At 42.6% G+C, this 72089-nt stretch overlaps 1 pseudogene; it reads left to right on the top strand.

Annotated features, from left to right (window-relative positions):
* Window positions 1–34684: 34684 nt before the first annotated feature.
* On the top strand, window positions 34685–35465 carry LOC125426355 (annotated as a pseudogene).
* Window positions 35466–72089: the final 36624 nt, after the last annotated feature.

Below are 72089 nucleotides of genomic sequence, written 5' to 3'. Positions count from 1 at the left end.
TATTTCCTTGATTTATTTTCCCAACTTTCGTTTGTTGCAAGTGTCGCTCTAGCTGCTGTCATCAAAGATTGAAACATTTCTTCAGAGTTTCTTATAAGATTATTTGGTAACATGCCTGTAGCAGAACAGGCCTAGTTTGACTTGCAGGTCCTATTTTACCCAGCTCTTTTCCAAGGGTTCCCAACTTCTCCTGGAAGGGGCTTTCTTTCTGTTTCTTGGCTAACTGCTGCCACCACCTGATTTTTGATTGAATTTCCAACTGCGGGGTCAAGGCCAACTAGCTTCCTTGCCAACTCTGAGGTCTTTCCTCTGCGTCTCCCACTTCCCCTCTTCTGGATACCACAGGGATGGTTTATGGCCTAGTGTGCCCTTGGAGGAATAGCTGCTTACCCTGACACTGTCCATTTAAAATAGCATGTCCAAGACAGTGGAGGTCTTGCAATGGCGCAGCGCCAAGGGTGCGGGGGTGGTGGTGGTGATTCCAGCGTGAGGGCCAGTGTGAGGGCGTGGTAGGAGCATGGCAGGGGTGTTTTGGAGCATTCTGGGGGCAGGCGGGGGCATGGCAGGAGCACAGGGTGCATGTGTGCCCCAGGCACAGTTCCCCCTTGCTACGGCCCTGGGTCTATGTGGTACAGAGAACTACTACCAGCATCCAACATTAAAAAGTACTCATTAAAAAGACAATGCTTACAAGCGTTATTTCAGCACAGGACCAGATTGAGCAAGGAATTAAAAAGAAATTAGAGATAAACACAGTTTCTCTGTCCCCTTCTCTCTCTATATACTCTATTCATTGTTAAAATAGGGCAGGCTCTTAAGCTTAGGATAGTTCAGTTGCCTACATATTCTCCATTACCTGGAAGAAATCCTCTCACTACCTGTATTAACATTTCTAAAGGTGGCTGGGTGGGGTTGGAATTCTCCTGCCCAGAGGTGGGAAAATGGTTAAAATGTTCCCTTCAAATTGCAAGGGGGGGGGGAGCCATCCAGGTGAGGAATAATGTGCTTCGCTAATGTTATCTTCTAACAAAGCCATGATTTACAGCTTGTTGTGAAATATCTATCTATCTATCTATCTATCTATCTATCTATCTATCTATCTATCTATCTATCTATCTATCTATCTATCTATCTATCTATCTATCTATCTATCTATCTATCTATCTATCTATCTATCGGGGGCAGAGGAATTGTGTTTATCCCTCATTTATTTTGAATTCCTTGCTCAGTCTAGTCCTGTGCTGAAATTATGCTTGTTAACATATACATATAAACATACACACACACATAGAAAGAGAAAAGTGTAGCTGAATGCATTTTGAATTATTTTAATGAATTACAGTATAAAGAAATAAGAAGTCCCCCACATCAAATTAGATAGAAATTGATGACACTCTGAAATTGGATAAATTACTGCGCAATAAATTTGCAATTACTGTTAACCATCATTCCTTTTCAAAGTAGCCAGAAAAGCGATGGAAGCTGATTAACATTCTTTAAAACAACATATGGACTACAGCCTGTATGTGCTGTTGAACCAAATGAAAAACAAACAATCTGATTGTTAGTTTTTACGTTGTGACCACCATTGTTAGTTTTTATGTTGTGACCTGCCCTGAGTCCTGTGGGGATAGGGTGGGATATAAATTAATTAATTAAATAAATACATTTACAGTTGTTAAAAATATGTTTTCAGCCCATGTGGTTACAGACATAAGTTTGCAAGAGTGCTGAAAAATCCTAGGAGTTGTGAAGAAAGAGGACGTGAGAAATATATTTTTAAAAAATCTTCCTGCTAATCAGTCATGGCTGATTGGACAACTCACATTTGACCATCCAGCAATGTGATTAAGAATAGTTTGAGGAAGCACGGGAACACAGGGCAGGTATCTTATGAATGGATTTTCAGAATACTGTACAAATAAAGTAAAACATTTAGAAATAATAATTTGAAATTCACCAGATACACGCTAACAATAAGTTATGTTGAATAACAGTTAAAAATTAAGGCCCTACGCGGCCTGGGACCTTTAAGGCCTTACGCGGCCTGGGACCTTCGTATCTTCGGGACTGCATCACCCCACATGTCCCAATACGGCCTCTTCGTTCAGCAGAGGCCAATTTACTGGTGGTCCCTGGCCCCTTGATAATACGGCTGGCCTCCACGCGGGCCAGGCCTTTACAGCCCTGGCCCCAGCCTGGTGGAACGCTCTTCCACCAGCTGTCCGGGCCCTGCGGGACCTTACAGAATTCCACAGGGCCTGTAAGACAGAGCTGTTCCGCCGGGCCTTTGGAGGTACCAGCCGTTGATGGTGCCCCCCCCTCCCGTGACCTTTACATCTGTGCCTTTACCATCTCGGGATTTGCTGCCCTTCCCTCTCTGAAAGAGGGTGAAATTAGATTGTCGGACGCCATCTTACAAATTAATTTAATTATTCTTTTTAGTCCTTTATTTACTGCTGCTTTTAAAGGTTGTAACTGTTTTTATCTGTATAAAATGGCTATCGTGTTGTACACCGCCCAGAGCCCCTAGGGGATGGGGTGGTCTTAAAATCTGAAAAAAAAAGTGAAAATCATAATAATTGCACTCAATGATAAGCTAATATTTCTTAGCACTATTGAACAGTATTTTGCTGAAATTGTTTTGGAACATCATATAACCCATAGCCATTTCCCAAGCTTCCTGCAGTGGCTTCATCCCACTGGGCGCCGTGCAGCCTGTGCGGAGGCTAGCTGACCCTCAACCATTCCCCCACAGCCAGGTAGTGATGGTGACCATCAGTACGCCTTAGGCTGTGCTTGCTAGGCACAAATTGAAACACAAGGTAGAAAGTTGAACACATAAATATTTAGAGTGAACACATAAATATTTAGAGTTTTGAGATGGAAGATATAGGAGAACAGCAAGCAGGCAAGGTAGTCTACGACATGTACTAGAGTGAACATTTTTCAAATGAGACACCTATTGGGCCTCTCTATTACCATACATAAACTGACAGCCCACTCTTGAATTCTCCTCAGGGGAAAACTAGAAGTATTTCAAGTAGCCCTGTATGTCATTTCTGATCTTCTCTGAAGTACTAAGTTTAAAAGAAACCCCAGGATTCACTATAACATATTTTGAAAACCACTAGTTCAGGAAATATTGGATTTGGAGAAATATTGGATTTCTCAAAGCTATCAAGTTTCATCAGGATTGGTAATTGTGGGGTTAAGGAAGAAAATGCCAACTTTTCCTCAAATCAGAAATGCAATGTATTTCCATCTATATATCGATTTAAGTAAAGAATACATTCAGCATGTTACATTAAGAAAATGATACATCCCATTGTGCTCATCTTCAAAACATTCAATTAATTCCATCTTGTATGATACTGCCAAAGCTGAACACATTTAAATCTTGTTGGTTTTACTACAATTCTTAATTCTCTGCCATTTAAATCAGCAAGGTCTGCTGTTTAGCTTTGGCAGAATCATGCCCATATAAAAGTAGCTTGCAGATTAAAAGCTTCAAAAAGAATGCCAAGGCAATGAAACAAAAAGAGATGTATCTCCTTCTTGAAATACTTAGACAGTGACTCAGTGTGTTTTGAGATGCTCCATGTTGTATCAGTGAATGGGGAAAATTTCTATCATTATGGGCAGGAAGGGTATTGCTAGTAAATTATGGCCTAGAATTAAACCAAACCATTAAAATGTTGTAACCGTCAACAGACCAAATCGAATAGAAAAAAAAGCAAAGCTTTACTTGGAGAAGAAAAGAAGCATGAAAAAGATTAATAACTTTGAAACAGTTTCTGCTAATGAAATGATAAAAGCATACTGTTTGCATATTTTTTGGGCATAGGTTTCAATATTCTACTTAAATAGAGTATGTATCTAATTTTCGTTTTGCATTTATGAATCCACATTCTATTTTGTTTCCTGTACGGTTAGTAAACATTGCCAGAATTGATGCTGTAATAAGTCTTGAAGATTTTCAAGGCCCTGGGCTAAGCATACATAAAAGGGGGGTGGGTCTAAGTTTGGCATTTTCATTTTTTAAGATACCAAAGGACTTTTGGCTCATACAGTTTCCAGGATGGAGGAGCTTACCACAGAAGGTCAACATGCAAGCAGAGAACTGAAGTCATATTTTTGGAGACCTGGGCTTTGATCCACCTAAAAGAAAAAAGGTAACGACTTTAGCAGTTTTAAATCAAATGCTGTTGGAAAGATGTATACAAAATATTTCCATCTAGAAATATTTGCTTGTTGGCTAAGCTTCTCTACTTTTTTATTGAAAAGAGAAGTGCTCAGACTTTTCATTTATACCAAAAAAGGCCAGCTTACAAAATCAGTAGATTTGAAGCTGAGATGTGTTACTTGCCCAATAAAATGTAATATGTCAAATAATACACTTTATTAGAGGAAGTCTTCTTTTGAAATACCTAGTATAAGTGTGCCTTATTAGAAAATCTTCCTTGATGGCAATCAATCTAATATTTGCCCCAGACAAAGGTTCATTGAACCATGCTAAAGCAGATGTATGTTAGATTTTAGGTATGATTTTAAATTGTATTTAATTTATTGTATTTGATAGTGTTTCTGGAATGATGTATTTGATAGAATTATTGTTTTGACATGTTGAACATTAGACTGTTATAAGCCATGTCTCTTACTGAACTTTTTCAGTAGAATGCTTTATATAGGTCAATACACTTCACATGAACTCTTGTAGCTAGAGCCCTTTGGGGATGAGGCGGCCTATAAAATCGAATAAATAAACAAACAGCTTTCAAGCAGTATTTTGTTGCTTTATCCTCATTTGCTTTGTTGCTGTATCGTAGGAATAAGCTATGCTAAGATGGTGATAGTGTAACCCCCATGCCCAGAATGGGTTGGCCCAGAATGGGTTGACCCAGTAAGGGGTGGAGACTCAGAGCAGCAGAGAGGCTGAAAGAGCTCTTTTGCAGAAGAACAAGGCTACCAGACTCGGACCTTGATTTCTATAAGCCCTTAACACCTTGTTAAGGTAATTTCAATATTGTTGGGAACTACTGGGAAGGTAGTTGTTGTTTTGCTGTGTTGTAAATGTTGGAGTTTATTGTTTCAGGGTTTCTTTTGTGGTTGTAATGGGTGAGAGTTCTCCTGGAGACCTTCATCATGTTGCAACCTGTTCATCAAGCTCTTGGAGTCTTCAGGAGCCAGCCAACTTGCAAAGAAGATTTGGACTTGGCAATATCAGTAGACTGTAAATATAAGGACTTGAAATGCAAACCTGAACAGGACCTTGAATTGTAAATGTTAAATGTTGATGTTTAATGTTATTTGTAAAGAGAAGTAAACTGTTTTGTTTAAATTTGGTTCTTTGCAACTCCTTCCAAGTACTGCCCCACAGAACCCACAAGCTGAGGTTACAATAGCAATGAATCACATGCTGCAGAAACAGAAAGGTAATGAAAGAGTTAATTTACTTGCAAAGTTATTCAACTGATAGAGAAAGACAAAGCTGGCTCGGGCCTAGAAATTTCTTCTAGTATCTGTTTTGCTTGTTCCTGCTGGAACTGTTGCACACCAGGAGAGTGTGCTGCACCATAGTAGTGTATTATCTGGGAAAAAGGTAAAATGAGGATCCACAGGGATCGTTGAGGATGCCCATGATTTCTGCACCAAGTCACCCCCGTATTGTGTGCCTCAAAGTTAAGTAAAAGTTTTACTTCTTTAGAGAATCTGCAGCCTGAACTCATTCTTATTTGCAAAACTCCAACATCTATCAAGCTAAACTGAATTCTAACTATTTGATTGTTTCTGACTGTACCTGTCTATGTTTTGCACCAGGTCTTTCTGATTTGGAACAAAATAGTTCTTACATAGTGTAACCCCCATGCCCAGAATGGGTTGAACCAGTAAGGGGGTGGAGACTCAGAGCAGCAGAAAGGCTGCAGAGCTCTTTGGAGAAGACAAGGCTACCAGACTCGGACCTTGGTTGTATAAGCCCTTGACACCTTGTTAAGGTAAACTGCAATATTGTTGGGAACTACTGGGAAGGTAGTTTATTTTTGCTATGTTGTAAATGTTGGAGTTTACTGTTTCAGGGCTTCTTTTTGTGGTTGTAATGGGTGAGAGTTCTCCTGGAAACCTTCATCATGTTGCATCCTGTTCATCAAGCCCTTGGAGTCTTCAGGAGCCAACCCACTTGCAAAGAAGAATTGGACTTGGCAGTATCAGTAGACTGTAACTAGAAGGACTTGAAATGCAACCTGAACAGGACCTTGAATTGTAATGTTAAATGTTGATGTTTAATGTTATTTGTAAAGAGAAGTAAACTGTTTTGTTTAAATTTGGTTCTTTGCAACTCCTTCCAAGTACTGCCCCACAGAACCCACAAGCTGAGGTTACACTAGCACTGGGTGTCTCAGCTCAAGAGAGAGAGGCAACACTGAGTGAGGATATTAGGTACAAATGAAGGGAGAAACAAATGCAAAAAAGGGCTTCAAATTAGGAATTACATTGTCTACCAGTAACTTTTCGTTGGGTACATGTTGAGCATATTTCACAGAGATGGCTTTTGCCATTCAAGGATGTTAACATTCTTGGACTCATGCTCTCTATTCATCTCAGACCTTCTGGACGAAGTTTAGTGTTCACGTTGTTTTGCAAGATGGGATGAAATCAAACATTGTGCTTAATAAAAGAAACTGTTCTGCAGCAACATGCCATTGTTCTCCAAATAACTCTTCATGGCCCCTGATCGGACAGACTGAAGTCATAGCAAGGGAACGGAAAATGTGTCTAACCTATAGAAAAGATAATGGATAAGGAATAGCATTGCAGACGCTGCAAATATTTTTTCATTGAACTATAGGTTTCAAAGGGTCCACTTATGTTATCCATGAGGCATGGGAGCTGCCTTAAAATCTATCAAGTTACATAATTTCACTAGCACATTCCTTACTATTTCTGTTTAACAGTTTCAACCAGATTCTAACCAGTGACCTTCTAGAGCATTCCTGTGGCTTTCAGTCACTTACAGTATCTGGTGAACAGTGTGTGTTTCATGTTAACTTGTATCTTCATTTCTGTACTATTAAAACGGTACAGCAGGAAGCAAAACTGCGGTACATAGCTTTAAGCTTTTAATTATCTTCACATTTAAATTGTTTGCACGTGGTGCCATTTTGTCAGAGACTTTTATGCATTCATTTTAAAATGTGTTTTCTCGCTACTATAATATGTCATTTCATGAGTCATGTGATGTTCTGGAATTCCTCCAATAGTTCTATTCAGCCAAATGTTCGTGATAAACCTAGCCAACACTTATTTATTTATATTTATTTGTTATTTAAATTTAATATACCACCCACCCCCAAAGGGCTTTGGGTGGTATACACAATACATTAAAACTTACAGATAAAACTTACCTTTTCTGATTAATTAAAAAAAGAACAGGGGAAAAAGATGGAGAAATGCAGGTAGATGAGAAGATATCTGATCTGAATTTTTTGAGGGTAGCCAATGAATCTGATCTCTGTGAGAAGCAACCATGTCAGCATTATTTGCAGGTGGCTTTTGCAGTATCAGCACATCTCTAATATTACTGGAGATTTTTGTGAGGAAAAAAGTACATTAACAAGACCTCTATTAGACAAAAGAAACAGTGCACAACAGATCAGTCAAGCTAATCCTCTGTTCTGCTTTTCTTATAGCCTGAAGGTAATTAATATCTCTTGCATTGATGAAGCACTTTGTCATTTGTAGCCTTCAAAGAGACAAAAATCTTATTTGGCATCTTTTGTTATAGAAACCCCTGTTAGTGAAATGATAACACTGAAGCAAAGATTTAGATTTCAAGATAAACAAATGGTGGGGCCTTAACACTAAATAAGACAAAGTAGTATTCAGAGGGAATAGGAAATACTACAATCTGGATTGTTGTTCTGAGCAGCATTGTCCGTTTCCATCTTGGGAAATTTCTGCAGATTTATGGGCAATGCCTGGAGATGGTAAAATCTGGGGCAGAGAGTGAGCTCAGAAGACATGTGATATCAACTTAGGACTTTTATTTCTTCTGGTTTGCATTCTGGAGCTTTCAGCCAGCGCTTTCAAACAGAGGGATTGTAAGGAACCTGAAAGGACTAGAATCAAAGTAACTTGAAAAGTTCTTTATTCTTAAACTTCCATGATGCACAATACACAGAATGCGGACTCTGACCTTTTCCCGCCTAACTGCTGCTTTTACGAGCGATTCTGCCCCCTCCCACAGCCCATAAGACCACCTTCCCCAAACTCCAAACCCGTTTCTCACACAAACAGAAAGTAAGACTTCACACGCATATGATAAGCATAGACATCAAGGTTACTGATAGCAGTCCTCCCGGGCACGTAGCCCAGACCATGGAATGTGACCAAGGCCGTGACTGAGGAGCAGAAAACAGATATCACCCCACAACCTTACAGGGATTGAGCCTGGGTGTTCAAGAAGGAATTGATCTTGTTCCCAGTTCTTTCTTTCTTTCTTTCTTTCTTTCTTTCTTTCTTTCTTTCTTTCTTTCTTTCTTTCTTTCTTTCTTTCTTTCTTTCTTTCTTTCTTTCTTTCTTTCTTTCTTTCTTTCTTTCTTTCTTTCTTTCTTTCTCTCTCTCTCTCTCTCTCTCTCTCTCTCTCTCACACACACACACACACACACACACACACACACACACCTTGTTGCAAAAGTTATCAGGAGGTTTGGAGTTGGATACCACCAGTATGCTGATTACATCCAGTTCTACCTCCTGCTTGATAAGCAACCAGAAGCAGATGTCTCTTCCTTTGCCCAATGCCTGAATGCAGAACAGGAATTGTTAAGGACTTGATTAATGGCTGAAGCTAAATCCTGTGAGAACTGTGGTCATGTGGCTCAGAAGCACCTTGGCTATGGGTAATTTCTCATTCCCATCATTCAACAGAACTGAGCTTTCTGCGGTAAAGACTGGGAGTTTGACTCAGTCCTCTGCTTTTAATGGACAATCAGTTATACATAGTGGCCAGAATGGCATTTTTTCACCTTTGTTGAGCCCAAAGTTTTCCCTATATCTATTTCAGACCAACCTTGCCACATTGATCCCTGTGGTGGTCACCTTTTTGTTTAGACTACTGCATCTCACTCTACATAGGGCTACCCTTGAAGTTGCTTTGGAAACTCTGCAATGCGGCTACTAGGTTGCTGATCAAGTCATCAAGATCAGCTCCTATAACATCAATCCTGAAGCAGCTACACTGGCTACTAGTGAGTTGCTGGACTCAGTTCAAGGTCTTACCTTTAAGGTCCTGAATGGTCTGGGATCCTCATATCTAAAAACTGTCTCTCTTCCCCCCTTTCATTCATGATCCCCCCTCCCTTCATTCATCTTTGTGGGGCTTGCTAGTGATCCCAGGCATCCGGATATCATGACTTTTTCCACTGAGGGAAGGCCTTCATGGTACCCTCCCTCTGAAACACACTGTCAGAAGGCACTTTTATCCCACAGGATGTGATGACATTTCAAAGGCTCTGTAAGGCATAATTATTCTGTCAAGCTTTTGGCTCATAGTATCTCTCTACTGTAAAGCACATTGACTTGTGGGTATTGCAATATCTGATTTCATTTGTTAGTTCCTACCAAGGATGTAGGTTAAGGGGGTTCTCAGGTTCAACCCCCCCTTTACATGTCCAAATCTCTGCCCCCCGTTGGTGTTTTTTTTGTATTTTTTCATGTTTTTAAATTATTGGCCTGCAGGGGCGCTGGTTTTATACTAGCAGCACCAAAATTTCAGGGATTTGTTGGAATACTCTCCTGATGCTATTACCCAGGTTTGGTGAGGTTTGGTCAAGGGGGTCCAAAGTTATGGACTCCCAAAGGGTGTGCCCTCATCCCCCATTGTTTCCATGAGGGCTACAAATTTGAGATGAGGGCTACAAATTTGAGGGTCCATAACTTTGGCTCCCATGAACCAAACTTCTCCAAACCTGGGTAGTATCATCAGGAGAGGCTCCTACTGATATCACCCAGGTTTTGTGAAGTTTGGTCAAGGGAGTCCACAGCTATGGACTCTCAAAGGGGGTGCCATCATCCCACATTGTTTCCAATGGGAGCTAATAGGAGATGAGGGCTACACATTTGAGGGTCCATAACTTTGGCCCCCATGAACCAAAAGTCACCAAACCTGGGTGGTATAAGCAGGAGGGTCTCCTAAAGATACCCTGATATTTTGGTTTTGCTAGTTTAACAATTGCAGCCCTCCCTAACAATTGCAGCCCTCCCTAACAATTGCAGGCACCCCCTGACACAGGCACCCCCCAAATTTCCCCCAGATTTTCCTTTTAAATCCACCCCCTTTGGCATGGATTTAAAGGGAGAATCTGAGGTCCCCAGTTTAAACATTGAAAGTGATGCTGTTTAAGAGTGTGGGATAATCCACCCCAAACAGCAAATTTTTTTAAACTGGGGACCCCAGATTCTCCCTTTAAGGTGGATTTAAAAGGAGAATCTGGGCTCCCTAGTTTAAACACCATTGAAAGTGATGCTGTTTGGGGGTGGATTCCAGCATCACAGCTGCCACCCATTGGGGGGGCAGGGGCACAAAACTCAGATTTTGCACTGGGCTCCATTTTCCCTAGCTACGCTTCTGCCTGGAGTGGAGGGCAGAAGGGAGTACTGGCTGGGAGGCCAGCTGGTGTGGGGGTGGGGGAGGGGAGTCTGCTGCCCCTGGCCTCAGAGAGCTGCTTTTATAAGCACTGAGGCTAGGGGTGGGGCTTTGGGAGGTGGGTGGGGCATGGCCCTGCCCACGAACCCTGCATAAAAAAATCTATACCTACGTCCCTGGTTTCTACAATTTTGGTTTGGTTTTATGTACTTTGTAATATTTTATATGTGTATATAGGATTCTATTGGACATTTACTATGTTATTTGTGTACCTGTTTTAATTGATGTAATTGTACATTGTGTTAAACCACTTTGAGCTCTTAATCCAACAGACGCCATATAAAAACTGAAATAAATAAATAAAAGTCAATAAAATAGCACTCTCAAAATTGCTAACACTTCCACCCAGACAGGGTTAATAAGATGGGCATAAGCTAGGGGTTTTGACGCAACACATAATTAGAGAAGTCGTTGCCACCAAGGGTAGTGATGGCCTCTAGCTTAGATGGCTTTGCAAGAAGACCTGGCTGGTATATGTACAGATCAATCAATGTTGTTTTCTGAGCAGTGATAGTGAAATGAAACTTCCTCCCTTGCTGTCCAGGGGAGGAGCCAACACCCAACCTTCCCACACTCCCAAATGCCCACATCACACTGTGGGGAGGAAGACTACAGAACATGACTCAGGGCTTCCAACCCAGATCTAAGGCTCGTGGAGATGGAACCACAGGCAAAGATAACTGACAGGGGTGTGCAGTTTACAGTTGAGGAGGAAGCCCATAACACTTGTTCACATGCAGTGGGAGGGGAAGCACCATGAGAATCTATCATGTCCTGGTAGTGGTCTTTCCCATTTGGCCACTGTGGGAAAATGAATGAAATTAGTTTATATACAATCATGGCAGAAACTGGACAATTATAACAAAATAAATTAAACCTGTCTAAAAGAACTCTTTAAAAAAAGACCACCCCTAATTAGAGAAGTTTTAGATCAATATGTATTTTTTGTTTGTTACATTTATTTTCATTCTGATTGTCATGATAGTTATATTGTAAAAAATGAAAAAAGTTAAAAACTAAAACTCCACCTAGTAATTGGTTTCTGATCTCGTTAGAAAAGGGAGAGGAGAAGCAGATTGTGAGGGCCAGAAGCAATCAGTCTCTACTATCTCCATTGCAAAAGAGAGAGAAAGATAACCTGTCCAGCTCTTCCTTGTCTGAGGTGGGGTCCAGGGCTGCCTTCCTGTTGGCTGCATCCAGAAGTGTCTCAGAATTCAAGCCACTTCGGCACAGCCATGCTGGGGGTTGGGTCAGCTGTACATGACACCAACCCAACCTCCCCAGGACCGTTCACATGAACGGTCCTGGTAACGACAGGGAAGATGGCACCGCGCTGTGCTGTCACCTGATCGACTTACCTTCCCTGCGCTCTGGGGTCGCAGGGCAGGGGGGCGTGTCCCCAGGCCTCGGCGACGCACCGGAAGTCACAGGGAAGGTAAGTCGATCGGGAAAGAGGGGATGAGGCCTTCCAGAAGCCGCCGTTTTCCAAAAACCTCGCTCAGGGAGCGAGGTGGGAAAATGGCGGCTTCATGCCGCTGGGGGGGAGCGAGGGAGGCGTGGCTGCGAAGCAGCTGCACCCCCCATGCGAACAGCTCCCTAGGGATAATGTTTTTGCCGTACCTAGGGCACTGTAAACAGCCCGTGCGGAAAGGGCCTCAGAAAGGATAGGGATTGGCAAAAGCCTTGGACCTGTGACTCTAGCCAGCAGTCTGGATTTTTTACTTTGAAACATGACCATGTGAGCTACCCTCAATTTTTTGTGGAATATTTGGAAAAGTCTATTCAGTCAGAACAACTTGTCATTTGGAAAAGTCTATTCAGTCAGAACAACTAATCATCAGGAATCTTTTCCAGAGGAACCCATCATTCTGTATACCCATCATGAATGGCTGGTCAACAGTAAAACTTGAAATAGATGTGTGATATTCTACAAGAAAATAGCATAAAAGGTAAGCATTTGTGCTTTATTCATTTATTTAGAACGTTGTATAATATCTTTCCAGATATCCACTGGAAGCAGCTTGCCACCAAGATAATAAACAAAAATTGTACATCAAAAATACACAACTATTAAAAACAAAGCTACTAAACAAGCCACTTTTTATAAAGGCAATGCCGTTAGAAGCCACTAAAAACAACTCAACAGACGTTAAAACAAAAATGAGGGACTATCACTTCAAAAGCTGTTTACAACAAGAGGATCTCAACATTCACATATATTTTTCTAAATCATAGCGAAGCAATCTTTTCAAGAGAAATATAACCATACAACGTTGGGTTGTTTTTTTAAGTAAAATACTGTGTTTATGTACTCAGAGGTAAATGCTGCTGGTTTCAATGTGGCATACTCACCAAACAATAGGCACAGAACTGCAGTTTAAATTAGCTTCAAATCAAGTGGAACATTCTAGTCTCTACTGCAATACATGATGAAGCAATATACCAAGGAGGAAACAACTGGATTAATTTTAAATTTCTATCAGAATGGGTTTTTCTCTTTTGCACTTAAGTTTGCCCTTTTGAACAGAATCTTGAGGATGAAGTGTTCTTTCTGTCCACTTTTCAATATCGTTGGTGAATACTTTTTCAAATGTCATATCAATCAGACTTGAGTTTATTGTGGACTGAAGAGGTTTATGTTCTATGGATAAAAGTATTTGGATTGAATTTTATATTACTTTTTTTGCCAGATAATATACTGATTCTTTCAACTTCAGCAAAGTTGGTTGATTCCTGTGAGGAGAGTCACCTGTAGACAAATTAAGAGCTATGAGCTCTGACCTGCTGGATTTGAAGCAATCATTTATCTCTTTTTTTTCTGCAACATTTGAAACTTTATCAGTATTGGATTCAAAGAAGAACTAAAGTTGTAAAGTTTCTTCTATCTGACTTTCTGACTAGCAATGTTTTTTGAGACTGCCTTTCTTTACCTTTCAATATGTATTTTTGGGAGGTGTTATCTCTAGAAAGAATCCAAATGATTGAGAGAAAGCCAGCAACAAAACACAGCTGCCCAAGTTTTAAGGCTCATGTGAGCTTCAGATTCATTTAATGGGTACAGCACGTTGATATCTTCTTCTTGCTTGTGCTACTATGGCTGACTCCTAGTCCCACAATTCAAAATGACAAGATAAATGAAAACAGAGCAAGCAAATATAAAATTCCACAATCCAGGCCATGCTTTGAACTTCTGTAGGCATTCTCTTGCCAACTGCTCTATCAGAGATGTGAGACAGTATAAGAGTATTTTTCAAATTACATTTGGCCCCTTATTTAGAGTAGTTGATACCAAAACAGGCCACTCAACACTTCTCCCAAGCCAAGACTCGCATTTTAGGACAATATTGAATTAGTGCAAATTCTCCCCATCCTGCAGCCTCCCACCCCCAGTGATGGAGAAATCTCTTACAGGGTTGGATCAGAAAGAAAAAAACATTCTGGGAAAAGGAGTCTTCCTCCTGTCCTGCTGTGGCCTCACCTCTCAAAAGAACAAAAGGAGGAAGAAATTGGCAGCCCTGTGTTACTTGGCCAGTTAGTATCTTCTTTATTGGGCCAGGTTCAGATTTGAACCTCCTTTTTTGCACAGCTTGGAACTCAGGTGGGCCACACATGGTAAGGGAAAGATGGAATGGGCCAAACTGCATGAGGCACAGAAGTGAACCTCCTTCCCTGCCTAGCATGAAACTCATCTGGACCACGTGACGTGAAAGAAATGATAGCCTGGCTAAGAGCAGTGGCATATTTGCTTAGGGACGAGGGGTACCCTCTGTCCCCAGGTGCCATTAATCTGGTCACGTGGGGGGTGCAAAATCGGCCCCCATGTGACCAGGAAGATGGCAAGGCAACAGGAAGTTCTCTGGAAAGAACAAAAGCGACTGCCATCCCCCATTAAGCATAAGCATAAGCATTTTTATTGTCATTGTGCACGCACAACGAAATTTACAGCAGCATTCCTCGATGCACACAATTTCAGACTCACACATCATCCTCACTTTCCCTTCCTCCACCCATCCCTACACAGCCCCAAACACATCAATACGAAGCCGCAGAGTTTAGCATAGCCACAGCTCTGGAGTAGAAGCTGTCTCTAAGCCTCTTTGTCCTAGTTTTGAGGGCCCTGTATCGTCTGCCGGATGGTAACAGTTCAAGTTGAGGGCCCTGTATCGTCTGCCGGATGGTAACAGTTCAAAGAGAGAGTGTGCTGGATGAGACAGGTCCCTCAGAATATTTTGGGCTTTATTTAGGCTTCGGGAATTGTAGAGTTCTTCCAAGGAGGGGAGAGGGCAGCCGATAATCCTTTGTGCAGTAGTGATCACCCTTTGGAGCGCCTTCCTATCTGCCACTGTGAAACTGGAGAACCATACACTGATGCAGTAGGTTAAGACACTCTCTATAGCACAGCGGTAAAAGGACACCAGGAGTTCTCCATCCAGTTGTTGCTTCTCTGAGAGTTGCTTTTATAAGCACTAAGGCTGTGGGTGGGACTTGGGGAGGCGTGGCCATGCCCCATGGGTGGGGTTAGGGTGTGACCCCACCCCCTGAGCCCCAGCCTCAATGCTTATAAAAGCAGCTCTTGGGGGACAGCAGTTGCTTCTGCTCTTCCCTGAGGGGAGGGCCGAAGGGACTACTGGCTGCCGGCTGGGAGCCGGGAGCGGGGGTGCCCTCTGGGAGTGAGGGGCAGAGCCCCACCCCACCCCCAGGCACTGTAGGGGGCGCCATTTGTCTCCAGGCACCATTTCCCCCAATAGGCCTCTAGCTAAGGGTCACAAGGCTCAGCAATGCATCTCTTTTCCTGGCCCACAAAGGGCTCAGAGGTGCTGGACACCTCCTTCTCTTCCCATGATAGGCTTGGCAGAGCCACACATAGCAAAGACAATGCAGGCCCAGCCATGTCCATGTGTGGCTTGGCCACATTTATTTTTAACTTTTATTTTATTTTACATGCCTCCTTTCCCACTAACATGTGGTGAGGGTTGCCATCTTGCCATTATAGCAGCTCCACACAGAACAAGGATCATCTTAAATTTGCAACTGTGGTGGCCTTTGTTGGATGATGGGGGTATGTGCGCGGACTCCAGGCCATTGGATCATTGGGACTTTACCAGGTGGCCTTAATGGGTGGTCTGCCCTTGATCTCTTAGCATTAAAAACGTCATCACAAAGTGTACAAGTGAACAATCAAAGATGACTTTCACAGTTGGGATCAACTGGCTGTTGTGGGTTTTCTGGGCTGTGTGGCCATGGTCTGATAATTTTTGCTCCTAACATTTCACTCACATCTGTAGCTGATACCTTTCCTGCCCAGAGGGGTTTTTCCTGGCCAGATGGAGAGGGAGAGGAGGGAGGGGTGGCATGCAAGGGAAGGGGAGTGAGAGAGGGGAGGGGAGGGAGTAAAGGCATGCAAGGGAGGGGTGGCATGCCATCCCGCCCCCTCCCTGGCATGCCAGTTCTTGCTCCCTCCCTTCCCTTGCACGCCATCCCTCCTCTCCCCCTTCCTCCCTCTTCCTCCACTACCACCTCCCTCCCCTCCCTTGCATGCCACCCCTCCCTCACCTCCCTCTCCCTCCATGGGGGAGATCTCCAAAAGCTACCTTGAGGTTGACAGCCATTCAGCCCTGACAGAGCTGTCTGTCTGGGTGCATTCAGTGGTGGACCACTCAATATATACCAGACTGTTGTTTTGGTTTTCAGTTGGAGGGTGGGGAGTAAGATCTCTGGGACCAAACAGAGATATACATGCCTTTTTACCCCCTGAATAGCACTATTCTCTTTGACACTCATTTCTGATGGATGTTGCTTTTTTCCTGCTATGCAAAACATTTAAGACATGAGGGTCCAATGCAGAACAGCAATCTACACAGATATCTTTTCTTGTGCACTAATTGCCCTTCTTTGGGACATATAATTTGATTTAAATTTTTGCCATCTACTTATTCAATAGTGATAAAAAGGTCTTCTGAATGCAAGAACTCTCTGAAATTGTTGGCAGGAGTTAAAATCTAACTTAAGTTGTTGCATTAACTTTAAAATACTGAAAGAAAAGCTTCTCCATTCTATAAGGATACCAATAGATTTTTTTCATTGTTGTCTGTTTGCACCAATGTAATTAGCACCCTCTTAATAAAAACTGCATAACTGAACTTTACTCTGTCTACAGGGTAAATTGACTTTTAATTTACTGCAGTCCTTGATTGGGAAAGAAAACAAATGTCATTTTCACCATTTTTTAAAAGGAGTTCCATGTGTTACAGACCAAATGAAATGCATCAGCTGTTGTTCTTGCCAACAGTTGTCTGTTGAGCGCTGTTGTCTAAACCATCGACTTCAGAAGGAATTTGGAAGAAAATAAATTGGCCCCTTTGAACTGTGTCTCACTTGAGTTCTTTCTTTCAGCTGAAGCTCCCTATGTGGTGGATCCTATGTCATAAATGCTGGCAAACAATGGTGTTGTAAAAGACAGCTGAATTACTTTTACAAAACATCTGGCAAGAAAACCAATGGCTACTTTTGAAGACAAGTGAAGGAATCAGTGTACTGGAATGGATTAGTGTTGGACTTGAACCTGCATGATATGTATTAAAAATTCTCCTAAATTTTCAAGTTTATTAAGTGGACTGGATGGTTTGAACTCATTGTTAGTCTCCCCTCTCTCCCCAGCCAGAAGAGATCACATATTTTAATATGATAACAAGAAAACCTGCCTGTCTCTCTTTTCTGGACTTAGGTAACTATCAATGCAATCATAAGAAGAGTTGTACCCTTCTAAGCACATTGATTGTGAGCGTGAAGACAGATGTAATGTTTAAGAATGGTAAGAGAACATGCAAAAACCACAGAATGCAGTAAATGGGTATTCAGTCTAAAGAGTGGGTGAACTGCCCTGTGGCCACTTTAGGGTTGGGCTAATCCCAATCAAACCAATGCAGATTCAGGGCAGGATCAAGTCTGAGCCACATTTGGATCCATTCCAAGATATGGTCCCTGTTATACTCACAATGATGTTATCAAAAGCGCACAATGCATGGATTCCAAAATTTAATCCAAAAACTGAATGTCAAAACTCAAGGTTAAATTCTGATGTCAGAATCCAATTTCTGAATGTTTGCTATATTTTTATAGTTTGCAGGCATTTTATTTCAGCATTAAGAACACTGGTGTGAGGGGAAAAGCTGGGGTAAAGAAAATAAAGGTCAGAATGTGGCACAGCTGAGGAATGAACCTGTATTGGGCCAGGAATGACTACTGTGACCTTCATTTAACTGGGATGTTTTAATCACACACAAAGATATTGATTCATTTTCATTGTGCTCAGTCCCATCTCCTTTTAAAATGTTCTCACTTTCACTTGCCTTAACTAAGGAATCAATGGCTCATTCCGCACATGCAGAATAATGCACTTTCAAACTGCTTTCAGTGCTCTTTGAAGCTGTGCGGAATGGCAAAATCCACTTGCAAACAGTTGTGAAAGTGGTTTGAAAATGCATTATTTTGTGTGTGCAGAAGGGGCCAATGTTTTGCAAAGAGACCTACGTTTTCACATCAGAAACTTGAAGGCTTATGATCTATATTTTGTTCATCTGTTTGCAGGTGGGGCGTAGATTGTTGTTAGAGAACCAGAACACGAACATGGCTAGGACAGAGAAAGGTCCATGAAAACAACAGCTCTCAAAAAGTGGCTTTGGGTTTTTATTTTGGGCATGATTGCCTGGTTCATCCTCATGGGAGATAAACTTGCTTGTAAATGAGGGTAACAAAAATAAAAGCAGTGTTTCCAACAAAACTTCAAATTAGAAAAATCAGGGTACAGTAATAACTAGAGTCTGCTACTCTACCATTCTTACCTAAAAATCAGCAGATGGATTTCCTATTTTCAAATCTTACAATATCCTAGTGAAAGGATAATCAAGTTGCTTTATATGAATTTTACTAGTACAATCTGAAAAGTCTGCTGTTTTAAATATAGGAACAAATTACAATATTTGATAAATGACACTATTCATTACTTTTTTCTACACTGGCTTTTAGAATAATTCAGACAAGCAGAGGACCCATCAGGACTTGACTGGGAGGGGAAACCTTTCTCACCTCCTATTGTCTGTACTGTATCTACTACAGTCCCCTTGCCAGCACCTACTTTTCTCTATTCCCCATTTGTTTTGGCTTCCATTTTCCCTATCTGTTGCCTCCCCTTCCTCTTTCACTGCTTTTTGTTCCCATTTCTTTTCCCACCTTTTACTCAGGCTGGTTGCCTCTGTCCACTCACAATCCTTGTGTCTCCTCTCCTTCTCCCTCAAATCCTACGCAGTCTCTTACCTTTTCTATCCCTGCCTTCTACTTCCAGCCTGCCTTACCTCCAAAGGAGATAAATTAAACACCCCTTAGTTTAAAATCATGAAGATTTCACAAGGCTGAGTTGTGAGATGTTGGTGCCCTTGGTTTGCCAAGGTAATGCCTGGGGTTGTGGAAGCAATTCAAAATGGAAGCTAAGATCCTACATAGAACTCTGGTAAGATCTTGATAGTTTTCCCTGGATTACCAACACCTAGCCTTCTGTAAAGGAAGACACTGCCCTCAATGTATTGTTGAAGGCTTTCATGGCCAGATTCAACTGGTTGTGGTGGGTTTTCCGGGCTGTGTGGCCATGGTCTGGTAGATCTTGTTCCTAACATTTCGCCTGCATCTGTGGCTGGCATCATCAGAGGTGTATCACAGAGAAAAGTCTGTTTCACACTGTGTCTAGTGAGAAGGGAAAGCTTAGTGGGGTATATTGTCCATGTCCCAGGGTGGGGAACCAATCAGTAAGTGTTTGTGTGGAACGTGCTATGCAAAGGTGTGATTGAGTGCATTGTATTGCGGGAGGGGTTATCAGTCCATTTTTTAAGTACTGGTAGCCAAGCTTTGCTAATTTTCAGAGTCTCTTCTTGTTGAAGTTTGCAAGATCTGAGCAAGGCTGTTAATGATAGGACATTTCAGGGGACATTGATTCATTCAGTCACCGTGAGTTGGAAACAATTTGACAGCACTTAACACACACACACATCTCATGTGTGAGAAGCAGCCCCAGTGAGTATCTTGAACAGTATACAGCAATGTGACCGTTGCAATATGACACTTGGTCTGAGATGGTGTGCCTATTAGGCAATTATGTGAGCTTTCATTTTGTTAGTCATTTGAGTGTTCTGAATTATCCTTCATTACCTTAAGGGCTAACAAGCCAAAGTCAATGTAAAGAGATGGCAGTAAACATTGCCTGGCTTGTATGTTCTTTGTGGGACATCCTGTTCCCTAGTTTTGAAGTTGTTTTGACATTCAAAAAAGATCATCCCTTAAAATAAGTGAGATGCTTGCCGCCAAAGAATGCTAAAGTAATTTGAGGGGGGAAAACTTTGATAAATATTTATTAAAGAGTTTTCATTTTCAAATGATAGCTTTACCATCTTAACCTCACAATTTAGAACAGGATGTTGCTTTTTCTTGAATTTTGCAACTATAAACATTTGATTAAAGTACATTTAGTTTACATATATATGTAATACAAAAGCTATATGGAATTTGATGTTCTGTCTGGCATTTCTCCCATGGTTTGAGGCAAAGGCAAAGTTGCCAGCATTTAGCTGTGGTGGTTGTGGCTGCATTAGGCATGTGTTAGGAAATCCAATGGATATATTTTCTGCCAAGGAAAGATCATGTGCTATAATCATTGTTAATCATCAGGTATTTGACTGTAGCTTGCCTCATCCCTTTTTAATAGGTTGGCAATTCTGTAAATTATTTGAATATGTGATTCACATTTTAAACACTTAATCGCCATCAACAAAATACTATTCAAGTTCAAACCTGATGGAATGCTGATAGCTATAGACAAGATAGACTTCATGTTCAGCCCTAATTATTTGCTAGCATGCTTTGCAAATATGAATTAAACTGTTAACCCTCAAAAAGTATTTGCGGCTCCAAGTGTTTTCTTTTCCATGGAAAACAGTCCAAATGGCTCTTTGGGTGTTAAAGGTTGTTGACCCCTGCTCTAGGAGAATGCAAGAGACAGTACAAGCCTAAGGAGAATTGCTCATTTTAAAATCTGTTGAAATATGAATTAAACTGTTAACCCTCAAAAAGTATTTGGGGCTCCAAGTGTTTTCTTTTCCATGGAAAATGGTCCAAATGGCTCTTTGGGTGTTAACGGTTGCCGACCCCTGCTCTAGGAGAATGCAAGAGACAGCACAAGCCCAAGGAGAATTGCTCATTTTAAAATCTGTTGAAATCAGTATTCTGTATCGTACTGTTAAAAGTTTTATTGTTAAAAGTAAAAGCAGTACCCTATGCAAGCACCTAGTCATTACTGGCCCATGAGGTGATGTAGTATCACAATGTTTACTAAGCAGACTATGTTTATGGGGTGGTTTTCCATTGCCTTCCTCAGTCATCTATGCATTACCCCTGGCAAGCTGGGTACTCATGTTACCAACCTTGGAAGGATGGAAGGCTGTGTCATTCTGGAGCCAGCTACCTGAAACCTACTTCCATTGGAATCAAACTCAGGTTGTGAGCAGAGCTTTGAGTGCAGTACTGTAGCTTACCACTTCTAAATTCTGCTATATGATAAGATTCACATTAAGAACATATAATCGTCAGCTTTCTTATTTTATTTATTTATTTATTTATTTATTTATTTATTTATTTATTAATTATTGGGTTTTGTATACCGCCCTATCCCCAAAGGGCTCTGGGCAGTGCACAACAAAACACAACAAAAGCGGTTAATACAATAAATAAGGTGGCGTCCAACAATAAAACCCATATTAAAACCCTCCCAGAGAGGGGGGAGAGAAGGATGGGTCCCGTTGATGGTAAGGGACCCCAAACATTTAAGATCTCTTTTTTAAAACTTTAATTTCACCAAATGTAAAGGAACCATGAGCAGAACTCAGCTTGCCAAATGGATGTTTTTTGCCTCTCTCTGATTTCTTCAGTACTCCCTTTGTTACTTTAAAAGCTGAGCTTTTGAGATCAGCATTGGGTACAGTGTAGATGGCTACAGCTCAAATGGTTAATCCACTGAAACCAGGTTCTGCATCATTACTTCACACAATGTTGAACAATACTTTCTGGAGGCCAGAAAGCCTCTTTTGATCTGTAGTGGGAGCTAATTGACTATCTTACACAACTGGAAGTGCTGCTTGTGTGAGACTGGAAAACTTAGGGGCTACAAGGAACAACTTCTCTTAAGGAGACTTGGAAGATGGATGTGCTCACATTCATAGTGAGCAAAATAACAAACACCTCCCTACCCATCAGATTTGATGGTGATCCTGGAGTTTTCTGGAACTGTGGCATTTAATACATAGGTTGGGAGATGTTGTGGTAAGGCTGAGGAAGCAAAGCGGGAAGAAAGGAAGTGGATTGGATACTCCTTTGACCTTTTTCAGCTCTATGAATCTGTGTCATTCTTCTACCTCAACACAGCAATAGATTTGCATTGCCAGCCCTGCAAACAAACCCTGCAACATTTTACAAATATTTAATGATCCACTACTATATGTTCCACCTGCCTGACTTTTATTTAGTGTGGAAGATGAACATTCTCAAACATTTTGTGGTTTTGGTTTACAACACTTCTTTGATATTTCTGTTTCCAAATATATAGAGTTATTTTTGTCTGTATTATTCATAGTACAATGAATCACACAGCCAGTCTCTCCCACCCTCTTCTATTCCCATTTACCAAGCACAATCCATTGGGATGTTCTCTGCATAAGCTCCATTAGAAGATTTTTCTTTTGGGAAAAATCTATTGCGGGTAGAGGTGTGGCCCTTCTACTCGGTAACCCAATATGTAAAATAACACGCCAGACAAGATATGTAGTGTGGGCAAGAAAAACAGGCCATAGCCAAAGAATTTATTAACCGAAAACACAGGAACGCAAATTGGCGCAGCATGGGGGGTGATCCAAGCATCTGGGCAGCCCGAGTGCTGTCCCCCAGAAGATAACTGGTTCCTCCAGCCCGCCTGCTGGAGGAATGAAACCTAGCGGAAGATTGGAGTGAGACATTCCAGACCGGCGAAGTGCCCATGACTGGAGCCCCCTCTCCATCCCGCTGGGTGGGGCAAGTTCCTTGGCCCCCCGCAGGGCGTTCCAACCTTGGGCTTGCTCCACCCCTGCCTCTTAAGGAGGTGTAATAAACAGGGGAGCTCCCACAGCTCCCCTTGCCAGCAGATCATCCCCCATGCGCAACCCGCCACAGAGCCGGGCAGGAAGGGAAACCCTTCCCCCGGCTCCCGCCAAATGCGTCCTATGCCTTCAGCCAATCACACAATGCTGTTCTAAGGCTATTTAACCACAAGTCCATGCCCTGAGGAGATAAGTGAACCCCATCCCGTCTATACAAAGACTCGGCCTTAAAAGAAATGTCCCTATGTGGAACCTCCCGCCCTCCAAAGCCCCGGACGAAATGCGACACGGCCCGGCAGGTTCTTGCTCTGGCTCCATCCACCCAACGTGCATCCAAGGCTCCTCTCCAGACACGTCTCTCCAACAAGTGAGACCAGAAGATCGTCGTTTCCGGTAGCAGGTGGTGAATGGAGTCCAAGTCCAAGAGGATCGTTTGTAGAAGCTGCACACTCCACACCGCAGGGATGTTGTTCTCCCCGAGCTGTAACACCAATGCGTGGGGGGGGGTTGAAGACTTCCAGCTTGTTCCGCAGGATGGGTAGGAGGTCATGCCAACGCATGCCTCGTTTTCCAAACCAAAACAATCTGGATTGTTGGTGCAGGCCAAGGCCCCGACCCCATCCTGATGAGGCTGCGTGTCTGCCGGCCCAAAAGACGATGCTGTGGCCAACCACCCAAACGACTCTCTGGGATCCTGGAAAAGCTGATAAACAAAGCAAGTTAGACGGGCCATAGAACACAGAACCTCAGAGGTGTGGGAATGGTCTGATGTATGTCTTATAGGCCGAAGAGCACCATCTTCCCACGTCCATGACTCTGGTGGTTGGGGCTCCCAATCCCGCCACCGTGGACGCCGCCCCAATGCGAAAGGAGTGGAGCCCATAAGATGTGGGGGGGAGGTGAAGGGCAGACAGGCAAAGCCTCAGCACTGCTGCCAGCTGGTATCGTGATAGGCATGTCTCGTCAGCGTGTTTGAATAAAGGGCCACCCCCCTTTGGGCGGGCTGCCAAGTAAGCCGCCACGTCCCTCACTGGGCAAGGACCAGGGGCTGCGGAGGCTTGCATGGAGATGCAAGTGCCCCTGGCCACCTGGTCCGTTTTGGATTGCCGCAGCCGGATGTAGATAGTGTGCTCAGAGATCCGTACATCCCTGAGAGAAATAGGTCTATCGCTAGTGTCCTCCCTGGAGGCTGACACAATCTCACCACTGCGGAAAGCTCCGAAAAATGCTAGGCTAAATGCTGCTTTGAAGAGGCAGGTCTCAAAGGGGGACGTGCACACCTGGTGCAGGGTTGCTGCGATCTGACCAAGCAAATTTAGGGAAATCGGGAGTCGCCCATCTCTAACCCTTGGCGCTGCCCTGACCCACCCCTTTATGGCTTGCCTAATAAGAAAGGATCCCGTGGGGTCTGTGATCCCTGAAGCTTTGCAGTAAAAGGATACCGCAGCCAAGTGCATGCGCATCGTAGTAGGAGACCGCCCTAGCATATGTAGGTGCCCAAGGTACTTGAGGATGGAAGCCTCAGTGACCGGGGAGGATCCCTGCCCCTTTTGGGACTGCTGGAATGCGAAGAAGGCCTGGATGGCTCCCTGATAAGCCTGTCGTGTTGCCGGTGCCAGTGAGTTCAGTACTCCGTCGACGATTATGGCTTTCCAAGGGCCCAGAGCTCCTGTGGAAAGGGTACCGGATCCGATGATGCTCCAGGGGCCAGAAGACGAAATCTCTCCATCTGTGACCGGGAGAGGGCGTCTGCTATGCCGTTCTCCACACCTGGAATATGCTGGGCCACGAAAGAAATGTTATTTATCAAGGAAACCACCACAAACTTCCTAACCAGCCTCATAACCCGCTCAGAGCGAGATGACTGCCGGTTGATAACATTGACCACTGCTTGGTTATCGCACCAAAAGATGACTCTGCAGTTGGCAAATTGCTGGCGCCACAGGTATAAAGCCACTACTATTGGAAAAAATTCCAGGAAAGTGAGGTCCTTGCCCAGGTCCCCCTCCACCCAGTCCCGGGGCCAATGCTGGGCACACCATTGCCCTCTGAAGTAAACCCCAAACCCTAACGTGCCCGAAGCGTCGGAATGTACTTGTAGCGTGGACTCCGGATTCACCCGTTCTTGCCACAGGGAAACCCCATTGAAATGGGTGAGAAACTCCTGCCAGACTGCCAGGTCATCCTTAACACCCTTGGTCAGCCGGATATGGTGGTGGGGGGCATTGACGCCTCTAGTGGCATGTGCCAAGCGGGCACAGAATGGTCTGCCAGGCGCAATGACCCGGCATGCAAAATTTAGGTGGCCTAACAACCTCTGGATGTCCTTCAAAGTGCACTTGGACTTCCCATGCAATTGCAATAACAACTCCCTGATGGCCGCTAACTTATCAGGCGGGAGGCTGGAGGTACCCTTCACTGTGTCCAAAGTGATACCTAGAAAATTAAGTGTTTGTGAGGGGCCTTCCGTTTTTTCTGTTGCCAATGGAACGCCCAGTTCCGCCGCCAAGGCCTGAAAACTGCGGAGCCTGTGATGGCACTGCAGAGTGCCTGCCTCCCCCACCAACAGAAAATCGTCTAAGTAATGTGTGATGTGTGGACTGGCTGACCGACCCTTGGCTGCCCATTCCAGAAAGGAACTGAAGGCTTCAAAAGCCGCACAGGCCACAGAGCAGCCCATGGGCATGGCTTTGTCGACAAACCATTGCCCATTAAATTTAATACCTAGCAGGCAAAAATCATCTGGGTGTATGGGCAGTAACCGGAAGGCCGACTGAATGTCACATTTTGCCAATAAAGCCCCCGGCCCACATGACCTAATCAGATTAATGGCGTGATTGAATGATGCGTAGCGGACGGAGCAGAGGTCCTGTTCTATGTAATCATTCACTGATGACCCCCTGGGGTAGGACAAGTGGTGAATAAGACGAAACTCTCCTTTTGCCTTTTTGGGGACCACACCCAAGGGGGAAACTCTGAGGTTGGGTAGGGGGGGGGAAGAAAAGGGGCCAGCCATGCGGCCCGCTGCCACTTCCTTCGATAGTTTTGCCTCTACTACTAGGGGCATGTCCCGGGCGGACTTGAGGTTGCCACAGTCAGTTGCCACCCTGGGGCCAGTGTATGGGATGCGAAAACCTTGAGAAAACCCCTCCCAAAGGAACTTGGCGGCGGGCCGATTGGGGTACCCGGATAGCAAAGAGTGAAGAGTAGAGAGTTTGACAGGGGACACAGCCAGGGCTCCCCAGGGCCCAGGTACTCCCAATTTAGGAGGCGGCAGCTGGTGTGGCCTGGCCCGACCCTCCTCCTCTGGGAGTTTGGTTGCCTGAGGGCCGGGCTCCTCGAAAGGGCTTAGTATTTCTGTTCCTCGTGCAGGTTGACTTAGCGTGGGGGCCCAGGCAAACCTCGCAGGAGTGTTCGAATTTGCACTTAGCCCTGTTGCACCTGCCCGCATTAAACTCCCAGCAAACCAGGCGTGATCCCTCCCCCCGGGAATGAGGCCGTTTTTTAAAGGAGGGACCTTGATGGCGGGCGAACGGCTGAACAAACATAGTCCATGCCTCCTGATTCAATTTGTCCCAACGAGCATCGCTGCAACTGGATGCATCCCAACGGAACTCCTCATCATAACTCAGAGCTGCGGAGTCCCCACCTATAAGGCATGCCCTCAGCACATTACACTGATGGGCCGCCAGGTGCCAGGCCCTCAAGGGGTAGGCCGCTGAAATCAATGTCAAATACTCCCCAAAGCCTAAAAGCCAGTTGTCAAAGTTCCTCTCCACCCGTCTGCCTTTGGGGGCTGATGACGAGGACCCCGTGACCCCTGCAGAGGAGCCTGGGCGGACAAATTTAAAAATGTCCACATAATAACCGTTGAGGGCCCTATCCTTCAGCTTGCGCGTGAGGTGTTTGCCTGGGGGGTGCTTAGTGGGCTTTGCACCGCTGAAAGGGACCGGCGGAGGTGGGCCCCCTGGCAGGAAGCCCAGGCTGCGGGCCCTACGGTCACTCAAGCCTGGCGGGAGTGCTGGAATCGCTGCCCCATCCTCCCAAAATGTTCCCTCCCCCCGGGGAGAGTCCTCATCCGAGGAGTACTCACTGGAGGAGGTTGATGGAGAACGGCGCCTAGAAGCACGCCGGCGAGATCCCTTTTTAGGCTTCTTACGATGGCGGTCCCGACTGGTCCCTTCATCTTCGTCGGCCGCTGAAGAGCTGGAGACTTCTTCCTCTTCCTCCTGTGAAAAAACCTCCTCCCCCTGGTCCCCTGCTGGCTGAGATGGGTCCGCTGATGTAGCAGCGAAAGAAGCTGTTGCCCCACTGGATGAAGTGCTTTTGGCCAACCTTGCAAACGTGGTCGCTAGGTCACTAAAAATCTGAGCACTCAGGTCAGAAATCCCTGGTTGACTCCCAGGGGTGGGGGCAGGTGTTGCTACCTGCTCCTGACGCCTCTTTACTGGTGCTTTTGTTGCCTTCTTTGGGACTCTTGGGGCGGGGGAATCTTGGTCGCGCCAGGCAGGCGCCTTCCCGGCCGTAGCTCGCTGGGGCCTGCTTTGCAAAGGGGCCTCCTTATGAGTTCCCTGAGAGGTGCCCGCCCCACTGGAGGCCGCCACCTGTCTTTTAGGGGGCCGTTTTGCTTGGCTCTGCACCCCCTTTGGGCTCTTTCTTTTAAGACCCTTAGCTGGTGCCATAACGGAATACAGCAGGTGTAATGAATGTAATGGGCTGTAGAAAAGCTAAATGTTGCAAAATCCTGCACCTCAGATAACCGCCACTCCACTGTCTAGTAAGCTAACTCAGCCAGCTGAACAAGGAACCAAAGACGGGGGCCCCCCAAAACAAAATAACAAGGTTAGCACAACGCAAAGTGCCTAGTGAAATAATAATCATATCCCATGGACAACTTCTGCCGCGGGCCAGCAAGCCCCCCCTCTTGGACTGAGGGGGGGGGTTAGAGGGGTTTGCCAAATCCCCTCCCTCTTCCCAAGCGGACCTTTTATGAAGTAGTTGGGATTGAGAGAGCTCTGAGAGGACCGTGATTGCCCTAAGGTACCCCGCAGGCCAAGTGGAAGAAATGGGGATTAACCTGGCTCTCGTGAAAAAAGTCCATCGCCCACTTGAAGGAGCACTACTTGCCGCCATCCCCCTCTCCTTCCTGGGTAGCCATTGCCCCAGGAGACCCCGAGCTACTCTACCGCCTGGTTCAGAGTTTCTGGAGGGGACCTTGTAGATCCGCTCACCCCCTACGAGACGGCGAGGGGGGTGCAGTGCCTCCGAAAACTGGAGGGGTCGCCTTGCATGCCTGGGTCCCCCCCCCAAGCCACGGCGCCCTCAACCTCCCGTTGCCAAATACGGGGGGGGGTGTTCAAGCCAGCTATGCTGGCCCGACGTCTTGGCCGGCGCCGGTTAAGGTTGCCGGCGCCAGTGCCGGTTAAGGAAGGGGGTGGGTTGGGGGTGGCCATGTAGGCCCGTCACCCCCTCGAAGGCCTCCCATCTGTTGCTGGGTGGCTCGTCCTCCCGGCTCTCCACCCCCCCGCACCATACCCAGACGTCCGCGTATCCTCTTCTGGATCCCTCGACGTCCGGAAAACAGAGTGGGCCCTGCGCCACGAGGCAGAGCCTTTTAAAGGCTCTGCCTCGTGCGGCTGCTAGGCCAGCTCTCGCGTCTCAAGAGAGCACGCGCCCGCTCCACTCCTGGCCCTCCTGCGCATGCGCTTGAGATCCGAGACCCAGGCGGCCGGCCCTCTGCGCACGCGCAGATGGAGCCCAGAGCCAGCCAGCCCTCTGCGCATGCGCGGATCGGCCGCGCACGCGCAGAACGGGCTCCGAAGCCCTCGTCGGGCCCCTTTTCCCTCCCGCAATGGCGGCCGCGGTTTAGGCGCGGCCGCGCTTTAACGTAACTATTTAGTAGCATGTCAACACAATTGTGACTGTGAATTATAAATCATAATATTAAAAAACATTTATATAAAATCCATAAATAACTGCATATTATTAATTTTCTGTATCCATTTTTTTCTCACCAGCCTTTGCCTAAAGAATCTTCAGATCCTCATGTAGTTTTAATTCAAGGATTTGATATCAAGGGTGTCTGCCTGATAAATGACATCATTATTTCTCCTCCCAAATTAAGAATGCAGAGCTCCAGACCATGCCCATCCTAAGGGCAAGCCATCTGAATCTGGTTAACAGCTCAGCCCTGAGATCATACACCTGGCTTCAGTTCCACAAAGAACTTGCAAAGGTCCACTCCCTGATCTCATCAGCAAACCTGCTGTATTGCCCTGCACCCTTTCCCCTAAACATTAACTTAGGATCATTCCGCACATGCAGAATAATGCACTTTCAAACTGCTTTCAGTGCTCTTTGAAGCTGTGCGGAATGGCAAAATCCACTTGCAAACAGTTGTGAAAGTGGTTTGAAAATGCATTATTTTGCGTGTGCAGAAGGGGCCTTAGACTCAGTAATGCTGTGCCCAATTATTAAGAGTCATCAAACCTCCAGAGTTTCTTTGTTTGAACAGTCCAAGCCCATCAAGACTTGGAATGTCCCTGTTTTAATCTCATCAGCACTGTCCAAAACCCATCAAGATCTGGGCTCTTGCAGGTTTTAATCCTACCAAGTAATTTCCCATAGGCTTCATAAATTCTGTGTGCTTGCAAGTATATTTTTATGATTTTGATCCCTTAATAAAGATATACCCCATTTCATTTCAGTTCTGATTTTGAGTGGATTTCTTAGGGGAGTGTCCACTGTTTAGGGGAGTGTCCACTCTTATCCACCTCTCAAATTGCAGATCTGTTTCCAGCTAATGCCCCCACCGTTAAAGGGTCAGATCACACCAATTTGGATAAGTATAAATTTTCAAGAGTCAAAGGTTCCTTTGCCAGCCTACTTTTCTAGCACCCAATACTAATTTATTCTTTAAGAAGGATCATTATGAATTTATTTGTACTTAATTACTCATCTGGAAGAACTTAAATACAAGAAATCACCTATTACTTTATCACACATCAGGAGGAGGGAATGGATGCTGATAATTTGTTCAGCTGTGAATAGTTCACTAGCCACGAGTGTACTCCAAATGATGTTGCCTTAAGGGACACAGAGTTTATTTCACTTGTAAATCAAATAATGTGAAACTTTTTGTTTTATTTTAATTGTATGGTAAACAGCAAAAGGAGGAAACAGTGGATTAAGGGGACTAGGGATCTGCAGCAAAGCACTGTATGACCCCAGATGTGCAGCCCTTTAAATGGTTTAGACACAACTGAACAATCTGCTGAACACTGGACTGTATTGATTGAAAATGGCAGGCAGACCATGAAACAAATGAGTAACTGGCCAAGAATCGTAAGGTCAAGAGTAGATTTCTATGAACCAGTTTTTAATCTCGCTGTTTTAAAACTCTGACAGTGACTTCCATGGTTCACTTGCCCTGTTTCATAGAGAAAAAAACATATCATCTTACTACTTTTGTTTATCTGTTTATGTACTTCATTTATCCCTATTTTATCTCCAATAGTGACTAAAAGCAGCGTATAGCATTCTCCCCTTAATTTTAACCTCATGACAGCCCTGTGAAGTAAATTATGCAGAGAATGTGTGACTGGTGTAAGGACAGCCAATGAGCTTCCATGCCAGAGTGTGACTTCAGGATTTCCCAGATCTTCATCCACCAGTCTAAACACTATACCATGGGAGGGGAAGGTGTCTGCCACAAAGCAGTATCTCTGACAAATTAGCATTGGCTCTTGAAAGCTTATACCCCTAAAATCCTCTTGGCTTCTAAGGTGCTACTAAACTCAAACCTAGCTGCTCTACTGTAAACCAACACAGATACCCTTTGATTCTGATCACAAATGTATAATCATTTGAGTTGTTTATATGCAAGTGAACACTTTGCTGAATGTTTGATTGAACAAAAGTCAAACAGACCAAAATAACAAATGGCTAAGGACCATACGCTCAAGAGTTTACTTCTACAAACCTGTTTTTAAATCTCACTAATTGGAAATTCTAACTGCTTCCATGGATTATTCCTGCTTCATTCATAGAGAGAGAGAGATTTATTGATTATTTTGATTTCTTTATTTCCCATTCTTCTTATCAATCTTTAACAACTTTTACTGATCCCTGTCTTTTTCTAGTGCGAAGGAGATATGCTATAAGAATATGCATTCCTTGTTCTTTGTGAAATATCTACTATGTTTGACTTTCTTGCTTAAGCTGCTCCAGCATTGCCTATATTTGAGGTAGAAAGTAATTATAAATGCTTGGAAAAACTGATTGACCATTTCATATGTCAGAACCTCTATGGTTTCCTTGCTTCCTAATATATCAGATTTTCTATAGTTCCCTTGCTTCCAAACCCTAGAGGAAATAATGGTCCTGGAGAGGCATTCTGGTTCACTAATCCTAAAATGTTTGTTAGACTTCTTAAAAAGACATTTATTTTATTTCCAATCCTTCCAATCACAGACTGGTAGAGATATTGGTAAGACAAAAACAGAAAAATACAATAAAACAGTAAATAGTAAGATCATTAAAAATATATGCAAAGAATCTGGCTACACCTCTTAGCCAACCCACATTATTTGAAAATAATAATTTCAGTATAGTGTAATTGCTAGAACACAAAACATCAGTATGAATAAGAGATTCCAGTATATCACACCTGGCTTCTATAATTAAAAAAAACCCAGTGTAACAACATGTGTTAGAATTCATAGGTGTCAAACTTGCAGCCCTCCAGATGTTATGGACTTCAGTTCCCATCATACCCTGCCAACATCATGCTGGCAGGGGATTATGGGAACTGTAGTCCATAACTTCTGGAGGGCCGCAAGTTTGACACCATTGTGTTAGATAGTCTCAATAGCACCAATTACATAGGAGCAGTATCTTTTAGTTCTGAGAATTTCTTTAAGCACTCCTATATATTCAGCTGTTGGGAGTGAGTTACAGCTTGCAAGAATTAAATGTCTATGTTTAGGATTTTTTTTCATGGTAACCAAAGCTACTGAAAAAGGAATTGCAGGGTTGCAACCATGATACAAAAGAGAACACTTTGTATACGAATGAGAAAGGGACCCTTTCTGCACAAGCCACGTACAACATTTGCAGAACATTTTCAATCCTAGGTTGCTATTTGAGTCTTCAAAGGCAAGCCAAGTTGCTGCCTTGGGCACTCTATGGTGTGCCTGTCTGGATAAGTGATTCTATCCCAAGACCTGAACAAGTCCAATCTTGATTCCTCTATACCTCTGATGAAGTCGATGACTTTAGGATGTTGAAAATGGGTTTTGGACATTGAAAGACAATACCTGCCAAGCTGCTTCCTTGGTTGGTCCCACTTAGTTCAGCAGGCTAGCTTTCTGCAGGGTCCCACTGCCTCCATACGCAGCTTTCACAGCACTGAGCAGGAAGGGAGACAAAATGAATACTTTAGTCAATATCAGGATCATTCCAGCAATACGTCAGGATCTGTCAGTTTCCCACAATAACCAGACTCTTGGTTCAGAAATCAGTTTACTGACAGGAACACTATGAACAAAATTCAAGCAAGACTTGCTGGAGCTGATTCACTTCACAACCTCTGGTTAATACCTTTTCTCTGTCATTCATGACATTCTGCCTAATCAAATTGTTCTCTGATGTTATCCTTTTCGGTTGATGAAAAGCTTGTCTTCCTTTATCATCTATTCGCCTGTGGAAGAGGCAAAATACTTGAAGCTCCTTCGAACACAACTAGATGTGATACTGGATATCCATGATCAGAATTCGAGATAGCTTCAGATCTTTTTTTTTTTTTAAGGTGCTGTGTGGGCCAATTTAGAGTAAGATTGTGGCACTGTGTATGTGTATTTAACCCACACAATTGCTCTGAAAAAAATTCCTTCTTCCAATCCTCCAGATTGTTATTAGCTCTTATAGGACAAAAAAAAAGAAATGCAACCTGTCTTTTTCCCTACCGGAGCTAATACAAGCTTCCCCAATTTCTGCTCCAAATGATAAACCCACCAAATCAGCACCGCAACACAAATCCAAATCTGGTCTTTCTATTGCAGTTTCAAAGGAAATGTAAGAAATGTGGAAATCTAGTCATGAATCTCCAATGATCTATTTCATTGCATCCTTGTTATCTAGAACTGTTCCTTATCAATTAAGTATACAAGCCAGACAAACCTCTTTGCCAATGCAAACACTGCTCATTATAAGGTCACCAGTGATATTCCATGGAATAAGTGGAGATTCAATTCTAGTACAACATTCTTAACCACACTGACCCTCTTGTGTTCATTGGAGGATACCATGATAGCTTTATATCACATATGCAATGGGAGTTTTGTTCCTCCCGGACACACACCATTTCTTTTCTGTTTGCAACCACAGCATTCAGGGAGAAGCAGTTTGAGTGTCCCCCCCTACTAACACACATACACTGTTTTCATGTCCTCAAACCACCCCATAAAGCCACTGTTGCTTCCATTGTAAAACTTAGGTGTAAGTAACTTTTTTTAACCATAAAACCAATAGCATAAGACACCATTGTCTATATAAGCCTTCAAACTTTAAAACAAATTCAACAGGCTGGAAGCTAGTGATAGTGACTCATGGAAAGCAGTCTTCATAAATTTATCATGTAGACATTTCAGTGCTAATGTTAGAAGAATTTTGATTCATTGAATGTAAACATACTTGCCTGAAACTAAATTATTCATTTCTTGAGAAAATAACAATAACCTCACCCCAGAATGACTAATTCAGAAATCTTGGGATACATCTTGTACGGTTTAATATCTTAGCAGAAACAGAAGCCTGGGAAAAGCATACGCCAATAATTTTCCATTAATATTTTAAGTATCTTCCCATGAAGATATACATAGAGTCATCATTTATAAGCACAACACAGTAGATAAATATGTGGAATATGATAGAATTTGGACTCACAAAAATTGCAGAAGAGATTCTATCCTGCAACTCTCCAGCCCACCTGCAGCTTGTAGTCATAGTGGGGAAGGCTCCCCCACACTTCTACAGCTGCTTCTCTGCCTCAGTGACAGTTACAGCAATGGTTCTCCTACACACCTGCAGTGTTGTGGTGGGGACAGTTCTCCACCTTGGTGGCAGCACTGACAATCTCTCACATATTTTCAGTTCACTGCTGCATCAGGCATAGTCCCCTTGTCCACCTGCAATTTCATCACCTCAGCAGCAACAGTAGGGATGATGTCTACACCTCAGCAGCAGCTGAAAAGTTTCCTATACCTCAACAGTGATGGAGATATCTTCTATACCACAGTGGTGTGGGGGACAGTATCTTTACTATCATGGTGGAAAAGTTTACTCTGGCTTTGTGAGGATGACTTCTCTGCCTACCTCTAGATTCACCACAGTTGAAGGGACAGCTCTCACATTTTCCAGCAGTGCATTACCTGAGTGGCAGAGTGAGTGGTGGAGTATTGAAGCATTGTCTGCACTTACTTAGACAACACTATTGTTTTCAAAGGGATTTAACATCCGCTCCATTTTTATAAAATGTTCAGTTTTTTAAAACTCTGCCATTGCTGGTCCTAAGCCCAGATGCAAAAGGAGGAGGGTTGGGTGATGGGCCAACACCCCATCTCTGGGAGAAACACCATCTTTACTATCATGGTGGAAAAGTTTACTCTGGCTTGGTACTAAAATAACAAGTGAACTTCATCGAAATCACCAAACTTGGCGTGAACGGGCCAGCTCATCTCTTATGATGTTGCTGGATGAAAGCCAAAAAGAAGTCCAGTGCCTGGTCCAGAACTCAATCCTAAGCGCCAAAATGACTACAAGAATTGGAACTTGGAATATGCAGACATTGTACCAGTGTGGGAGACAAGCGCAACTGCTCAATGAGTTTGACAACTACCGAATAGGCATCCTTGGCATCAGTGAAATGCGCTGGACAGGAAGCAACCAACTGGTCAGCAATGAAAAGACCATCTTATATTCTGGGCATGATGAACAACACATGTGTGGTGTTGGCCTGGTACTTAGCAAAGAAGCAGCAAAGGCACTGATTGGTTGGAAACCCCTCAATGAACATATCATTGCAGTGTGGTTTCAATCCTGACATGCAAAGACCACTGTCATCCAAGTGTATGCACTAAATGAAGATGCCAATGATGCAGAGAAAAATGTATTCTATGATCAACTGCAGGACACCATCAATGATACCCAGTCATGATATAAAGCTGCTCATCAGTGACCTAAATGCACAAATTGGCAACAGCACACTGGGTTAGGAACATGTGATTGGCCCCCGTGGAACAACAGTTAAAACAAATGGCAATGGACAACGTCTACTTCTGTTCTGTAGCATCAACAACCTGTGCATTGGAAACACCTCCTTTACCTACAAGAACATCCACAAGAAGATCTGGCGGTCATCTGATGGTGCCACCCATAATGAGATGGACTACTTTTGCATTAGCAGACGATGGCGATCAGCACTTCTAGATGTGAAAGCACACCTTCTAATGACAAGGCTTTATTTTTGGTTGAAAAGCAAGTGTGAACAAAAGCCAGTCTGCCCATATGCAACAGAGAAACTCAAAGACTGAGCAATTACTGAACACTTCAGAATAAAACTCGAGAATCCTCAGTAGATAAGATGCTGCAAAAAGAGCAAGCTGGATTCCGTCATGGATGCTCCTGCAGTGAGCAAATCTTCACCCTGCGCAACGTGATCGAACAGACCCTTGAATTTCAACAACCACTGTGTAATAACTTCATTGATTTCAAGAAGGGATTTGATATTGTGCACAGGGAATCACTGTGGTACATCACAAGGTATGGCATCCCGCAACACTACATCAACATTCCTCCATGAACACACCTCTTTTGGCCAGCCGACAACATACTGAAGAAGTAGAACGATTTACTTACCTTGGTCGTCATTGAGGAGAAAAGGTACAGAACACTTTCCAATAAATCTGTCCTCTGAAAGGTCAGTTGTAAAGATTTCAACTTGCTACATAACATATGTTAAGGCCTGGTAGTGAACCCTAAGAGCTATGTGGCTATTATGTTATATATAATATTCATAAAACACCGTATTTTTAATAAACAAAATTTTCGGCCAAGCCTCCCAGCAGTGCTGGAGCCCTACTCATCCAAAAGAGCAGCAAGGCCTCACAAGAGGGCAAGAGACCACCTGCCAGCCCAGTCAACCACACACCATTTTCTCATGCAGGCTGGGTAAGTCTCTCTTCACCTGACTATCAGCTCTTAGCCAGCAGCCATGGCTGGAGGTTTACCTGCTGCTAGAACAAATGGAGGGAGCATTATTACCTATGAGTAGACCTATGGGCAGACCTTACTAGAGCACATAAGAAACAATGGCCCCATTATTTCCAATAGATTGGGGCCAGGGTTACAAGCTGTAATTGTAGGACATATGGAATTAAGTTGCAGGAAGGTGGATTGTAGTCAGTGATGGAATTGTGCATAGAAAGGAAAGTGATTATGAGAGGACATCTCTTTTACCAAGAGCCTTTCATCAACTGCTCATCCTGCATTAGGGGAAACGGGCGAGCAAATCCACCCACAAAGATCATAAATATATTAAAGTGGAATCTTCAGCATGAGGTTAACCGGGTGGTTTACTACAAAAGAATAAAGTGAGAAATGCATAAGCAAAAAGAGTAACCTCTTCTCCAGTTTTTGTCCCTTTGGCAATTTATTGAAACACTTTTCTACTACATAGTTCTAAATATCCATCAAGAGCCTGGCTATATCTCCTAGATACGGTAGCAGCAAGCTAACTTGCAAGAATTTTCTGTGGTATTCAAACAACTTATGGAATCTGATGAGAATGGAACCCACAAGACTTTGGCCTTTCTGCACAAGTAATTTAAAATGTTTCCTGGACTTTAATAAATCATTTCCTCCATGGAGTTCCATACTTCATTTACCCCCATTCATCCCAGAAACATTTTATTTTCCTTTTAATCAATCATATTTGAAAACTCTTTTGTGGCAATTCTTTTGGCTGAAACATTTCCAAGTCAGCTTCCCTTGCAGAGTGGTATTCTTGAAATGTTTTAAATTTCCCATTGCAAAGCCAGTCCTTTCTCAAGCACTTATGCCCTCACTCAACTTTCTGCTGGGAGCCTAGCCTGCCATTTTTTTGTGTGTGTCCCTTGTCTCATTCCTTTCCTCCTTTCCTCCTGGTTTTCATCATTTCATGCATTTTATATTTATGGCTGTTTTCCTCACTCCTGTTCCCCTCACATTTCCCCTTACATGCAGGTAAATTTACTCATGAGTAAATCCATGATTGCACGAAGCAATAATTCAACAGATTTTGACCCATTATGCATGGTATACTTTCCATGACACTGTCCAGTCAGCAGGGGGTCACAGTGTGGTCTCCTTTGATTTCATTGTTTACATGAAAGAATGACCCCCACTGCCTGCTGCACAGCTTGCCTGCCCTCACTTCCTCATCAATTGCCCTCACTGCCCTCACTTCCCCATCAATTGCAAGATTGACAGCTCTTTTTAAAAACCCTTTACATTTTATATCCATGTTCTTCCATGGTACGGCCTTGTTATCCTCTCTACTGCAGTGCTGGAGAGCTCTGGAGTGAAGCAGGCCAGGCACGATCAATCATTGGTGGTAGAGGAGGATGCCATGGCTTGGCAAGCCTCTGCTTCCCTCTAAGAAGGCAATGGGAGCCTGGAGGGTGGGGGAAGAGGATGGAAAGAAAAGGTGGGAGTGCACAAACAGGGCTATATTAATATTCTTCACAAGATCGCAAGATAGTAGACTTTTCTTTTAAGCCCTTTACATTTCATATTGATATTCCTCATATCATTATTGCCAGGGGTTTGCCACCTGTGGCTCTCCAGAAGTTCATGGACTACAAATCCCATCAGCCTCTGCCAGCATGGGAATTGTAGTACATGAACATCTGGAGAGCTGCAGGTTGCAGACCCCTGATTATTACACAGGGTCCTTATCATTAATTTTTATTTTGGGGGGAAAAACTGTCCATTGATCACTGAAAATAATAGCAAGCCATGGCGAGGAGAGACCAGAGGGAGCATAAACCCAGAAGCAAGGGTTTGCCCAAACTGAGGTCCCCAGTTTAAACATTGAAAGTGTTGTTGTTTCTGGGTGGGGGAGAATCCACCCCAAAACAGCATCACTTTCAATGTTGTTTTAACTGGGGACCCCAGATTCTCCCTTTAAGGTGGATTTAAGAAGAACCTGGGCTCCCTAGTTTAAACACCATTGAAAGTGATGCTGTTTGGGGTGGATTCCACCGGAGGTGTTTTGTGAGAGATGATGCTGACATTTGTTTGGTAAATGTTTTGCTGGGGGTGATTTGTGAGAGATTTACATGCTTAATACCCACTTGCACTGGCTTGGAGCTGTTTCTCTGGCTAACAACATACCTCATAGGGTTGGTGTGAGGTCAAAATTAGAAAAGATGGTGGGGAGAGAGCCGTGTATGTTTTGCTGGGGATGGGAAGTGTTTTGTGAGCTGGTGCATTGTTTGGTCATGGTGGGGGAGGGTGGCTGCCCATATTGGGGGGGGGGCACCAAACTCAGGTTTTGTCCCTGGGCTCCAGTTTGCCTAGATATGCCTCTGCTGGACAACATGCCTTTTTATGAGTTCATGTCTATTTGGGATGATGTGGTAAACCCTCTGTCTGAGCTCGCACAGATGGGAGCTCAAAGACTAAATACCCTTCTGCTTTTTTAAAAAAACAGAATCTTCTACATAGAAAATTAGCAGATACTGCAGCTTCAGTTGTCATCATTCTATTTATCAGCATCTAAAGTGCTTATTATTCAGCCACCATAATTTTTTTTAATCATGTGAAATTGCCACTATTACACTGTAGAGGCAGGTGTTTGGCCACTGTGTGAACAAAATGCTGGACTTGATGGGCCTTTGGTCTAATTCAGCATAATGGTTACAATAGGGAGATATTGAAGGTGCAGTGATCTAGGTAAATAGTAAATTTCAGTAGGAGATCATCAGTAAGAGATGCAGGGCCAAAGGGGACAAGACCAAGGGATAAAGTATCTAACAAGTTCCCTTATAGGAAATAATAACCTCTATAAGATGGAGGAACATGCCACCCCCTGTTCACAAGTTACAGTTAACTCATGTATAAGGGAAATATTTTTCTTTTACTTTTCACTATGTGCCTTTTCTGATTGGAAGTGGAAGCCATTGAGTGATGAGGGGGTGGGGCATTGCTTTTTAAAAAATACTGTAATCATGTGAGAAACAAGTATATCACACAAAAGGGAGACATGGAATTTGTTTAGACTCATACCAACAGCTAGCTGAAAAATAAGCTTCTTGCCCACAATTAATAGGCAAAATATGAGTTTAACCAGCAGGAGTTTAAGCATGTTTAATTTCATTAGAATTATTGGTGGATGAATGTCATTAAATAAGAACCAGAGTGAAGTTACAAAAATAGCTTATTAATGCTGCATTTCAGATTCACATCTCTGGTCCCTTCTGCACATGCAGAATAATGCACTTTCAATCCACTTTTACAATTTTTTCAAGTGGATTTTGTTGTTTCGCACAGTAAAATCCAGCTGCAAAGTGCATTGAAAGTGGATTGAAAGTGCATTATTCTTCATGTGTGGAAGGGACCTCTGAAACAAAGCTTTATACTAGCAGCATTTAGGATGTAAGCCTTTCATAATCGTTCTGCACCAAAGCATGTTTTAGATCTGTTGTCTCATTTCCATTAAATTTCTTTCAGACAATTTTGTGCTTCCCAAAACAAATAAGAAGTCAGAAAAAAATGGATGTGAAGTGAATTGTTCTCATGGCAGGAAACCACTATAAAAGAAACATTCTCTAAGTAAATAGCCTTTAATTTGATTTTATGGTTTTCGTTAGAATAAAATGTCTTTTTTTCAATATACATAATAAGTCAGTGGCTGTGTTGCCCAGACCTGGAGCAGCAAATTATAATGGCAGTATTTAAAATTTAATTTATTGTGGCTTTGGCTTCACCTTTACCATCTGTGTATGTGTTTATCTAATATACCAACCACTGCAATCTCTGGAGTGCTTTAACCATACTATTAAGCACACAATAAAAAGAAGAAAAAACAATACACAACTCAATGCCCTTAGGAAATTCTCCTACACAATCCTTCTGAAATGACCTGGAACTGTGCTTGAGTGTAAAACTCTTAAACTACTTCTATTCATTACAGTGGTCCTCTTGAAGGCTAACCTGCCCTGGGGAAATATGTCTGAAATTGTGTGCAAAATAAAGTAGTCATAATCTGTCATGGCTATCACACTTGTCTTTCTCTACTACAGAATCATTTCACACAGGGAAAATTTTATAGGCTTACAAATTACATACCTTTTTCATTCAAAGGTTATTCGTGAAGAATATAGCATATTGTTAAGATAAAGTAGCTCACCCACTGAATGCAATGAAGTACTCACCAAGTTTTTATGCTAAACTAATTATTTGTTGGCTCAGAAAGGAGTCTTGCCATGACATTCATTCTGTGCAAGCTAGGAAACTAGAAAGTCGAGCCAAAATATTTTAAAATATTACCAATATATATTTATTATTAAGGTCAACCACACTTAAAGGAGTCAAAACATAAACCTCAAAAGGTAAATTTCATAAATATGAGGAATCACATGAAACAGCTAAAACCAAGACATATGTTACAATCAATAACTTTGTAACAGTCTATGCAGATTACGTGTGAAACTGTTCATTTGGGGGGATCCAAATTCATACTGAAGTAAAATCAGGCCTGAATTTGACTTGGAGCTCCCATCAGTCACATAAATAAATGTGATACAACCATGCTGCAGTTGGCAACACAACTTCCAGTGTATGTTGTGCATCAACTGGGGGCTCCAGTGTATGTTGTGTGTCAACTGGGGGCTCAAGGACATCTTTTATTGATTTGTTTGTTTGTTTGTTTGTCCTGGGAAATGTAGTTCCCACCAGGGCCTTTGAAGCCTGGAAGGGAACAGGCCTGTCCTCCAGCCTGCTCAATTTCTAATGTAAGTGTCGGGGGGGGGCACCGCGCCAGGGGGGGGAGCCAGAGTGCGCACCAGGCGCACTCTGGCTCAGCTACGCCTCTGTTTATATCCTACCTTTCTCCATGACCAGTACGTAGTGCAGCTTATATCATTCTCCCTACAGGGGGCAGGACTCTGTGGTATGCGGCTGAGCACACACCTTTTCATCACATGGGGGCACCGGGTGCCCCCATGTGACTGAAAGGCATGCGCCAGGAACATGGGTGATCCCATATCCTTATAGGCTGAATGCCTCTGCCGGAACATTTTTTAAGAGCACCACATGGGCCTTATCCTATTCAGGACCACTGAGGGGCTGGAAGAGGAGGAGCTCCTGCCTCTCCTTGTGTCATTTTCCAACCCAAATTGGTACCAGGGCCATGTCAGCAAATAATCCCTCTGTGTCATTTTGAGTTGGAGAAATGGAGGGCAGAGCCCCTTCCTTGTGCCACAGTGGTCACAACCAGAATGAGGCCCTATGACACTCTAAAAAGGCATTCCAGGACTCAATAAAATGGAGGCACATCTCAGGGCAGATCTAGGGACAGCATTTCACCTAATTTGGTCTTCACTTTGGCCCTAGACCTTTCCTTCCTGTGGGTTCTTATACCAGAAGTGAAGGCAGATGGGAGAAAAGTGTCCAGAGGGGAAGATAGATGAAGTAAATGGAAGGCACGGGCAATTAGTTCATCATCATTCCTCACATATATGCCTTTTTTTCCTTTTAAAAACTGGATTCTACCCCACATGGCACTTGACTAGAGCAAACCTGTGTTTGAAATTACAGGTCTGCTGCCTTGAGCCTTTTGCTTTACAAAATCTAGTAGTTTTACCATTAAAGGACTTGGAATAAGATTCTTCTATAGCCTCTGTAATAATATTACTGTTTTGGAGTTTTTAGATCATTCCAATTTTTTCAGATGATGGAAAAGGAACAGAAAACAAGCTTGCCTTTCCTGGTAAGGAACCACAAATTCGCACTCGGATGTTCCAATTCCAGGAAAGTTATTCTCCAAAAGCAATGATCTATTAGAAAAAAAACACTTCTTTTTTTATTCTGTTTCTTTTAATAATTCTTGCTGAAAATATATTTATAGCAATGAAGTACTCCAATACAGTTTCCTAGACTGCATTTTTTCACCTGACTGTCACCAAGTCTGCATTCATAAATTATTTAGTATAAAGGATGTATCATTTTTTTCTACTCTAAAAGATTTTTGCTTTGCAGAAATTCGAGACCTTAAATTTAGAGGATGACGTCTGAGTTTTCATATTAAGTTAATATTATTTAGAGGATGACGTCTGAGTTTTCATATTAAGTTAATATTATTGAGCAAGAAAAACTTTTTTAAAAAAGAGATTGGTTTTCATTCATTCATTTATTTATTATTTATTTGGCTAGATGTAGTCAAACAAACTAGTCCAGAGTACAGGTTGCACCTCAAAATAATCAGATGCTGTGGCACAGCCATTTTTTAAAAAATCAGCCATTTGCTGTCATCTATGAACGCAAGCTGATTTTCTTCTGAAATTCCTTTATATGCTTCAGTAATCAATATAGATTTGCAATATGATTCTAGTCTTCTTTTCTGAATGCAGATTGGACATCTGACATTTATAATTCCATGCATGCTAACTGATTTACTTGCATGAAAATTAATGCAGTGGTCTGTCAGTTGCAGCAGTCTTTGACTTCTCTTTTTTTAAATTGGAGAAGTCAATGTGGTAAATCAACTATTTCCAGTCTGTGAGTCATTGTTTTGTTTCCCATATTTGTTGACATATTCTTGTTAAGATTTTAGTTGACTTTGTTTCTGTGGCTTGGAATAACTGTGTTGATATTTCTTCTATTCTTGATTATTTGTATCTCCTAATTGTTTTGAGTTCAATTTTCACTTCATTTTCTAAAGCTGTACGTTTTTCTTGAAAAGCTTCTTCTTGGAAGGTATCTGTCATCCTTTTATCTCTTTTGTACAGTTCTTCAGTGTACTGTTTCCTTCTTTTCTTTATTTTGTCCCATTCCATTAATGTATTTCCATGTTGATCTTTCAACACACCTAACCGTGCTTTAAATTCCCCTTTGATTTTTTAGACCTTGTGGAACAGATCTCTTGTTCTGCCTTTTTTATTTTGTTTATTTGTTCTCTTCTATTTCTTTACTGTAGTTATTATAATAGTTCTTTTTGTCTGTATTTTTATTTGTTTTTATTCATTTAACTTAGTACCCTACTCTTTCTCAGCCAATGGCTGGGCTCAGAGTAGCTAACATAAATAATTTAGTAACATATAAACAGTTCCATATATTTACCCATTTCTTCCTCCTTAGCTCCAAATCAGAGAATTGTCTGTGGACACATTATACAGTTCTAAAGCTAAGCAACTTCACTAGGCAGATCTGCTACCTAGATGCATAGGTGTATCTAGGGAACATGAAACCTGATTTTTCCACACACACCCCTTCCTGGATGGTGCCCACATTGAACGAGAGTGGATGGGAGGGAGGCAGGCCTGGGGAGGGGCTATTACCCACCTCCCGAACACCAGTTCTCCCTGCAAGGCCTGGAGAGCACGCCTGAAGTCCCCTTTACATCTCCGCCTCCCCAGGGCCCGCCCCCTCATCTGGGAATGCTCCTGCCCTCCATTGCCAGGGAGACACACACCTGGGAATGCTGTGCTGTCTCCCCTTGTCAGCAGAGGGTGCTGCACTCAGCTGAGCCCCAGGTGGGAGAGTGAGGGGTGGCAGCGGGCCTGTGTTCCATTTTCAGGCAGTGGTGGGTCTCCCCGGTGCCCTCCCTCTGGGACGGGTTGGCAGCCACTCCCTCGCCCAGGCCTGCCTCTCCCATCCTGCTTGGGGGGAGGCAGGGGGAGACCAGTCCCTGACTTTTCTGGGCAGCTGAGCTGCTGTCCATGGGCTCCAGGCTAGGGAGGGGACCAGACCTGACAGCGGAACAGGGGTGCAACCAGAATGGTTTTTCTAACCAACAGAGGCACAAGGCACCATCCGGAGAGCATGGCCAAGCACGAGAGGGATGGATTTGTGGACGAGGTGAGGCTGGCCTGGCCTGGCTGGTCGGCAGTTGTGCAGACATGTGGCAGGCTTCCGGACAGGTCCAGGGTTTTCTGTGCCCCCACACATGATCAGATGGGTGGTGCCCAGGGACATGCAACACCCCATGTCCCTCTGGCATGTCTGCCCCTGTCTAGATGGCAGTATCGAGGAATTTCTTTGCCTCTGTAACCAGTTTGTTTGGCTCTCCAGAGCAATTGTGGCCACTGTGTGAAATGGTATGCTGGGCTAGATGGACCACGAGTTCAATTTAGCATGCTATACATTTTTATGATGGGAGAGAACATGGGCAGGAAGAGTGGGGTATAAAACTGAACTTTTCTGTCCTTCAGTTTGCCTTCTTCATTTCATTCATTTAGAGTAGAAAGCTTCTGTGAGCCTATCAAGGTCCCACATCTCCGGCATAAGGCATTTATTTGTTACTCAAAGATCTAGTGTTGATGGAGAGCAACACAGTGATTTATAACTTCTCATTGATGGATTGTTGTTATCTAACTAATACCAAGGACATGCTTTGTGAATGGCAAGGCTTAGTGGTACGTGGCATGATTTATACATTAAAGGTCCCTGGAATCTTCTACTAAGCAATCTCAGAGCACAGATGTTGACAAAGACCTTTCTCTTCCTGAGACTCTGGGAAGAATCAGAGCAGGTCATACTGACCTAGATGGGCCAATAACCTGATTTGCTAAAAGGCAGCATCACATGTCAGATTTGCCTTAGGAAAAGAGATGATGCATACAAACACACAATAATTAAACAAAAAATGAAACATTTTTAAAGAGAGTGACAAAAATAATCCACTTAAAAATATTGACAAGGACGCCAGGTTACCTTAAAGTGAGGGCATTTTAATCATGATCACATAGTCCAGGCTTCTTCCTTTTAACTAGAAAAACAGGGCAGGCCTTCATCCGCATTTCAAGCATGGTATGTCCACTATGCAGGAAATTCCAACTCACTGAGGCTGAGACATTTGTAACTGCATCACTTATGCTAAGTGATTTTCATGTGAAGAGAAGGTCCCATTTTCATGATGTTATTCTTACTTTTTTCTCTCTTTTTTCTTGCGGGTACAATTTCCATTAGTTAGGCAGACAAGTGGATTTATCATTTGTCTAAGATCAGTGACAAACTTGGGTAGAAGAATTGATTCATGTTGAAATATTTGGAATTGTTCATAAATAAGAAAGGAGAAGAAAATACAACACTAACAGCTGTGTTCTTAAAGTTCCATCCTAACTGGAGTTACATTCCTCTAAGCCCATTGACTTCAATGAACTTAGAAAAGGCATGACTCTGCTTATATGGTACTGTTCATGTGTGTAGCCATACTCTCCTCCCTCAACAGTATCCTAGTAAAAATTTGCCCAACATGTTGATGTTCTGAGTTTACCATGTCTTCCTACAGCTTGCCTCCCCTGGAGTTAATTTACCTCTTCCCTTCCTTGGTCTTCAGGGATGTTTCATAAACAGAATTCTAAGATCCAAGTTATTAACAAAATGTATGTTGAATTACTCCAGTTGCTGGAGATCCTAAACTACAATTCATATTTTTGTAGAACATAGTAACATTAAGGAAACTACAGATCCAACAATATGAGTTCTAAATTGCAACAAAACTAATTCCTGCCCCTACAAGTGATACTTTCCCAATCTATTTAGGCTACCTAATATTGTTGGAGAAAGGTAGGTCATTCATTCTTTGCTATATTATTGTCTAATATATATTTCCTCTAGATAAACACACTTTATTCATCCCTGAAATCCTGCAAAGATGGAATTTTGTTCAAAGACCAAATTATCTGTCTAGCCCCGAACTCTCATTGATGAAGATAAATGGGATATAGGGCATTTCCTTTCATTCCTTTCAGAGCCCCTAGAGGATGGGGCGGTATAAAAGTTTAATAAATAAAATAAATAAAATAAAATTGGTTCTCTTGAAACTGAACTTGCAAGTATTTTTTGTACTGAAATTTGGAGAAAGCATGATTTAAGTATGACTAGCTACAACTGACTGTTTTGATGTGCAACCTGTACTCTGGACAAGGGGCAGAGTTAGGACAGAATATGAAGAAACAGAATTCTTTCCAACTGACAAAGGTATTAGACAAGGATATATTTTATCTCCCTGTCTCTTCAATCTGTATGCAGTACATATAAGGAAAGTTGGATTAGATTTAGATGAAAGTGGAGTGAAACTTGGGGAGGAACAGTGACAATCTGAAATATGTCAATGATACCATCTTACTGACAGAAAATAGCAGAAGACTTGAAATGACTACTGCTGAAAGTTTAAGGAGAAAGTGTTAAAGCCAGGACTACTGATGAATAAGAAAACAAAAGTAATGACTACTGGAGAATTACTCAACTTAAAGGTTGACCATGAGGAAATTGAAATGGTTCTATTTCTATTTCTTGGCTCCATTATCAACTGAAAGGGAGACTGCAAGAAATCAGTAGGAGTCTGAGACTGGGAAGGACAGCCATACAGGAGCTAGAAAAGGTTATTCAGTGTAAGGATGTGTCACGGGCAACCAAGATCAAGTTAATTCATGCCATGATTTGAGGAATGGGAAAGGCACTAAGCAGACTGAGTTGATGTGGAAACTTGTGTTACAGAATCTTTGTCATTATATTCAGAAAGCTTTGGTTTACACACCAGTAACAGAAAAACTGGGGATTCTGTGCTGTGCTGGATAGACAGGATGGAAATGTATCTCTGCTGCTATTTCTTAGATAGCCTCATGGATGACTTGTCAGTGAAGGAAGGGGGTTCTCAACTGGAGATGGATGCTGTTCTTCTGGTGGCCTTTTCAGTGGCAGCTGGAAGCAGCTCACAAATCCTCAGTGAGTTAAGAAGGCATGTATTAATGCTCAGAGACTGTAATCTATATTCATGGGCCATGCCCTGGCAACAGCCTCACCCCTAGTAATCTCTATTAAACTCTGGTTGAAATGCAAGGTTGGGGAGGGAAGAATTACAGATACTCACATACTGGCTCTGTGCAGTTGGTTGGTGAATAAGGAGATCTCTTAAGTGGACAGAAATCAGTTTACAAGGCCCAATGTGTATTGAGTCAAGAGCTGCTTCTTTAAATAAATATTCACTTAGCATATCATACACTTTATATTATAAATTAACTCATCTATGAATTGTTTAAATCTCTTTAAAATCAACAAAACGGTGTCATGATAAATACATGCCAAAGTAATAGCCATCAAACAGATGGAGGTTTGTGATTTATTTTCTCTTGTGTCTGAGACTAATAATTTCTTTTCAAGAATATAGTTTTAAATCACATATGTAAGTTTAACTTTTGTGAGATGATATGAATTTATTAGCCATATCCGAACCTTAGTTTCTCAAAAGTTTACGTAAATATTTTCAGTGTTGCCTTTATTTTTTTTGAAGAAACAGAAACAATAGAATTTCCCCACTCCATAAGAAGTATCAGTAGCAATGAATCCTGCCAGTCTCAAGTGCTTTTTGGCAGCAATCCAGAGAGCAGCAGACAACAGTGGTGCCATTATTGTTCAGAAGGAGGGAAGAAGAACCACACTTGTCCTGGGCTCCACCACTAGCTGAATGTTCCTCCACCCAAAAAAAGTTCTCACACACAGCCAACTAACATTTCAAAGAGAAAATTAAGTTGGAATCCTTGGTATTGATATCTAGATTTGTTGTACAACATAAAAAAGTCAGCATTCCTTATTTCAAATGGGTTGCTTTGCCAAGGAAATGTAGGAATTTGTCCTTACTGATTGTAAGAAATAGACAAATCAGTTATTGGGATTTATTTAAAAAACATTGCCAAATTTCAGAAAAATATGTAAGCAACTTTGGCCCTTTCCGCACGGGCCAAAAACGGCAGCCTGGGGATGGCAAAAACGCCATCCCCAGGGAGCCGTTCGCACAGGCGGCACTGCTGAAACGCAGCAGCGCCAACCTGGCTCCCCTTCCCTTCCCCCAGGGCGGCGTCAGGCCGCCCTCAAAAACACCCCTTAGAAGTGCCTGGAGTTTTTTTGAGTAAAGGCAAGCGTGTTCCAGTGCCAAGCAGTGCGAGCGGCACCGCCATGAGAACTACGCTGTTTGTACCCCTCTGTCCCTCCTCTCACTTTACCTGCGTTAAGCCGTTGACGCCCTGCTTGCCTCCTAAGACCCTCCCTTGTTGTCCTCCGACCCCTGGAGGTCGTAGGGCAGCGTGGGTGGGGCTTAGGAGGCCAGCAGGGTGACGACGGCGACGAGGTAAGTGAGAGAGGGACGGGGAAGAGGCGGCCTCTGCGGGGGCACGGCTTGCATCGCTTCGTGTGCTTGAGCGTGCCCCCTCATTCCTTCCACCGGCAGAATTCCTGCCGGTGTGAGGGCGCCCGGAGGCCCGTGCGGAAAGGGCCTAAGTGTCTTGCTCAATAAGCTTTGTTCTCCTTTTTGATGTGATAGCTTCCTCATGATATATCACAGAAAGAGTTAAATGTTGCAATAGGACAACAATCTGGCTCACTTTATAGACTTCAACTGTTTGAAGTTAACAAGACAAATGAAGTGACTTGTTAAAATGGAAAGGTATCCTGCAACACAGTTATGCTTCATTTTGCAGTTTAAATGTTTCATTATGTTTCATTCAATCTTAACATGGGGCTGATTTCTCTTAATGTACAGATATGGGCAGAGCATCATGTCATTTCACAAACATCAGTGATGTTAGAACGCTGCATTTTAATGAACATAAGAACATAAGAACAAGCCAGCTGGATCAGACCAGAGTCCATCTAGTCCAGCTCTCTGCTACTCGCAGTGGGCCACCAGGTGCCTTTGGGAGTTCACATGTAGGATGTGAAAGCAATGGCCTTCTGCGGCTGTTGCTCCCGAGCACCTGGACTGTTAAGGCATTTGCAATCTCAGATCATAGAAGGGATCTAAGATTGAGTAGCCATAAATTGACTTCTCCCTCCATAAAATCTGTCCAAGCCCCTTTTAAAGCTATCCAGGTTAGTGGCCATCACCACCTCCTGTGGCAGCATATTCCAAACACCAATCACACGTTGCGTGAAGAAGTGTTTCCTTTTATTAGTTCTAATTCTTCCCCCCAGCATTTTCAATGAATGCCCCCTGGTTCTAGTATTGTGAGAAAGAGAGAAAAATTTCTCTCTGTCAACATTTTCTACCCCATGCATAATTTTATAGACTTCAATCATATCCCCCCTCAGACGTCTCCTCTCCAAACTAAAGAGTCCCAAACGCTGCAGCCTTTCCTCATAAGGAAGGTGCTCCAGTCCCTCAATCATCCTCGATTTTAGCCCTTCTCTGCACTTTTTTCTATCCATCTTTCAATATCCTTTTTTTTGAGATGTGAGAAATTGACCAGAACTGAACCACAGTACTCCAGCAGTGTGAGTAATTCGCACCATGGCTTCTGTATAAGGGCATGACAATCTTTGCAGTTTTAATTATCAATTCCTTTCCTGATTATCCCCAGCATAGAGTTTGCCTTTTTCACAGCTGCCATACATTGAGTTGACATTCCCATGGAACTATCAGATTAAGACTTCTAAATCCCCTTTCCTGGTCTTGTGACTGATAGCACTGACCCCATCAGTAGCGTGTATGTGAAGTTTTGGATTTTTTTTGCCCCTATGTGCATCATCACTTTGCATTTTGCTACATTGAAGACTGCATTTTGAACCATTTCTTAGCCCACTCACTCTAATTTATCAAGGTCCGCTTGGACCTCCTGCATGCGCAATCCTTTGTAGGTTCTCACCACCCTACATAATCTTGGTATCATCACTGCCAAACTTGGCCACCCACGCTACCCACCCCTACTTCCAGGTCATTTATGAATAGGTTAAAGAGCACTGGTCCCAATACGGATCCTTGGGGGACACCACTCCCCACATCTCTCCATTGTGAGAATTTCCCATTTACACCCACTCTTTGCTTCCTGTTTCTCAACCAGTTTTTAATCCATAGGAGGACTTCCCCTCGTATTCCTTCATTGCTGAGTTTTCTCAATAGTCTCTGGTGAGGAACTTTGTCAAAAGCCTTTTGGAAATCCAAGTAGACAATGTCCACTGGTTGCCCCTTATCCACATGCCTATTTACATCCTCAAAGAACTCTAGTCTTGAAGTTTGTAAGACAGGATTTGCCTCTGCAAAAGCCATGCTGACTCTTTCTCAGCAGGTTTTGCTTTTGTACACATGTTTTATAATTTTATCTTTTAATGACAGATTCTACTACTAATTTACCAGGAACAGATGTCAAACTGATCTGGCCTGTAATGGTTCCCGGGTCCCCCTAGATCCTTTCTTAAAAGATTGGTGTGACTGAAATTAATGCCAATCTTCCAGTCTTCTGAGGGATGGAGCCTGATTTCTCAAGGATAAGTTGCATATTAAAGTGGGAGAACATCAGCAATTTCATTAGCTTGAGCTCTTTAAGAACTCTTGGGTGTGAGATGCAATCTGGGCCAGAGTTTGGTAGCATTTAGTTTATCAATGGCTGCCAGAACTTCTTCCTTGTCTACCACTATCTTAGATTAGTTCCTCGGATTCGCCTCCTAAGAAGCTTGGTTCCAGGTGCAGGAATTTTCCTCACCTCCTCTTGGGTGAAGACAGATGCAAAAAGGAATTCAATTCAGCTTTTCCTGCAATCTCCCTGTCATCTTTTAGCACACCCTTTGTTCCCTTTGTCATCTAAGCAGGCCTACCGCTTCCCTTGCTGGCTTCCTGCTTTTGATGTACTTGAAGAACTGCTTTGTTGCTGGTTTTGATGTTCACAGCCATCATATCGTTCCTCATAATCCTTTTTTTGCCTCCCCTTACAGCTAACTTGCTTCTCTTTTGCCACCATTTGTGTTCTCTCTGGTATTCTTTATCAGTTAAAGTTGGACTTCCATTTTCTAAAAGACATCTTTTTTTTCCCTAATAATTTCCTCAAGCGTCCCTTGGTGTTAACCATGGTGGCTTTCTTTTGGACTAGAGCTTGCCTTTCCTAACCTGTGGAACACATTCCAGTTGAGCTTTTAAGACTTCAGCTGTTTTTAAAGCCAACACTCCAAGCATCTTGTTGACATTTTGACTCTCTTTGATTTTCCCTTTCAGCTTCCTGCGCATGCTATCCCCCTCATCTTTTGGAGAAATTTCCCTTTCTGAAGGGGAATGTAACTTCAGCATTAGTAGTTGTCACTTTGTTCGCATGCAGAATACTGAATCTGACAGCATTTCTTGTGAATTGTCGCTGTTTGTTCCCTTTATCGGCTCAACAACACTGGACTTCCCAGCACTCAGGTCCTTGGGTCCCACATAGAATTAGATCTAGGATCCACATCTCCCCTGGTTGGTTCTACAAACCATCTGCTCTGTAAGCCACAGTCATTTAGCATATCCAGGAATGTTCTTTCTCCTTACTGCCATGACCTGAACATGCATTTTTTCCAGTTTATATGGGGATAGTTAAAATTCGCCCATTACCACGACCTATTATTTTGCTTTTGTTGGCCCTCTCTAATTTTCTTTTTCCATCTCAGAATCCTCTTGTTCGCTTTGGTCAGGGGACGATAAATATATTCCCTAATGTTAGAAACTATGCTTCACCCCTGGTATTGATATCCACAATAGTGCTTCACCTGTAGAGGAATCAGCTCCCCCTGCATTGTCTATTTTATGTGACACTATGCTCTCTTTGATGTGAGAGGGCCACCCCACCCCCAATAAGCCCTGTTCCTATCCCAGCTTCCTGTAGAGCCTGTAACCTTGAGGATAACAGCATCCCACTGGTTCTCCTCATTCCACCATGTCTCTGTGATGCCCACTATATCAATGTCCTCCTTCAAAACTCTGTACTCCAGCTCCCCCATTTTAGGTCGAATGCTTCTACTATTAGCATAGAGACACTTGTATACTCTGTGTCTCTGTCCCTAACCTGGGATTTATGTGTTTTGCCCTCTAGCCTTTTGTAGACACTATCACTTATCACATTGCTATGTTCCTCACTTGTATGTGGTTGATTTAAAAAAACCTCCTTCTCTGTCTGCATCCCCATGGACTCTGTATTCCGAACCGAAGTCACCTCAGCTCCTGTCGGCTTTCCCCCAGAAAGGGGTTGGTTGGTTTTAATAATATAAAGCCATCATTTAATGCTTATTCAATTTTGGTTTTATTGATTTTACTGTGCTCTATCTATCTGTTTGTTCACCGCCCTGAGCCCTCTGGGGGAGGGCGGTTTATAAACAAACAAACAAACAAACAAACAAATAAATAAATAAATAAATAAATTCAGCTACAAAAAATTGGTCCAGAATTTTTGATGATGATGGAACAGTTACAATCTATATATATATAAATCTAACAGTGTGTTTGTCCCTGATGGTCTCCCTCAGAAGCTGCTGGACGGATCGCCCCCAAATTTTCACATGACGTCCCTCCTTGTTGCTGGTAGGTACTTGGACCTTCAAACCTCCGAAAGTCCATACCTGAGCCAGGTAAAACATCTTTTTCCTGGTGCACCAGGCCATGAAGCTGCCTCTATTTAACTGTTATCCTTGGAATGTTCGGGCAGCCTGTCTGTCTGTGGCCTGAGGGCTTAGAATGTTCGTGCAGATGGGCAGAGATGAGCAGTGGAAACAGTAAATAGGTAATACTGTTAGGTAATACGAGTGGAAGTGAAACACATACACACTTTGCCATGTGAGACATCAGGTGGGGTTCCCCCCCTCACACACAGGTAACTTTCACTCTCTGTGCCTCACCCACTGCTACCACACAACACACATCCAGCTCATCCTCACACACTTCATTCTGCCCTCCCTCACATCCAAACACACTTACCCACTTCCTCACCCATATTTGCCACAGCTTTCTTTTACTAAAAGCGAGTTGGAGTTTGCCTTTTTCGTCTAAGAAAATCCGCGGGGTGGGGGCGAACCAACACTACCTGCTCCGCTTCTTTTGCACATGGCCCTTTACGAACCCAGGGAGCTGGCCTCGATCTAAGCGCCTCACCACCCTGCCTCTGCTGCCTGACTGGGATAGCCTCACCACCCTACCTCAGTTCTGCCTTACCCAAGCCAGGACTTTGTGTGTCCACCAGCCTTATCGACAGCGGGATTCACACTCTGGACAGTTCTGTTGTGGAATGGGAAGGGTTACCTTATACTAAAAAAAACAAGACAGCACCATATAACGATTTGCATTGAAAAGGGAAAGAGAGATTCCATTTGACCACCCCAAAAGGCTATGCTGCGGATCATTGGACCGGCATGGACATCTGTGTGGGTTGCGGATTGTGATGAGAAGGACAATTGCCACAGCAACGCGTGGCTGGGCCCGCTAGTATTATATAAAAACTGAGACATATGGATCAAAAAGTTCCTACTTATTGTATTACTGATTTGGATATTTAGTTGAGAGTAAAAGTTCTAGTGTGGCTATTCTCTTTTTAAAAGAAACCAGCACAAGCCCCATACTTTGTCTTCTCTAATGAGTCCTTGACATCCTTTCACACTATCAGAACATAAGAAGAGCCAAGCTGGATCTTGTATGTCGTTTAATAAGTCTACAGTGGATCTATGTGATATTTGCTACTGCCCTTGCACTATTTTTTGTTCACTTATTAAACTGAGCACAATATTATTGGCTGACGTTGCATTTTTGAAAGCCTTGCCATAGTAGGTATTTTTCTGTTTCTTTGCTTTTTCGACTATGCCCCATTGTTTTGTTTTGTTGGATTGAGAAAACCTGGCTCAGATCCCCACTTGTGCCATGGAAGCTTGCTGTGTGACCTTGGGCCAGCCACACACTTTCAGTCCTAACCGTGGCTAGTATTTGGATGGAGAACCACTAAGGAATAACAGGGTGATGTGGAGGAAGGCAATGGCAAACCATCTTTAAACGTCTTTTGCCTTGAAAACTCTACAGGGTTGCCATAAATCAGCTGTAACTTGACTGCAAAAACCAACTGACCTAAGTTTATTGCTAAAACTTCTTGGTTGCACACAGGAGCCCAGAAGATTTTTCTTTCTTTTTGCTCTCAAAACAGACACCTCTGTAATATTTCTTTTCAAACTCCCCTCTGTTTCCAAAGTAGTTTGTCATGTTGTCTAGGAGGTTGCAGTTTGAGAACCATCAGTCTAAAACCTTCTTGGCTTCGTGGATCCCATTTTTTATACTTCTTTGGATTCTGCCTTGAGAGTTTTATAGTTTGACTGGATTCTGGAAACCAATGAAAATCTCATATCCTTATTAGTGCTTTAAATCAGGAGAGGGATATCTTTTAAAAGAGATTCTCTTACAGATGGGAAGCATGTATGACATGCACAGATAACAGCTAGACAGAATTTTTTTAAGGATAATTTCTCCTTTCCTGTTCGTTATTAACATCATCTTTATAGTCTAGATGAAAACAAATAAACTGAGTAAGTGACACGGTCAAAAACAGAAAGAGCTTGTGAGCCATCCTGGGCACATAGTTTTAAACAGAGTTCAAATCTTTAATATATTATTTGTGAATGATATAAAAGAGATTATTTGAAGGTTACTTCCAGTAATACTACTAAGAGTTTGTCATGCTCTCCCCATATGTGATCTGTTGCAACATGGTTTGGCTTTAAGTATGCCAGAAATGGGTCATCTGTAAAAGTTTTATTTTGCAAGAGAATGTTGCTTGCTTGTTGCTATTATGAAGGAAGATGGAACAGGGACTTCTTTGGAGCCCTTTAATGTCTCTCGATGATGGAATGAGACACATTTCCTGATGACTGCAATATGCATGGAGGCTAGACAATACAGCTAGTGACGGCCCTAAGCCACATTCAGTCACCAGACATGCATGTAAGTCCACATGACCTTGTTAAATCTCCTGCTTCTTTCCCTGTATGAGACAGCAAAAATTAAAAGGGAAGGTATTTGTTTATTTAGAATATATATTTGCTGCTTCTCCATACATTGAGGAATCTCACAACGATAGATGATAGATAGATAGATAGATAGATAGATAGATAGATAGATAGATAGAGAGAGAGAGAGAGAGAGAGAGAGAGAGAGAGAGAGAGAGAGAGAGAGAGAGATGGTGAGCCCAATCTAGATGAGGAAAGCTGGATAGGCTGTTGGAGAGATGCTGGGTGCACTGATATTTGCCCTCTCCTTGCTATAAGGGGCACCCCTGCTGGGAAAGAGGACAAAGGTGCCAGCAGCCAGGCACCCTACAGCTCCAAAGAAGCTAATCCTGGAAGTGAATGGCACAGCAGAGCTACACTGATGTTTGATTGGATTCCAATGCAGGGGGCTGGGGTTAGTTGGGGTGTTCCTGTGGGTGGAGCTGCCTTTAGTAGGCTTCCATCTGAGCTTTAGGGTTGACAATACCACGACAACGCATTACACACCAGGCTATGGCAATCTTTTACAACTTTATGTATGGCCACAATGGAGGGCTTCCAGGTAGCCAGTTTTTTTCCCTTTTAGTCAACTCCCCACACTGCCTGGAAGCCCTCTGGAGGCAGTGGCCAGTGCAGCAGCAGCACAATCCCCAGCTGCCTCAGAATCTGGATTGGGCTGATAGAGTACAATACAGTGTCATGCCTTGCTCTGTGTGTAAGTGTGAGTCCATATGTGAGAAAAGGAGTGCATTGAGTAGACCTCCAGGATCTGCATATCGTGAGGAGTGAGTCAGTGGAGACTGCTATCTCCTTTGAAGAAAAGAAAGTGCTCTTAAGACTGTGGTTGCATACAAGCCAATATAAATGTGAATTAACCTCAGTTTGCAGCTGACCTCAATGTTCTGAATTCTTTATTTTTAATAGTATGTATACCATATGGCTGGCTTGAGTTAGAGACAGCAAATACAGAAGATGTTCTATTATGTCAGATTTCACCACTAACTTATCTGGTAGATATGTTCTATTTGGTGGACATGTTATAGGAAAGGATTAATTTTCTAAACTGACAGTTTAGATTAAGATATGGCTGAGTTCATCCACCTTATTTTTCAATTAGTTGGAAACATTTCTTTGATTTGATTAAACAGAATTTCACTTGGACCTTGATAGTTTCAAGAATTTCAGTTCATTTGTCTCACTGAGCTGTGTTAAAATGCTTATCTCACTGTAATAGAATAAGACTAGGTTTACAAACCATTTACTCAGTTTGTTCCATGCATTCATAGATATTTGCTTTTATGTGACAGTGTTTACTGAATTATGTTCAGTATACACCAAAATTATATCTATACTGGTCCTGTCAGTCTGAAATCTGTCACAGATAATCCATTGATAAACAAAGCTATGAGGTTACAAATATGTTACTTAAAATATTCATAGAAGAAAAATCAAGTTATATATGTATAAGAGGTCAGTGACATATCTGCTGACAGCTCAAGCTAGGGAAATATTCCTAAATCTGATTCTCCATATGATAGAATATGTCCATTATACCACCTCATGTCTCTGCTATCTCATTGACTCCTCATTCTATGCATGTGTGAACCATGCTCAATTTGTAACCAAGCACAAAATATCAGGAACTATTAACACTGGTACTGTTCATGTGATATTATGTTAAGGTGATAGTCTAATTTGCCTTAACTCAGTTCTTAAACACCAATTTAGTTTGACTTTGCATTACAAATTGAAAAATTGGAATCACACATAAAACTGAAAATTAAATGAAAAAATAGGCCCTTTTTTGAGGTTTGTTGAATTGAATGTTTAGAAGTAGGGCGAAATATTCAGAGGAAAAAGTCACAGCAAATGATTAAAATGTGTGTGTGTGGGGGGGGTGTTACTTATAGACATACTGTGCTCATCTATTCAGTGCCAATAATGCAATATATCTATTGTTTGGATAATGTTACTATTTGGGGTTATTATATGCTTTTAAATTATACAGGTTAGTTTTACTGAAAAGAAGACTAGAAACGTAGTGATAATTAACACCCTTTCTTCATATATGAGAGAGCAGATCACCACAGAATAGCTGCAGGGGTGAAAAGCTGTCCTTCTTTCTCTTGCTGTAGCACTCTCCTTCTGCATCACTCAGCATTATCTTTTACAGCAGATCAAAACCTTTGCAGTCATAGTTGACCTCTGGGACAAGAAACAAAGATCAGATGAGAAGCCAGCTGCATTCAGTTTGCTATACTGAGAATGACCTTGTCCCCCAGCTCAAGATGGAATCCTCTGTAACTTTTGAGTCACTCCAGATTCTTTCTTGGACCAAATATTCAGGGGAAAATGTCATTCAGTTACATTTCCAGGTTGGAACATGTGTGTATTATCAAAGAAGGGAAGCAAGCCTTACTCAATCTTTTGGATTTTGACCAATATGGTTGACTCATGAGTATTTTGGGAAGATGTTTTCAGAGTAAGATCCTCTTCTAATTAACAATACAATGCAAATAGCTCATGTTGCACAATTAAATTTCTGTGAGTGTGCTGCATCCTAATCACTTACTAATTATTTTGCTGTCATAGTCTGGCAGTGAATTCTGAGGATCACCTAGCTAGGTGGCACTGACTCAGAAAATTTGCATGTAATGATGTGTAATTGCAAACCATGTGGACACTCTTCCAACAGAGCAAAGCTCTTACTTTTGATTGGTAAAGGAATAATGATTGCACACAGAATGCCATGTGGAATATCTGAATCACTAGCATGCTGGGGAGCAGATGGAGGACAGTGAGGCATTAAATCTGTCATCGCACCTACTGTGTCATTCCAAAGTTCTAACCGAAAGATAGGAAAAAATACCTAACGCATTTTGGTTTGATTACTCAACAATTGAGGCAGCCAAGCGTTTTCTATGTGTGTATTCCAAAAGACAAACATAGATATGTCTGTTTTCAGATGAATTTTGTTCATAGAGCCCAAAAAACAAAGTATACAACCAGAGCAATGTAAGGGTTGTTTCTTTTTTGTGCCTGTGGTAATGGATGTCTGACAGGAAAATGGAAACTATGACCGTTTACATCAAATGACATATTCATTCTCACCAATCATCCATATAGGCAGACTAACTGGAATCTGATAAACCTCCTCTTTTCACTATCTGATCAATCACCATATGGAGAACAGAGTCAGCACAAAGAAATGGAAATATTAAGTAAATGAAAGGGAAAATGGGATAGCTGGTAATGGTTGACAATTTGGGTTAAGAGCCATTGCATTACACAGACTTACAAAAGTGGGGGAAATTGAGGATGTGGTCTCAAGTTCACTCCTTAGAACAAAGTATCATTATCATTTGAAGCAAGTCATGCAGACTCCATACCCTGGTTTCAAAATTTATTGACCCAATATCTCCCCACTCATCCTTCATGGAATGTAAGATGGTCTACCTAGGATTCCCAGTAGATCTCCTGTCTAGTTATAGACCAGACCCAGACTTGCTTAATTTCAGTTGGGTACTTTCATCACATGTCTTTAGATCACACCCTAGGCCAGGGGTGGCCAACCCAAGGCAGTCCAGATGTTCATGGACTACATTTCCTATCAGCTGGGATTGTAGTCCATGAACATCTGGAGTGCCATAGGTTGGCTACCCGTGCCCTAGGCCCAATAGTACCTCCCAGTCACAAGGATGGTTAAAAAACAAATGCAGGTTGAAACCATTGTGTCTGAAAAGAAGGTTGGGTGGCAGATGAGTATGATGTCTATCCTGCCTGCACCTCCCATTCCAGCATGCCGTGAACATGGACCCTGACTTAATTATTTATTTATTTACTTACTTACTTAATATCCCACATTTTCACTGCTACTGTCCTGCATGGTTCACTTTATTAACTCTTGTGAACATTACTATACAATTTTTTTAAAAGCATAGAAAATGAACAGAACTTAAAAGTGACTTATACTGAAATAAACCCTATGGCTAAGTTTAGCTGATGTCTTCCTCACTTGTTAAACTTCGCTATACAACATGCCTACAATGCTTCATTGTTTGACTCCTTGTTGGTGATAATGTAGCCAGCTTTCAATTCCCACCCTTGACTGATTTCTGTGAGCTTTTTAAAAGGCCCATCTGATATTCTTAGTATTGAATAACATTCTTAGTTTCTGTGCACACAACCGTATGGTCTTGTCAAATACGTTATCTCTGGGTTTGCATTAATAACTAAACATGAGTCACCAGACATCTTTCTGTTTAAATGTGGTGCATGCCACTGATTTTTCTTCCTTCAACCATCTCTTTGCTAATTCCATGTCAATGTATTACCTTGATTATCAGTTGGGTGGCCTTTCATTTACTTTGGAGGTGGCTCAGATGCCTTTGTAAATGCACACAGTTCAATGTTAGGTTGAAACTAGCAGAGACAGCTACAAAACAATAGAAACACTGCATAGTCCAGGAACATTTATAAATACAATGTCTTGGTTACAGGAGCTCATAACAGTCTATAACGAGGATCTGAAGGGCACTGAGCTCCCTGACTACAATTCAGCATGTGCTAACTATAAGGATGTAATTTTGAGTGACTTTTGAATTTCGGCAAGCCTAATAGAGTTAGGAATTTAAAGATAATCATAGGCCTAAGACATAGGTGGAACCTATGGCACGGGTGCCAGAGGTGGCACTCAGAGCCCTCTTTGTGGGCACGCGCAAACAGAGTTCCCCCCCACACACACACACACCTAGGCTGGCCTGGGCTGCTGGGCTTGATTATTGGCATTAAACCTAAGACCTAATTTTGGGGAAGCAGTGTAGGTAATCCTGTTAAGTGCTGTTAAACCCCACTGATTTTCATGCAAAAAACTAAAGCGCAATCCTTTACTTGGGGGTAAGCTCGGTTGCTGGCAATGGGGCTTGCTTCTGAGTAAATCCTCCTAGGGTCGTGATTCACCCATTGGAAGAGTTGCACGGTTGCTTCAAAGCAAAGCCACCAACTACCACCAAGCTTACTCCCAAGTAACGCATGCCTCAGAGCCAACTGTTTTTTCTAAACAAAAACCTCAGTATTCAGGTTAAATTGCCGTTTTGGCACTTTGTGATATATAAGTGGATTTTGGGTTGCAATTTGGGCACTCGGTCTCAAAAAGGTTCGCCATCACTGGCCTAAGAGAATAATGGAGTTTTTCCCCCCAACAGCACTAACAGAAATTAGACATCCAAGACCCTGAATATCAGTTCATCTTGGACACTTCATTTGCTGTTATTTATGCTTCTGTAGGAGGAAAGAAACTTGCCTAGCCACTAAGTGATTTGCTGGTTGAAGGCCAGAGCATTCAGCAACATATAGATTCAAGTATCTATTGTATCAAGTGACATTCAGTGTGATTTACAGTTGCCTTTCTCTCCTGCATGTCTTCCAGGAGGATCATTACTATGTACTTGGAAAATCATTTCTGAAGGACCAATATGTAAAATCCAGTTATGTGTGTTTGATGTCCAGTACCCAAGTTAGGTGAGGTTTGGTTCAGGGGGTCCAAAGTTATGGACTCCCAAAGGGGGTGCCCCATCCCCCATTGTTTCCAATGGGAGCTAATAGGAGATGGGACTACACCTTTGAGAGTCCATAACTTTGAACCCCCTGAACCAAACTTCACCAAATCTGGGTGGCATGATCAGGAGAGTCTCCTAAAGATACCCTGAAATGTTGGTGCTGCTCTCCTAAAAACCGTGCCCTCTGCAGGCCACAAACTGAAAAAAACACTAAAAATACAAAAAACACAAACGAACATGGGGGTGGCGCAAAACTCAGATTATGCCTCTGATGGCATGCAAATTATATTGTAAATGCTATTTTTCGAATGTTGCTTACATATAGGGTTGCCAGGCATGGAGTGGTAACTGGTGGGAGATGGGCAGCTACTTACTTGGGGGGTGGGGGTGCAATCTTTGTTATTGTGAAATACTATCACATCTGGCATGATCCAGAAGTTGCAGCATCATACCTGAATAGCATTTGCCCCAAAACTCTATGACTCCCCTAGACCTCTGAATGTGTGCTAGAGCATTGCTTTGGTGTGATGCCAGCACTTCCAGGCTGGATCAGAAGTTACATCATTGCAATATGTGCAACTGGACACCAACAACAAGCCGAAGTGAACATTAGCAACAAGCAGTTCAAGACATTATTTGTTCACAGAGGAGAAGTTTTATCCACTTGCTGAAGCCAAAATAACAAAGAGTGGCACTTTAAAGACCAAGGATGTTTCAACACAGAATATTCGCTGTTGGGATCTGGGTTGTTTCCTGCTTTCCTATAGCATTGTGGTGCATTTGCGTACATCCTGGGACCTTGATTTTCCCAAACCTCCTTTATTGCAAACCTTTCGGAAAGATAGCAGCAAAAATTAGTTGTTGCTTTGAGCCTTTTTCCAGACATGCCCACACATCTGACATTTTCCCTAGCCCTGTCTCCACTGTGACCATTAACCTTTCCATTACCAGAGGGCTGTTTAAAAAACGCACACACAGCAACCAAATATTATTATACTGTTATAACAATCCACATATCCATTTTGCAAAATTCGCAGCTTTCATTATCTTTTTATAAAAACCAAGTTTTTATTCCCTTATAGAGATATAAGGAGAAAGGCCTATCTCTGTATTGACAGGGGATGCAGACTTTTTGAAAAAAAAATAAAGCTGGGAATTCAGAGGAGCTGATAACTATGCTGTTATATTGGTGATTTTTCTGGAAGTCTGCATTAAAGTTCTGTTGGTGGGTGGGGAGCAATGGCCTCTACTAGAGAACTGGAACAGAGAAACTACACAGAATCCTACCATGTGGAGACCCCACTGCTGCTACCTTGTATTTGTAGTTGCAGTAGCCATGGAAAAACTACATGTGCCTATATCCCTGTGATAAACACTTAAACTGACTATAGCATAAGCTTCTGTGAGTCAAGATTTGCTTTTGTCGCATGGATGAAGACAAAGATATATGAAAATACACTTGAGGGTCCATAACATTAGACTTCCTGAACCAAACTTCACCAAACCCAGGTGATATCATCAGGACAGTCTCCAGATGAGACTGAAATTTTGGTCCCAGTAGCTTTAAAAATGCATCCCTAACAGGCACCCTAAGAAATTTGCCCAGATTCTCTGCTCTGCAGTACCTTGGCACCATTGTAGCCAGTGGGGATTTTCTGAGTGTATAAGCAGGCTGCATATTTTTGAAGATAGAGGCACCAGACTTTCAAGATGGCTCCAGGAGGCTCTCCTGGTAATAGCATCCAGGCTTGGTGAACTTTGCTTCTTGGGGCTCAATTTTATGGGCCCCAAAAAAGCTTGTTTTGTTTCCCCACTCCTACCCATGAAGCCTGCTGGCTCAGTTTTCTCAGAACTCTCTCAACCTCCCCCCCCCCACATTGCCCTCAGAAGCAAAGTTCACCAAGACTGGATGCGATTACCAGGAGGGCCTCCTGGAGCCACATTGAGAGTCTGGTGCCTCTATCAGCAAAAATGTGCAGCTTGCACAGAAATTCCCCATTGGGTACAATGGAGCCACTGCAGTGCCAGAATCTGCCAGGCTCTTCAGCAAGTTCTGTGGCGGGGAAAATTAATTAACCTTTCCCACCATAGACTTCAATGGGGCTTGCTGTTATGGCCACCTGGCTCTGTGCTGGAGATTTGGGAAGGTCTCAGGGGAGGTGGTGGTTGTTCTGAGTAGGGGCATCTAATTTCCTGCAGGGTTGCTGGTGTGAATCTCCTGAAAGGAACCAGACAACTTTGCTAAAGTTTGCTTGTGGGGGGGGGGGGAATGCTGTGTGCACCCAGTTGAAGGTGAATCTGATGCCCACAGAATGAGTGCCCAGCTGTCCAAACTTTAGCAAAGTTGGCTGCTATTCATCTTTGCTATTTTTGCAACAAATACTATCTACATATCATTTAAAATAATTTTTCTACAAGTTATAACATGCTGTGAACTTTAAATATTTCTTCCATAGTTTCTTCCACTGTTCCGTATGCATATGTCTAGCAACATTTCAGGTCCATTTAATCATTACAGACTTGACTACCTCATCTTCTGTATCCCATTTAAGTAATATATTATACATTTTAGTAATCAGTTTATCATTTGTACTTAAGTTACACTCAAAATCTGCAATTTATGTGGTAAAACCCGTAGTTTTATGATTAGCTTTAAATGTATCCAGAAGTTGATAGTAACGGAATCAGTCTCAACTATTTCTTTTAAATCCTTCATTGGTTTATGTTCACATTTGTCATCCTGAAAATTCAGCAGTTCTTTATAGGTAGGCCATTTTTCTTGCATATTTACTTCTTTTTGCATAAAAGCTTCAATTGGAGAAAATCATAATGGAGTTTTCTCAATAAACCTTTTATATTTCAACCAAATCCAAAGAAGACTCCTCCTAACATAAAAAATAGAAAAATCTTTATGCATTTTCCCCCTGCCATACCACAAATATCCATGCCATTCTACAGATTTAAACTTGGCATTGAGAAACCCCCCCTTTTTCCTTTGCATCCTGAATATTTTTATATTTAATTCTTGGTTTCTTACCTTGCCAATTAAAATTACTTGTATCTTTTTGCCCCTGTTTACAACATAATGCAGAATTGATTATTGGTATTGTTTGGAACAAAAATAGCATTCTTGGCAATGCATTCATTTTTATCACTGATATTCTCCCCATAAAAGGTAAATTCATTCTATTCCATATCAATAAACCCTTCTTCACATCATCCCACACTTTAACATAGTTATTTTGGCATAATACAATCATTGCTGGTCAACCACACTCCCAGATAATTTTATTTTTTATCACCGTGAATCCAGACATCTGAGTTAATCTCATTTGTGATTTTTGATCCATATTTTAGCTTATCTTTTCGTTTTTGTTTTATTCAATTCAAACCCTCTCCTCTCCAAATTCTTTAACAGTCTTTCCACATTTTGAATTAGGTCTTCCAATGTAGTCACAACATCATCCGCAAAAGCCCTCAGTTTGTATGACTGTTTACCTATTTTCAGTCCCTTTATTTGGCCATCACTTATACTTCTTTAGAGTATCTTTAGAATCAGTATAAAAAGTAATGGTGAAACAAGATATCCTAGTCTAGTTCCCTTTTGTATGTCACATTTTTCAGAAACTTTACTATTTACAATTATTTTAGCATACTGTTTAGTATAGATTGCCTTTACACTTTTCAAAAAATTATGTCCAAAGCCCATTTTTTCTAATGCATTTAACACAAACAGTCAAGAGATGTTGTCAAATGTCTTCTCCATACCCTAAAAGATCAAGGCTGCTTGTTTGTCACTTTGGCCGTTTTCTCGCATGCGGGCCCCCCCAGGCGCTTCTTACCCACGCCGGCAAAAGGAATTCTTGCCGGGCGTGGAGGCGGAGGCCGCTCGGGCAGACGCTAGCCGCGGCGGTAGCTGCCACAGGAGAACGGCCGGCGGATCGACAGGCGGCTCCGCATGGAGCCGCAGCTTTTCTGCCCCCTTTCCTGTTCATCACCTTGTCCACCGTCGTTGGCCTTGCTGGCTTGCTCCAAAGCCTTCCTTCTTCACACTGCCCTCCGACCTCCAGGGGTCGGAGGACAGTGAGGGAGGGACTTCGGAGGCCAGCAGGCCGACGACGGGGACAAGGTGAGTGGGAAAGGGAAGGGAAACAGTGATGCTTCCCCTCAAGACGTGCTGGTCGCACCACACTGCTGAACATGTTGTTAGCAAAAACAACCCTTTAAAGGGTTGTTTTTTAGGGCGCCGCCTGTGCGAATGGCTCCCTGGGAACGGCGTTTTTGCCGTCCCCAGGGTGCCATAAAAGGGCCGTGCGGAAACAGCCTTTGTTTCTCATAATAGTCTACCACATCTAAAATTGTTCTAACATTGTCCCTCAGTTACCTCTTTGCCGTGAAACTTCTCAGGTCCTCATGTATAAAAGTTATTAAGATGCCTTTTAACTTTTTGCCAAAATTGCTACAACTTGTAGTCATTATTCAAGAGTGAGATTGGTCTGCAGTTCTTAGCCTTGATCTTTTGTAATCAAAGTGATATTAGCCTCTCTCCGTGTATCTGTTAACATCCCTTTTTGCAAAATCCCATTCATCATTGCTAAGAGTGGTTCCATTAATACATCTGCAAACACTTTATAGTAAGAGACTGGTAATCCATCTGGTTCCAGAGTGTTATTTCACTTTACTTGTTTTATAGCTTCTACTAATTCCATTGTTGCAATTGGACTGTTCATTATATCCTTTTGCACTTGAGACAGTTGGGCAAATTTTGTCTATTTAGATACTCTTCAATGTCATTCTCCTCTACCTTATTGCTTTCAAACAATTTCAAGTAGTATTTAAAAAGGCATTTCCAGTGGTTTTCTCATCTGACATAATATTACATTTCCATTGTATTTTGGTGATAAATCTGCTTTTCTTTGTCATTCTTAATTTTGCTACTAACATTTTCCCTGGTTTGTTGGCCCATTCAAAAGTGTGTCTCTTGTACGCATATTATATCCAATTTTTGTTTTTGTTTTAAATGGAAAATCTTCCTTCTTTCTGCTAATGAGTTAAGTTCACTAACATTCCAAGACAAAAAAATTGTGATCCATCATATTTATTTTTCATGTGTTGTGTCAAAATATTTGTTATAGTTACGAAGGAACTCCTCAGCTTCTAAAAGTAAATGCCCCTTTTTTCAGTCAGTCAGAAATCTGTATTCCCTCCTCTTCTTCAAGAGTCTGAACAGTGTCTCCTTTAATATTATGATTTGTTTTCCATCAATGTTCAGGTTTTTTGTGTAATGCACCTGAAAGAGCTGGTCTCTTATAGACCTGGAATTGAACAAGACAAGGCAATCTCTTGGTAGTGTCTTCTGTTTAGACTTTATATAGAAAGCCTTGTCAATCACTTTATCCATTCTTTCTTCTTTTACTCCAATTACTTGGGCTGTTATAAGAAGTGATTTGATATCTTGACCCTTACACTTAGGAACTGATCTAAAATGCAAAGAATGCTCTCTTTGTCAATATTCCAACACAGCAAGCTGGTCTTGAAGTTTCTCTTTTTCTTCCTCAAGGTGTAACACCTTTTAGTCAACTCCATCTAACTTCATTTCCTTAAATTCCTCTGCCAGCCTCTTTGTTGCTGCATCAATATCTTCAATTTTGGTTTTTTTCCTGTCTACTTCTTGTAATGTTTCTGAATTCGCCTCTATTCTTTTACTCACATCTTCTAATGTGATTTGGAGCTTACTAGGAATCTGGACTATGTCTGCAACACTAGGTTTTTCAGGGATCTGTGTCACCTCTTTGGAAACATTTGAAACAGAAGGATGATATACAGAGGCCCTTTCTGCAAAGCAAATGTAAAGCAGGTTGCAGGCAGGATAAATGAACCCATGGTCAGTGAGCACATTGGCCGGGGTGCACGCCTTTGCATGGAGGTGCTTTTTTCCCCACTCACCTCCCTCTGCTGCATAGCTACAAAGTATGGCAGCATGGACTTCCACAGCTGCCATCCCTGTGCCCCACTGTAGCTATGCAGCCGAGAGATAGGGACTGAAAAAAAGGAAAGTGCAGACAAGTAATGAGCTTTCAAGGCAGCTGTTCAGTTGGTCACGGCTGCAATCCATGTTAAAACAAAAGAATTGCAGATAGTGTGATTCTTGAAAAACCTGGGTTGGGGGGGAAGTGCAGAGTAAACTCGTGTTAGGAGCAGGATTCATGCGAAGTTCCCCCCACATGGGTTTTATACCATGGGTAGCCCTCATTTATTGGCCCATGCAGAAGGGGCCAGAGTCTCCTCTCACTGTCTGTTTGGGATCTTTAGGTCTCACTTTAAGTCTTCTTGTTTACCAACCATACTATTAATTCTTCCAATTACAATTGCCAAATCTTCTTATTCTCTAATTAGAAATACCCAAAGCCGCAGTTTCTTTCCCCTTCCTCAAACTTTTTAGTCCCCTGTTTATCTTACCCTTCTGTTCTGTGTATCTTCTGCAGTCACAGATAGCTCTGATGCGATTAGATACTCAAATTCTTTCACCTTTCCACTCTTCACTTTGTATTTCCTAGTTGTCTCAGAGAATTGTCATAAGGTCAATGACTTACACTTCCTGATCACTTTGTTTCTTTAGCTCTCCCTTCCTAGAAGCAGCTAGAATTTCACAACATAGCAGTAAATGCCCCCCAAATTCCACCTCCTTCTCAAATTCTCCATGTCTGTCTCTTCCTCTCTGTTTACATATGAAAATACTGTGCACCAAGAACCAATCAAATAATTAAATTCTCATAAGTTCAAAAACACTTTTTTTATTTTTTTCAATTTATATCCCGCCCTTCCCACACGGCTCACATGGCTCTTCCCTTTATCTTTACCTGTATCTTCCCACCAATCTTTTCTCACAAAACAGCCAGCAATGTGCACTTTGTAGCCACATCAGGTTCTGAGATAGCTTCTTTTTATCTCTCTTGGATACAAATAATCCAGGTACAAAAAAACGAGGATTGAACAGCTTTAATCTTCTTTAAGATTCCTCAGCAGGATTTACCACGGCTTCAACTCAAGGGAAGGGAGAAGAATTCTTTGACTCCTCTTCCTTCCCAAGGAGACCCTGTTCCTGGAGAAATATGGATAATCTCAAGTGCCTCTCATTGATCTGGTCTGAGGCAGCCCCCAGACCTGAAAAAAAAACCCTGCTGGGTTCCTCTGCTCTCACAGAGGAGATGCAGCTAGTCTCAAGCTCAGACCAGAAGTCTGATGTTTTAGATCAGATATAATTATTCCTCAGATCCATCTATATCTACTCTCATCTTACTGATTCAGCACACTAAATCGTTATTGCTGTCAGCAGTTCAATGGGGTCTTGTAGATGATTTATTTACTCTTCATATTCCATCCCTACTGCCCATCCCTCCATCCCCTTCCCAACTGTTTAGGCCTTCCCAGAAACAACTGGTGATGGTCTCTATCTGCTTTGATCATCGTCATCAGTAAGAAGTAATAGCAGTTTGCTTGTGGTTCCAGTTTTTTGAAATGCTTTGCCAGGAGCACATCATCTGTATGGGTTCTCTGTACAGCTTGCAAAGAGGTTCTTTTTCATACAGCTTTAAAAAAACAGAATCTATCTTATCAACCTATTTCATGGATCTGCCAATAGAAACTGTAAAACATTTACATGTGTATTGTTATAGGCTTTTCTACTGATTCTGGGTTTGAAATCTTTCATTTTTAAAAGATAAATCTTTTGTACCAATTGATTGAATGTAGGAGAATTCAGGGCACACATTTCTAAAAAAAAAATTAATTGCCACTTCCTACCATATACTTATACTGCCCCCAATCCATGTCTGTTTGTAGCCTTTCCACCAACGGGAAGCTGTGCTCATTGGGCAGAAGAGCTGTGGACCATCTAGATAAGCATGTCAAAGATGAAAATATCTTTGTTTCAAGAAGTTGGAAGTGCATGAGATGAGTTAATAGCATTTCTATAGTTGAGAGGGCTGGGGCAGGGGGCTGAAATACAGGAACTGCTACATACAAATTAGTCCCAAATTAGTCTTCTGGTGACCTTGGGCTAGTCACAGTTCTTCAGAACTCGCTCAATCCCACCTACCTCACAAGGTGTCTGTTGTGGGGACAGGAAGGTAAAGGAGCTTGTAAGCCACCTTGAGTCTCCTTACAAGAGAGAAAGGTGGAGTATAAATCCAAACTCCTCCTCCTCCTCCTCCTCTTCATATTTTTCACAGTCTCAACAACTCATTAAGTGAGACAGACTAGGTCCAGGCCAATGCTGTCCCTTTCCACTTCCTGTTTACTGTCCTACCAGACTACACTCCCTGCAAACTATGCTTTCAACTCTGTCATAGCCTTTACTGTATCTAAGTTCACTATGTACCAGATTTTCATAAGCAAAGTACCATGACTCTTCTTGGAAAGATGTCATGATTCAGCACAGCACAGCAGTGTTAGGGCTGGAAAATATGTGGAGATTTTGGGGTGAAGCTATGTGGGGTTTGATGAAGGGAGGGACCTCAGTGGAGTACATTGCCATAGAGCCCACCTTCCAAAATTGCCATTTTCTCCAGGTGAGCTGACCTCTGTGGCTTGGACATTGATTGTAATAGCCACCATCTGGAGGCTCGCAAACCTAAACAGTGCAAAGCTGGGCTGGTACTGCCAGTCCTTCTGTTGGTGCAGTACATTCATTTGACACCAAGAGCCTTCTGCCAACACAAGAAACGCTTCCACCCATGAAGGAAACTCTTGCACTAGCAGAACACTTCTTGGCACTGGAGAAATAGGCTGGCGCCAGCTGAAGAAATTGTCATGATCCAGCTCATAATCTCTTTTATTCTGTTTAAAACCCAAATACTGTGGTGAGGTGATTTTAATGAAGAATGAAAACAGCTTGGTGATCTAAGATTTTCTTGACTAGATGCTACATTATTGGAGCTCTTTGCTTCCATCCAGCCTGAGAAAGACAGAATTCTCACTTTATTTTTCCCCTATTGCATACCATAAAGCCCATGATATTTAATGGTGGCCAGACAGTTTCTGGGGGCTAATACAATATCTAAACATAGCTGCTTGTCTCTGATTTCCTTAGACCTCTTCAAACTTACAGTAGTTATCCAGATCTTCCCTTGGGTGTCATTTATTGTTTTTATTTCTGCACAGCTAATTAAGGCTTCCAAAACTGAATACTTTGTATTGTAAGAAACAAATCCCTGCTTTTAACTTCTCTCTATTACAGTATTCACTAATGTTTTTCTTTGGGAAGCATTTCCTTTTGCTTAAGACATTTTCTCCCCAACTTACTATGGCTCATTATGATATTTTGAAACCAACTGTAGGAACTGAAGATTGCTTGTGGTTAATGGTTATTTGCTTTGCTAGATGCTTCTTTATTGCTAAACGTACAATAAATGCATTTTGCATTTATAGTTATACTCTAAAAATATGTTGGTTTTATCCTCCTCTTTTCTGTAACCTTGTTTTTCACATGCTTTCTGAACAGAAATACTGTTGGCCTACTAGACTCTTCAAATAGGCCACTCTCCTCCACCCTGGTTATTTCCCATTGAAAACAGTGGGGGATAGGGAACCCCTTTTGGGGTCCCTAAATTTGGGCGTCCATAACCCCTCTCTTACCTTGCATGGCACCCCTCCCTCTCCTTCCCTTGCATGCCACCCCTCCCCTCCCCTCCCTCATTCCCCTTCCCTTGCACGCCACCCCTTCCCTCCCCTCTCTCTGCTAGGGTGGGTGGGCCATAAGCATAAGCATAAGCATTTTATTGTCATTGTGCACGCACAACGAAATTTACAGCAGCATTCCTCGATGCACACAATTTCAGACTCATACATCATCCTCACTTTCCCCTTCCTCCACCCATCCCTACACAGCTTCAAATACATCAATATGAAGCAGCAGAGTTTAGCATAGCCACAGCTCTAGAGTAGAAGCTGTCTCTAAGCCTCTTTGTCCTAGTTCTGAGGGCCCTGTATCGTCTGCCAGATGGTAACAGTTTAAAAAGAGAGTGTGCTGGATGAGACGGGTCCCTCAGAATATTTTGGGCTTTATTTAGGCTTCGGGAATTATAGATTTCTTCCAAGGAGGGAAGAGGGCAGCCGATAATCCTTTGTGCAGTAGTGATCACCCTTTGGAGCGCCTTCCTATTCGCCACTGTGCAACTGGAGAACCATACACAGATGCAGTAGGTTAGGACACTCTCTATAGCACAGCGGTAAAAGGACACCAGAAGTTTTCCATCTAGTTGTTGCTTCCTTAAAAGTCTCAGAAAGTACAGTCTTTGCTGGGCTTTCTTAACCACCGCGGCAGTCTGTATGCCCCAGGTCAAGTCCTCTTTAATCATAACGCCCAGAAATTTAAAACTAGCCACCCGCTCCACTTGATCTCCATTTATAGTCAAGGGCTGAATTTCTGAGCTATTCCTTCTATAGTCCACTATGAGCTCCTTTGTCTTGTTAGTGTTAAGAACCAGGTTATTTTCCCTGCACCATGAGAGCAGTCGGTCCACTTCATTCCGATAGGCAGACTCATCCCTCCAGAGATGAGCCCCACCAATCGCTGTGTCATCAGCAAATTTTGTAATGTTGTTAATGTGGTATACAGGAGTACGGTCATATGTATAAAGGGTGAACAGTAAAGGACTCAACACACAGCCCTGTATGCTCCCATATTTAGAGTAAGAACTGAGGAAACCCGATTTCCCAGTCTAACCCTCTGGGAATGTCCAGACAAGAAGTCCCTAATCCACAAACAGATTGAATGTGAGAGTCCAAGATCCACGAGTTTCGTCACCAGTCTTTGTGGCGAGATTGTATTAAATGCGGAACTCAAGTCCGCAAAGAGCATTCACACATAATTCCCCTGATGTTCCAGATGCGTCAAAGCAGTGTGGAGGCTACTGGCAATGGCGTCCTCCGTAGATCTATTAGTCCGATATGCGAACTGATGTTTATCAAATGTATCTGGAAGGCAAGAACTAATATGCCTATGGACCAGTTTTTCAAAACACTTCATGATGATGGGGGTGAGTGCCACTGGTCTATAATCCTGAAGATTGTCAGCAGGAAATCTCTTTGGTAGTGGAACAATGGTGGAAGCTTTCAAACAAGATGGGATGGTGGACTGGGACAGAGATCGATTAAAGATCCCAGTAAAAACACCAGCCAGTTGGTTAGTGCATTCCTTTAACACCCGACCGGGAATACCATCCGGTCCAGCAGCCTTCCTTGGATTCACAGCCCTCAAAACTTGCCTCACCTCATGTTCCTCCACAGTGAGGTGTGAGCTGCAATCACCTAGTGGCTGTGTGTCATCCCCTTCTGATAAACCTGTTTCAAAGCGGGCAAAAAAGTGATTTAGCTGCTCTGCCAGAGAAGAAGAATCCCCATCTACAGAGATGTCATTGGTTGGTTTATGATTGGTAATTTGTTGAATCCCCTGCCACACCTGCCTCATGTTGTTATTATTAAAATAATCCTCAATTTTTCTCTTATAACTCATCTTGGCTTGTCGAATACCTCTCTTGAGACTGTCCAGTCTCTTGAGACTGTCCAGATGTCTCTCTTGAGACATGTCCAGATGCCAGTCCCCCTCCCCCTCCCTCTTCTCCTTTGCATGTCACCTCTCACTCA

The sequence above is a fragment of the Sphaerodactylus townsendi genome, linkage group LG02 (assembly GCF_021028975.2).
Source record: "Sphaerodactylus townsendi isolate TG3544 linkage group LG02, MPM_Stown_v2.3, whole genome shotgun sequence".
NCBI classification, from domain to species: domain Eukaryota; kingdom Metazoa; phylum Chordata; class Lepidosauria; order Squamata; family Sphaerodactylidae; genus Sphaerodactylus; species Sphaerodactylus townsendi.
This window is presented reverse-complemented; position numbering and strand designations above follow the sequence as displayed.